Source organism: Thermobia domestica, chromosome 8 (assembly GCF_964235325.1).
Source record: "Thermobia domestica chromosome 8, izTheDome1.hap1.1, whole genome shotgun sequence".
Lineage (NCBI taxonomy): Eukaryota > Metazoa > Arthropoda > Insecta > Zygentoma > Lepismatidae > Thermobia > Thermobia domestica.
The window spans coordinates 110,467,774-110,539,862 of NC_137461.1; the positions used below are offsets into that span (position 1 = coordinate 110,467,774).

Genomic DNA, 72,089 nt, shown 5'->3' on the forward strand with positions numbered 1-72,089 from the left:
GAAACCAACATGGCGGTATACATAATGGCTTTGACTTTACTCTTTGTAAACATTCGATCTTTTCATCAACACAAAGTACTTCTAGAGCCTCTACTGCTAGAAGAGAGAGTTGATATTGTAGCTCTCAATGAAACAGCTTTAAAACCAACCATTACTGCGCGACTTTCAGGGTATCAAATTCATCGATGCGATTACCATGATGCACATGCGCGCGCTCAAGGAGGAGTACTGATTGGCTCTTCTCCAAAACTTCCTTATCGGCAATATAATCCTCCGGCATTTGCACAGCTACCTGAACATCTCTTCTACTCTATATACTATCCTTCTCTCACAGTAAATGTAGCCACTATATACATCCGCCCTGGGCATCCAATACCATTTTCTTTTTTCGATTATATAGCCCGTAATTTTAAAAACATAATTATCATGGCCGACGTAAACATTCATAGCAGAAGTGCCAGGGAAAGAGAACGATTTACGGAATTTATTTCAACCACCCTACAACTTTATATTCATAACCTTCCTGGTCCCACTCGACCAGCCAGTCAAACAACTCCAGATGTGGTAATAACTTCTTTATCGTTTGTACATGACTGTGAATTGCAGATTCTCGATACGATCGGAAGTGATCATTGTCCGATTAAACTGTCCATTAACAAGGGTCGTTCCTCTGTAAAGCAGTTACAACCTCATTTTATTCCCCGTTATGATAAAACCGACTGGCCTCAATTTAGACAGTTCATACATACCCAGATCTCAACCCTTCATCCACCAACTACTGAAGACGAAATGTATTGCACAGTCAACCAGATTACAAACATCTTACATACCAGTGCTCAACAAACCATCCCTGAGGAGAAATTTTATCCTTCTAAACCTAAATTGCCTCCTCAATATCTGTCTCTAGTACAAAAATCACGCCAGCATTTCCGAGAATACAAACAAACCGGAAATGAGGAATGTCTTCGCCATCACCGGCAATGGCATCGCACAGTAACTAATTATCTCATAGCATATAAACGTCGAAGCTGGATCAGCGCGTGTAATAAATTAAACGATGAAGCATCTCCAAGCCGGTATTGGAAATCTTTCCATAGACTCACAGGCAGAAATACTAAAATTTCGTATCCACTTTTGGACAATAGTGCTCCTCTGTTTACTGACCTAGATAAGGCCAACGCTTTTGCAACGCAATTGCAGACAGTTTTTACACCTGAAGTATCTCCTCATTCACGTAACCGTATAGACTTGGCTACTATTCCTGCTCTACAGCCGTCACTTTTACACACAATCAATGAGGAAGCCCCTCTTACATCACCAATCACTACTCACGAACTTCAACGTGCTCTCCATAGGAAACGCAATACTGCACCAGGCATTGATCATATTTCCTACCGACTACTGAAAGAGGCTCCGCTTTCTTTGCTTACGTTACTTGTTGCAGTATTCAACTTTATTCTCCGTACCGGCTTTTATCCTGTCGATTGGAAAGTATCCAAAATCTGCATGTTTCTCAAACCTCATAAACCGGCACATGATGTAACGTCTTATCGCCCTATCCAGCTCACATCAGTCTTTAGTAAACTGTTCGAAAAAGTCCTGGTACAAAGGCTTCATATATATATCCAAGAACATAACTTATTACCTACACATCAAGCAGGCTTTCGACGCTCATTTTCTATTAATGACCAGTTACTTCGTCTTTCGACAATTATCACCAATCAATATAACAAAGGTCTCCCATCATGTCTCGTCTTAATGGATCTGGAAAAAGCATTTGACAAAGTTTGGCACTATGGGCTCATACGAAAGTTGCAGAAACTTAACCTTCCGATCAGTTACTTACGTTTTATATATACCTTCTTAACTAATAGAATCGGATATGTTTACATAGGATCAGCCATCTCCCGTCCTATTTTTCCATACTCCGGAGTTCCTCAGGGTTCTGCACTCAGCCCACTTCTCTATATACTGTACGCCTCCGATATACCACCACCTACACAGAATGTGTACTTATTTCAATATGCAGATGATACGGCATTCTTAGCTCTGGGCAAGACCATGCAACAGATCAACATAACCTTGCAATCAACTCTAAATAATTTTATGCAATGGTGCACCACTTGGCGACTAACTTTAAATGCCGCCAAAACACAAGCACTGGTATTTCTACCTCCTAAACGCCGCTCCAAGGTTCAACGAAACCCTCGCAACCTTAATATATCTCTACAAGGCCATCCACTTCGACCAACACCTACAGCTACATATCTCGGGGTTGTTTTCGACTCTAAATTAAATTGGAAAGCTCACTTAGAGAAAATAACACAAAAGGCCACTCTGCGGCTCAATCTTCTACGGCGTCTAACAGGAACTTCTTGGGGTTTAAACGCACCTCTCTTAATCAACACATACAAAATGTTCCTCAGGCCCATTTTAACATTTGGCCATATTGCTTGGTGCAATGCTCCAACAAAGTTTTACGACCGATTATCGATACTAGAACGCCATGCTATTAGACTTGCGTACCGCATAAAATTACCATACCCGAACTTCATGACATACGAACACATCAACTTTCCTCACCTTATTCAACATCTTGCAGACCTCCGTTTGAAACATATACTCTCTCGCCTACCGGTCTCCCACCCATTACTCCTAGATACTTTACAAGCTGATGCTGAAACTGATGCACCGCATAAATATCTGCATACATCGTTAAACGTTCTCCTCACGCTATACCTAAAATCTATACATCCTACAGCTGAAGACCACGACATATTTCATATATATCTTATACCAGATCATCTTCATCATTTGTTTCCATTTTAGCACTATGTTTCAATTCACTACTAACTTTGGGCTTTCCCCGTGTTTCCATCAGTCTCGAGTCGCCCCGAGACAGAAGAACTAACATGCATTCGTGTATCTAACACTATGTTTGTGATTGTGGCGTGTACGCACTGCATTTCATTTTATACTATCATGTTTATTTCATAACAATTCAACGCACTGCTTTCATGCCAAAGCTCCATTCTGTTTTCTACCTGCACCAATTCTATAATTATATATGTATTTTGTTTACTTATCTGCACATTTAAATTTATTCACTCACCTATTGTTTTGTTTATTGTTACTTTTAGCACTATTCGTTTATAAAACTGCACTTAGACCATCTTATATGCTAAAAACCCATCAGTGTCGTCAATTCTGTGCCAAAGAGAGGGCGTAACCCTCTAATGGCTAGGGTTAGGAGACACTCTACCAGCATACCTTTTGAAATGAAAATAGATGAATAAAGTTTAAAGTACCAATCCCTAACCCTGTAACCTTAACAAAAAAAAAAAAACGCTTTTATTGTAGCATTTTAATAGATTGATACTAGCTGAACTGGCGCTTTGTACACAGTGCATAATTTACATATGAGCATATCTCCTTGTCATTCCTCACAACATCTGTACATGTCCCTTTACAGATACAAGTGAAAGACGCCTTGATAGAAATCGGCAAGGGGAGATTTTTCCGATTAGTTTTTTCAATATCTCGCACCATTTGCAAGATTGAGCCTATTTCCGGTTTGAGTTTCTAAGTCATGTATGATCAAAGAGTTAGTTGGTGAAATTGTAACACGTGTTAAATTTTAATCTATATATATAAAAGAGAACGTACAAATCCTTTGTTAGCTCATCACGCTAATACGGCTGAACCAATTTCTTTCATTTTTGGGGGGTTATTAATATTTGGACCCTAGATGGTTTTTATCATATCACTTTAATTTTCAATTACCAGTGTCTTGAGATAATTGACCATTCAAGTGTCCATAACGTACAAATCCTTTGTTAGCTCATCATAGCTAAATCTAACCGTATTTATATGCAACCCACATGACCGTGTCACTCGGCGGGTTAACATAAATGACAGGCGATATAATGTTAACATTTACTCCATTCTTCTATGGTTTTTATCATATCACTTGAAAGCGAAAAAGTAAAAATTATCTAAGTAACAAAGTTTATTGCGTTCCGGGGTGACCCCAGCGAAGCGGGGTGAACGCTGCTAGTGAAAATATAGAGTTTTGCTCAGCAAATAATTAGTTTGTATTTAATCATAACAAAGCAAAGCTTCTACTTATGGAAAATATCACAATGCATGATCAGTGTTTTCTTTCTTCTTGCATGTATGTAATAAGAAAATACATTACATATACAATTAATTATAATGTCAGTGATATATTATGTTCATTGGGCAAAACACTTCAAACAATGAAGATTCAAACTAACCTGAAGAAATGGTTATCTTTCGCTTTTCATTATCATTTGGACATGAAACAATCGCCCGAGAGATATAAACCCCTATATACAACTAGCTGTGTTGGAATGCATAACTCACAGAATATGCTTTTTTTTTTAATTTCAACATTTCCAATGTACACCTAAAAAACTGTAATAAAGATATAACGGCCGCGTTTTGTAAACACTCAATTAGAATGGGATAATCTACACAAAATTTGGAATTGACCAGCGAAAACGCTGGTTTTCGAGATCTCATTGTCGAAATGATTGGAGATATATAAACTTAGCATATATATATATATATATATATATATATATATATATATATATATATATATATATATATATATATATATATGTGTGTGTGTGTGTGAGTGTGTATAATTTAAGCATACTGGTTCTCAAACTCAAATGTTCGTCGAACCATGTGCTTAAAAACTTTATATTTTCAGCAACTGTTATGTTTGAGAGCTTATTATAATACGATAGCTATCAAATGTCTGGATTTTATGTCTGTTTCTAAAGAATGCACAGTTCGTTTTATCAAAGTTTGAAAATGTATTGATTTGAAACCACTAAAATAATTTTATCTAACTCATTATTAATTTCACTATTATTTTAAGCTTTGATTTTTCAGTATAACTGTATAGTCTGCAAACAAACAGGATTATGAACTTTTCAGTACACATGACATGCCATTTATGTGTAAACAGAATAATAATGGTCCTAAGATGGAACCTTGAGGACATCCGAAGTTTATTGATAATATGATTAATGTATGCCTATGTTGATTCACACTTGTGTATTGCATTCAATTTTCATTTCATTAACTTGACATAGGATTATAGATAACTCTTCGTATTTCGTAATATTGTTTATACACACACAAGGGCGCCGATCCCGGGGGGCCCGGCCCCCCATAGCTCATCTGGGGGCCCCCTTACTGCATTTGTATATTTACAATATTTGGCATAATTTGAATGCAATTTGTTTTAAAATCCTCATATATACTTTCTGCATCTGAATGGGCCCCCCAAATTTACTGAGAAATCGGCGCCTTTGTACACACACATAAGATTGCCATACGTTCCGTTTTTCCAGGGAGAGTCCTAGTTTGAAAACTCTTCTCCTGGTGTTTCGCCGATTTACATTTTGTCCTGGTTCCCAGTTTGGTGATGTTTCCTTCTCTTTCATGTGTGCCCTATTTCTATTGAAATATACTAAAATATTATTCTCAGTATTGCATACTTTTATAGTAACAGCTATTATGTAAATTTGTCAAAGGGATCCTAATTTGATCTCCAGCCACGTGAGTTTGTAGTGGAAAAAGTGTCTGTGGATATTCTCGGGATAATTCTGTGGATTTTTTCCAGTTCTTCTGTTTCCTCCCACATTCTTATTCTACTGATTACTTTATAATCTTTCAGTTTTATTTGCGCATCTGTCTTCGCTAGCCTAAAAAGCATAACCGTCTGACTTACTGTATACTAAAAATTTCATCTTTAATTTATGGCACGCTTGAATATCGTAAGAGTGCGCCACATCACGGAATACAGTTAATTGATAAAGTTTAGATCTAAGATGTACTTTCGTGACAAGGAAGGTCATGAATGTGTGACACGGACGTCTGAGTCAATTGCAATCCAGTTCATTCGAAAGACATAGCAGAGATATGCTCAGACATAAAATATTAGGAGCTAAGGACAACGGAACAACCCTTTATGCCCCATTAACTGCGGTGTGAGGCAACGCTGCAAATTGCAAAATTATTGATTTTGCCAATTATTCTTGCTTGTAGCATAATGATTGCAGGGACATGTATCATATGGAATAAAATAGACTGTCTAGAGCCATAAGTCACATTTGCCTATAATGTATAGTCGAGGACAAAAAAACATGGTAAACCTCAATTATTCTGCCCGTCTTTTCTGGAAATTTGTGTACACTATTGAAACATTAGCTCAATATTCGTTAAGTCCTAGCAAGTACTTCAAAGAAATAGCATTGGTTTCATTCATATTCTTTCGTTGTTCCTCCTAGGCATCGAATCTAACAAAGTGTCCGTTTTATGTCACCAATTGTACAGGGCCTTACAACAGTCGGATACAGGAATGAAATGTTTCTGCATGTGTTATAGATGAGAGGGAAAATGTTACAGACATGCCCCGTTTCCAATCCATATTGGTTTCTTGACTATCTAGAAGAATTTATTGGATTTTTTGTTTTATTCGCTATTTTTCGTTTCAGATTCACTAATTGAAGATGGTCATCACGGAAACTGAACGCATAGAAGAGAATGTTCTGATGTCGAGTGAACGAAGTGTCAGAGTTGTCCCAAATAATTTCAACCATAATCATCCTGAAATTAATGCTATCTCACCCAACACAATCGCTGCCTTCCTATTCAAATTCAGGGATACATGAACTGTTGAAGACAGTCCCTAATGGGTAAATCTTGTACGGGTGCCGATTTATTTTTAAGATTATCCTTATGGACGTTCGACTTACGCCATTTTACATGGACACACGGTATGTGATCCTTTGAGGGTTTTTCTGGCTTTTCACGAGCTGCTATTGTTTTGCTTTGTCTGTAGTCGGGTTTTAGTTTTACTCGTCTGTGGAGTGTCTTTGCAGAGACAATTGATTCCTATCTATTACAAATTTTTATTTTATTTTATTCGACTGTTTTGTACAGTTAGTGACAATGGCAGCCGGTGGATTTTGGTTTCGGGTGTTGCAGTACGAACTATCGGAGACAGAAGATATAAAGTGGACACATTGACTAATCAGCATAACTTTAGATGCAAATGCTATGTGACATATGAAATTAAATAAAATTCCGTGTTTAAAAATAAAAAATGAAGAACGTTTTTCCAATTAATCACCTTATTTAATTAGTAAGTTCATTCTCCTCTCTTTGATTGGAGCAAATCTGCCTAATACATGCTGGTTGAACTCTGGTATTCTTATTGTCAGGTCTTTTTCTCTGGAAAGCATAACTAATGGTGATAACCTTTCTTGGGACATTCAATTCCTTGAAAGTATCAATTCTTTTTGTTGTGAAAAAACCTTTCCTTCTTTTGCTGACGCCATAGGTACAGTTAATATTTATTTCAGAAGCTTTGTAGATTCACTAAATATTTTTTCTAGATTATTGCAAACAATTCATTCTAGCAAACTCAGTCTCTGACAGTGATCCGAATTCCTCTTCAGCGTAGACTAACATAGCAGAGATCAGTGTTATAAAAAGAATGTACATTGAACATACTTTATTCACAGTTTATCTAGGAAAATTTAAAATAAATTGTGGAAGTGTATCTAGTGCAAACAAGATTACTGCCATAAGATGTCCTATAAATTTAAACCGGATTTTTTCCCACCACTCTCCTGAATTGCCCTTTGCTTGTTTTGTCTAAGCCTTAATTGCAAGTTTTTCCTCAGTTGAAAGCTGGAAAATTTCTTTTTGTAAGTTATTTACAGAAGTCATGGTATACAATTCATTCAGAATTTGTAGATTATTTACAGAATTAAAGCACACACAATAAAATTAAATCTAATAACTAATAACTAAAACAGCTGATACAAAAGAGGTACTGGTATATGAATTGCGAATGTCACATATTCATACATCAATACACACACATATATGCATAAAAGAAAAAAAAATACATTACAAATCATCCATTTTGGTTGTTACGCAATGCACGATGAACACAATATACTTCCACATGAGTCGAAACAACGCTTATTAATGTCATACGTTCTGGAAAGCAAACCTTGATACCCGCCAGATGTAGGGTCAGCATGTAAAAAAAGCCAAAAATCAAAGAACGTCAAAACTAACAGCATTGCCAGTTTTACACCCAGAAATGTTAGGTGGGAGGGGTCCAAATTGTTTGAGGGAGGTCCAATACGTCTACGTAATATCAAACCTATCTTATACTGCGCCCAAAAAGAGGATAAGTGATTTTTAATTATTTTCACCTATATTTTTTTAGAAAAAATGATAGAACGATTATTTTTATAAGAAAAGAAAGAGTACATGATGAGGCGTAAAATAAAATAATTTAGCCTACATCAATCATTGCTCTGTTAAACAAGTATAGTTCGTTAGGAAAGTCTACAAATATTAGTTTCGAAATTTATGGGAGGTTCGAACCCGGTGGACCACCCTCGTGGCTACGCCCCTGAGCATTGCTAACTAGTCCCAAATTCAATTCAAATAGTGGCGTTCCCCATCATACAGTTTTACCTGGAAATTATCAAGAGTAAAAAATATACTTATTTTATAAAAGAAATATGTATATACTAAAATACTATCCACAATGTGGAGGGGGGATCCTATATATTGAATTATTAATATTTGGTTCACAAATTGCTACAAATAGTACAAGAAGCCTTCATTATCTATATAAGCTAAGAATTAACTTGTAATGGGTCTACTTTCATTTGTTTTCTGCTCTACTACATATTTCTTTCTTATTTTGTAATTAAACAATCACTTTTTTTAATTGTCGTTATATTGATTTGCTTCAGTGTGGTCCCGTAATTTAAAAATATGAATGCATAAAAACAAATTCCATTTGTTAATTGCTAGTGAAATAGAATTCAGAAATCTTATTTAGTGCGAAAAAATTTATCGTTCACTGGAAACCGTGCTGTGTTGCAGAAGCACTGCAACGACCAGAGCCTTTAACTTCTGAGATAGGGGAAAGGAGACTTAACATTTGCTCCAATTGCCACGCTGAAGGAATCTGGTCGTTGTATGCTCGCTGCAACACAGTATAAATAAGAGACTCTGTGACGGATTATTTTTCGCTTTTTGAGCGGATTAACGGAATGGACAGTCACAGAAGTAAATAATATGTTATTTAAAGTATATATGGGATTATTAGAAAGTATTGTTTGCTTTGTCTGTAGTCGGGTTTTATTTTTTCTCGTCTGTGGAGCGTCTTTGCAGAGACATTTGATTCCTGTCTATCATATTTTTTTTATTTTAATTTATTCGTCTGTTCTGTACAGTTGGTGACATAAAAGGGACACTTTGATTCATTTGATGCCTAGCAAGAACAAGGAAAGGATATAAAGGAAAACAATTCTATTTGTTTTAAGTACTTGCTAGGACCTAATGAACATTAATCTTGTAATAGAGCTCACAAATTTGCCCCGCCCCCCCCCCCTAAAAAAAAGATGAACAATAGAGGTGTTGCATATTTTTGTTCTTGACTATCCATTATAGGCCAATGTGACTTGTGCCTCTCGATAGCCTATTTTATTACCAAGACACATATGATCCATGTGTTTGCAATCATTACACTACAAGCTAGACATAATTTGTAAAATCAATAATTTTTCACCTCTTGAATACGTAGCTCACTGACTGTGAGTGGATGCTATGCAAGTGAATGGGAAGCGAGCATGAGGCCGAGCAAAGAAGTGGGGAAGTTGTGATTAGAACGGCATGGTGCAGAGTGGTGTCACAGAGGATATGATACTAGATAGAAACAGGTGGAGGACAGATATACGAAAAACCGACCACAGCTAACTCGAGAAAAGGCTTAGAAGAAGAATAATTGTCCAATTTACGGATTTGCCTCATACAGATGAATGGACCACAGCGGGTTATTCCATTGTTTATGGCACCTAATTTTGCATGCCTGAATATGTCTGAGTTATGACTTTCAAATGAACTATGTTTGATTCAGAAGTCCGTGTCATACACTCATGACATTTCTTTGTAAGTATCATTGTTAATACATCCAACAGGAATCAAATAAAAATGCAGGGAATCCATAAAGTCCTGCAAAAAAGTAAAACTCTATAGCTTGGAAACCGTTACTTTTAAGTGTATAAATTTTGGGGGTTGGAAGAAGGGAAGTTTAAAGTTTTGTTCTGGCCACAGTGTTCGATGCTGGCCACAATGCTCGATGACGTTTGCGCTGGTAATCACGTGACTTAAGATGGCGTCTATTAAAGAAAAGGCACAATCTGTTTTGTGGTTTGCGGAATTAAAATCTTGCGTTTCAGTGCGGAGAAAGTTCCAAACATATGGGAAAACACCCCCAGCAGAAACAAGTATCAAGAGGTGGTACGAGAAGTTCAAAGAAACGGGAAGTGTGTCAGATTTACCACGCAGTGGAAGGACAGGAATGAGTGACGATGTGATTCACACGTTGCAGGGCAGCGTAGCCAGGAGTCCAGTGAAGTCGCTTAAACGAAGGTCATTGAAACTGGGAATACCGAAGTCAACGTTACACAAGATTGTACGCAAGAATTTGAAGGTCCGGCCCTATAAGTTAAAATTTGTGCACGAGCTGATAAATGAAGACTGTGACATGAAAATGGAATTTTGTGAGTCAATGCTTACCCGGTTACAAGATCTTGACCTGTCTCGATTTCTGCTTTCAGATGAAGCCACATTTCATGTGCTGGGAAAACTGACAAGGCACAACTGCCGAATTTTGGGGGTGAAAATCCACGTGAATTCGAGGAGCACAAGCGGGGTAGTCCCAAGGTCAATGTGTGGTGTGCTGTTTCAATGGACCACATTATCGGCCCTTTCTTCTTCGAGGAAGAGATGGTAAATGGTAACAATTACACTGTTCAACAAATTTTGATCGAAAGTATGTAAATTCTTTGAAATTGCGATTTTTACATTCATTTAAGCATAATATGAAAGGAAATGATAATAGAAGAATTTTCTTAGCTCAGGTTGGGAAAAAAACGCCCTTGCACAACAGTAGCTGTATATATACAAATGTATTAATATTTATAGAACATTTAAGCAAAATCCTTGTAAAAACCTACATTTCACTTTTTGTATCTATTTCATTGTGATGTGATAAGATGGGGAGTTAAGAAGTACCCTAACCTATAGCTTTCTATACCCTTGTACTTCCTTTTTCAAAATTGCGCAAATACCAGTTTCACAGCGATATAGAAAATAAAGTAACCGTGGTCAAGTTAAACATTAACAATTCCGCAATAAAAATCAGTATTAACATCAAAACATGAAAAATATGTACAAATACCTTTTTGTGCAAGAACTACACTGCAATGTAGACACAAGTTTCAAGTGATCCCTTGTACAGGATTATGTTTATTTTATTTTGAGCGTCTTCGCTTGGCTTGCCTTTTGTAGGTTACATCTGGAGCATCCCTTGCAATAGTCCAACAGTAATCGGCCAATATGTTAGAACTCCACTTTCCCTCACATCTCTTCTCCATGGCTGCAATATCTTGATGGAAACGCTCACCATGTTCGTCACTTACTGCTCCACAATCTTCGGGAAAGAAGTCTAGATGTGAATGAAGAAAGTGGAGTTTCAGAGACATATTGCAACCAAGATTTTCGTATCACAATAACAATTTTGCTACCAGTTGTTTGTAATTTGTTGCTCGGTGTCTTCCCAAGAACTGTAAACAAACACTCTTCAAGCTTTCCCACGCAGCTTTCTGCTCGCCTTGGAGAATTTCGTCGAACTTGTGATCTTTGAATAGTTGCCTAATCTGTGGCCCTATGAAAACACCCTCTTTAACTTTGGCATCACTTAATCGAGGGAATTGTCCTCTTAGGTACTTATAGGCCTCATCCTCTTGGTTCATGCTCTTAACAAAACTTTTCATAAGACCTAATTTAATATGTAGAGGGGGAAGCAAAATTCGGTTACGATCTACCAGTGGTTCATGCTGCGCATTTTTCACTCCCGGCTGAAGAGTTTCTCTGGTACTCCAATCACTTTTGCGATAATGAGATCCACGATCTCTACTGTCCCGTTCACATATAAAGCAACAATACTTTGTATACCCTAACTGCATACCTAGCAACAGTGCTATTACTTTAAGGTCACCACAAATGAGCCACTGAAAATCGTAATATTTAATGGCTTGAAGTAAACGTTTCAAGTTTTCATAAGATTCTTTCATATGAACTGCGTAACCTACAGGAATTGAAGGAAGTTCATTTCCAATATGTAAAAGCACTGCCTTTAAACTCACCTTGGACGAATCTATAAAGAGCCTCCACTCCGTAGGTTCGTAATTAATTTTAAGTGCCCTCATGAGACCATTTACATCTGTACATGCCACAAGTGTGTCTTCCATAGTAGAAAAATGAAGTGAACATCCTCTCCCTATTCCGATACACTGAAATATTTACTTTTTCCTACAATAAATTCCATTGCTTTAAGCGTGATGCTAAAATTTCGGCTTTGCTTTTCGAGAGGTCCAAGTCTCTGATTAGATCACTTAGCTCCTCTTGAGTAAGTCTATGTGGTTCACATGGAGGTTCTTCTACAACAAACGTAGGGTCCTTCAAAGTACTTGATTCAGTAGCTTCAACTTCTTGATCATCATCAGAAAAAAGATCGTATTCTTTAGGTGGGTCTGGAACAGGTAGTCCTTCTCCACGTGGAACAGGGCGCATTGCAGAAGGAATATTAGGATAGATCAAGGCCCGCTTCTTCTTCGTGGAAATTCCCTTCTTGACGGAAGGAACCATACAAAAATAACAGTCTCTGATGTGGTCGCTTGGCTCCCTCCAAATCATGGGCACTGCAAAAGGCATTGAGCGCCCCTTCCCATTAATCCAATTTCTTAGCTTGCTGGCACAAGTGTTACATACAATGTGGGGTGCCCAAGATTTATCTTGGTCTTCAATTTTACAACCAAAGTAATATTGATAGGCTTTTCTTATTAGTGGTGTTATAGTCTGCTTTTGTGAGGAAAATGTCACTTCCCCACACACGTAGCAGAAGCTATCCGCACTGTTAACACAATTTCGCGGCATTTTTGTTTATTGAAATACTCAAAATGTCACTTGAAATAGTTCCGACAACTATTTAAAAATATACATTCGAAATATCAGTATTTTTGGGTACTTGTAGTTGTATTTTTATGTCCTGCACTACACAAACGTCACAAACCTGTCTTTTCTAACAATAGCAGAACACTACTGAGATAAGGAACACAATGAAACCAAGCGTTCATATAGTTTCTCCAGTGTTGCCGGATCAGTGTAACATTTTACTCCAAACGAAGTGAATATATTTATTTTTAAAGCGTTATTATTAGACATGCCTGTAAAACGAAAAGTAGAGCTAATATTCGAAAATAACTTTTAAATTCGTGATCAGCACCACAAAATCAATAAGAATTAGCTGATTTTGTTCAATTTACATTTTCGTTGTTGAACAGTGTATCTGAACATGCTACAGACATTCCTTTTGCCAGAACTTACTAGGTTAGGCATCCTTAATGAGGTCCACATGCAACAGGATGGGGCACCGCCGCACTATGCCCTTCAAGTCCGACACTTTTTCTTAACGAAGAATTTAAGGAGAGATTGATTGGCCGAAGAGGACCCACACCTTGGCCTGCAAGATCACCAGATTTGTCGCCTTGTGATTACTGGCTGTGGGGACACGTGAAGACCAATGTGTATTCGCAGAAGCCGGCTAATCTGCACGATCTCAAAAACAAAATAACTGTTGTGATTTTGAGTTTGGACGTGAATGGTGCACAATTGGATGTTTGGCGATGAACCTTAACTAGCTGAAACAAAACGTTGAACCTTTCTGTAAGTACACCAAAAAGTATTTGTTAATATATTACGTAGTTTCCAAGTTACAGAGTTTTACTTTCCTGCAGGACTTTATGGACTCCCTGTAGTTCTTTAGTTGATTAGGTACTATTTACAGATGGAAGGAGGGAAAGTAAACATCCTACTAAAATGTCACAATTTACATCCTACCAAAGTGTTCCGTTTTTGGAATAGTAGAAATACGAAAATCCTATACATATATTAGTAGCCTAGTAGTTAGTCTCACCTGCAGTTATTTGATTTCGGGTTCGAATTCTGTGACCAGCAATCCTGGCTGAGATGATGATACTTTTAAATATGAACTCTGTCCGGTTTTCCTCCATTTCATTTCCGATTACTACTATTACTACTACTACCACTACTACTACTACTACTACTACTACTACTTCTAATAATAATAATAATAATAATAATAATAATAATAATAATAATAATAATAATAATAATAATAATAATAATAATAATGGTGTTATTGTTAATAATTCAAGTGTGAAATGGCTGTGTGTGGAAGTTCGTTAAATAAATTTATAATTTGGAATTTAGTCACTCGTATTCTGATCTTATCAAAGTATTGGCTACTGAAGTTCGACCTTTGGCACACCACTGCTCAAGCTATTCGACTGACGGGGTGATTCATCAGACTTCAGAATGAGGTTTTTACTTCATACAGAGCATTGCGTCACCTAAAGAAACACTTCCTTCACTTCCTTGTTTGATAAAAAAGATATTCGTTACATGCTGTGAAAATGTTTATTTTGAACTGATAAATTACGAAGTTTTTTTTTAAAACAAGATTTAGCTAATAAGCTTAGATAATTGTAAAGGTTTTCTTTTGCAACTTGTTCTAATGTTTTATTCTACAAACAAATTCAAGATTTTAAGCCCCTACAGCTGGTCTGCTGGTCTAGAGGCTAAGGCGCACATCTTTGCTTTAATTATCACGAGTTCGATTCCCTGTGAAAAAGTATTGAAAGTGTTACAATGGTTTGCATTGCACCTAAATCTATAGGTCCACGTCTCACGTAGCCTCGGTCTTGAAAAGTGACGTTAAACTTCAACATAAAAAAAACAATCAAACAACTAAACTAAAAATCAACAAATAACCCAATGAATATAAAAAATAAACATCAAACTAAAGGCCAACAATTCAAACACAACAAATAAACCAAACCCTTTCGGGCTTGTTTCATTCTTCAAATTATTTAGTTCTCCTAACACGACACTGTCATGTAAGAGTTCAGTGAAAATATATTACAGTGGAAATTTGCTTAAAATTGTATATATCCTATATTTTGTTGCTGCTAAATAACTATCTAAAATCTACTCTAATTATGAAAACTCATAATTTTCTGTTACTGTTTTACTCGTGCAATTCTGAGCGAAAGTACATTGTTCGTAAACGTTAACTATATCATGTTTTTAGTTTACTCTTAATCTTAACGCTTAATCTAATAAATATAGAAGCAATGACATAATTTAAAATTATAACTTTTAAAAAATCATTCATGGGCTAATATTTATTCATTTCTGTGTTTAAAATAAAGTGTAAAATCTTTTCATTTTAAGTTTTAGAATAAATCGTTGTCGTTTACTAGTGTTGCAACTTAATTACGCAAACCTTTGTGAACAAAGAAATACAATCTTTTTTTTATACTCAAAATATTTTTTTAATAAAAAGAAAAGCAAAAGCACAGAGGGGTCCACCAGATCCGGACCCTCAAAAAATCTTAATTTTTTTAATGGTTGTGTTTTGTCTGTACCAGGGCGCACTCATGAAACACCATCGATCTGGTCCGCATGCAATCTTAGTAACTTGACATATATTTGTGCACTTTCTTAATAAAACTATACTTGCTTTAATAGAGAAATTATTAATGTGGCTTAAAGATGTGATCTTTCACTTACAACGATACTTGTATTTATACTTGTATTTTAATCTTTACTTATATTTGTGGGCAGAATTTACTTTTAAATTATGCACAAGCTGTTTAAGAAAAGAAGAAGAATATTAAAAAAAAGGATATAGATGTAATTTCTCATTCAGTTCATATACGTTGCTATTTTGTTAATATAGTAATTCGACGATGTGAAATTGGTTGTCATAGCAACAAAAAGATAAATAGATATAATTTCGGATCTCTCTTGTGCAAAGTAAGTGAACAATTTTAATGAGTGTAATTGATTAATTTGTTATGTGCCTTAATAAAAGGTAATATTTAAATACATTACTTAAAATGTTTTATGTTGATTTGCCGTAGCCTTGCTTATATAAATATACAAAAGTGAAGACCTTTGAATAACGACGTTAGCTATATATAAATTGGTGATTCATTCAGAACATTATTCGGTTTTTGAGTTACGTCGTTTTATAAATTTGGTGGTTTGCCGCCAGGATCTTAGGGGATTCGTATGAAGTTAAGTAGACAATCTCCTAAATAACAAATTCCATGTGTTCAGATTGACTTTAAGGCTACTTAGTGATTTTGTTAAAAGAAATATCAAAACGGAGTATACTTTATTAAGGAGTGGCACAATTTTTTTTAAAGAAATATCAAAATGAGTCGTCCTGAAATTGGAAATGCAACAGAATCAAATGGTAACAGGGAAATGAACTTTTCTTACCTATCCGATCTCATTAAACAACTTGATACTAAAATCGATCAACAGATGGAACAATTATAGCAAGATTTTGGTGATCGCATGGATCAACAAACGGAACGAATGAACCAACTTGATACTAAAATCGATCAATAGATGGGACAATTAAAGCAGGATTTTGGTGATCGAATGAACCAACAAATGAAACAACTACTAAGTAGGTTCACCAAAGAAATGTCATCGCAGGTTAGCATGAATGCTCCAAATGAACCTGAACCTTCCACAGAAACAACAGGAAATGCAGATCTTGAGTTTTCCATTGATGAAATTTATTGAGTTTTTGCAAAAACATTCTGCTTTTCCATTCGCAGCTGCGGAAGCTTGTGATGAATGACTAGGGATGCGCACAAGACAAGATTTGAGGCTGTCTCGTCTCGAAAATGTGCTGTAAAAGTAATATCTCGACTCGAAAAATGTATTCTTTTCTATTGGAAGAGCTGTGTCTTGACTCAAATTTTGTCAGGAAAATTCTGTCTCGACTCGTCTCGTGCGCATTCCTACAAATGACGTTGAGTCCAAAGGCTTTCTCCAGGTTCTTCCGTTTCTGTCCACGATCTCATTTTGCTAGTGATTTTACTTACTTATCATTAGGGCAACCCAAAAGTATTAAAAGCATATTGGCATTTTACACATATGGTTGGTACCTTGAGCATAGTTGTGGTTGTCTAAGGGTCCAGAAGAAACTAATTTTAAAAGCATAATAAAGCATAATCTTAGAAAATAAAGCATAAAGCATAATTTAAAATATATAGCACAATTTTTGGAAAATTCTGTTTAATTGCAAGTGTAACATATTCTATTAATATTTTTAAAAACCAATATTTACAATGCAAAATCATTGAGAACATAAGAATAATGCAACAATGAAAAGCTTATTTTTATTTATGTAAACTTTTCGGTGTAATCCTTTGAAATGGAGAAAAGAAAAAAATGAAAAGAAGAAAACTTCCCGCCAATAATGAATAAACAATAGTTTTCTTCTAAGTATGCGCAGTTATGAATGATGATTCGAAATGTACAAAAAGTGCACAAGAACTTCAAATTATATTGTTATGTGTACTTCTTGAACTTGAGCACTTTTTGTATTTTTATGGTGGCATCATTTACTTTTCCCTTCTGTATATATGCACCTCTAAGGCGCACACAGGTGATAAAAAAATTGACTCAAGTAAAGCATATCTCTTTACAGTTCATTAAGTAGAAAGTTCATGAAATATGGAAGAAACTGGTTGCATAAAATATTAATAAATAGATGAAGATATTTAGAATATTTAATATACAGTCCATCCTTCAGCCAAGAAATAACTAGCTTGTCTACTTTGAGCTTGTCTAGCGGTGGGCCATTAACATTGATGAGCAACAAGTTAGACAATATTTGAGCACTTAGTCTATTTCTAATATCAGTCATCTGTAAATTCATAAGGGGAAATCCCCGTTCGCACTCTGTCGTGGAAATTGATAATACTTCTACCCGATTTCTGCAACTTCTCATCGACAATCTACTTGTTAGACTTAAGTCTGATAACGATTTTTCTCGGTCAGTTTTGAAATACTCAGCAAGAAGTATCAATTCTCTATCACCATACAACATCTTTTCCATATCAACCATGTCAGTTGGCAATGTCGACCCATGTAGAACAGAAACTTCATCTACCACGCCTTTGATAGGGAATCTTGTGAATAAATTATCAATTAAAGCCTGATAAACTGATGATTTCTTACTTGTTTATAAATTTAATTTTTGTAATTACACATGAAGGTTTGATACCATTACCAAGTTCCTTCCCCCGTCTAGAAAGCGAAACGGAACGAGGTTTCTGGAAAGTATTCAGAGGTGAATGGGAATTTCCCTCCTTCTTCAACTTCAATTACCACACTGCTGTTTGCCATGTGCCAAATTACGATGAATTTTAGTTAAATTATCATAGTATAATTATTTCCTTGTTGAATTATCAATACTCTTCAGTGGAAAAAAGAATGAAATTTCAAAGTTCCAAATCAAAGTAAGTAGACCAACGTAAAGGGAAAAAAGTGTAAAATTTTCCATACAATTATGCGTACAATCCAAACTTCAAATTTCCTTGTAATTAAGCTTACAGTACAAATTTTATGCCTATTTTTCTCACAACTTTATGGGTTGATTGCCCTGTGCTGTGAGCGCTCCATATAATAAACATAAGCTTCAGCAATTATTATAGCAGAAAGCAATGAATATGTGAAGCCAAGCACTGCATTTTTTGTTTCTGATTTTTTTTTCGGAACATCGATCGTTTTTGATCGTTTTTACAAACCAACTCACTACCAATTTTCCATATATAGAAAGTACTTCCCCCCCACATAAAGAAGAATTTTAAAAAATGCTAGGACACATTCTGTTTATTTTCAATAAAGAGTTAATACACTGAATTTCAGCTCCGTAAGTTTAACGGCTTGCGAGATACTAATTTTGTTTCGCAAAAATTCGGATCCTCACTACCTCCTTAGGATATTATGCATTATAATAAAAACAATATAACATCCCAATTTGGATTAAGGCCTAACTATATACCAAAAGTAATTTCATTTGACTTTGCAATTTGACCGTGATGATCAGGCACACATAGTTACATTCAATTTTTTATAAATAATTTATATATTACAGTGATTCAAAAATGTATTTTTTCCAGTAGTTAGCTCTAAAAACCCACAGGTCTCGAAAGCCAAGTTGTAGTGTAAGTCCTATTGCTATTATTACTATTAAAAATATCAATATCCATAAGTACCCGAAGTTCTTTTTTCACTTGGTTAGATATACTCACCTCAGGTAAGTAGACAGAAACAAAGGAAAAGAAAGGGAAATGAAGGTCTTGAAAGTAAAACGGAGACAAATTTACCAGTCTTCAGAAAATACTCTCTACAATGCAGTGAGCAGAGAGGGTCGGTAGATCATACTGAGTCGGTGGGTCGCAGTGGGTCACGGTGGGTGGTGGGTCACAGTGGGTCACATGCTGTTGACCCACGACCCACTGACCCACTCAGAAAACTTGACCTACTTGACCCACTGACCCACCGACTCACTGACCCACTCCATCTCTGCAGCTGGAGTGTCACTATTCTCCTCAGTGGCTTTGAAAACTTAAGATTGGATACTAATATTGGAAGTTTTCAATTATTATATATCACTCCTTCCCTTCCTATCCCTCACTTCCTGCTCATGGGGGACGAATCTTAACTCAAACAGCATTGGGTTTGTCACTATTCTTCTAAGTGATCTAGAAAACTTGGATTGAACACTAATATAGGTTGTTTCCGATGATTATTATATATTACTTCTATCTCCTCATGCACTTAGCAAAAATTGTTAACGTAATATTTATAATATTACATTAACATTGAGAGACCCAAAATTGATAACCATGCAAAGTATCCATTTAATTAATTCAGTAGTTATTCAGTGATGCTGTCATACACAACTTGCATACGACCCTTTCCATGGATGTTAGTGGCTAGGGTGTGCGCCTTTGATACACGTGGTGAATTCCATCGATTCCTGACGTTAGAGCCCAAGAATTGAATTTCACTATCATTCACTTTCATTAAACACCCATTTCCTTTAGCCTGAACGACATAATTGTGGAACGTTAAATTAAAAATCAAAAGAAACATTTGCTTTTGTGTATAGATATTCTTTCACATTTCTTAATATTCTACGTCTTCTGGATCCAAAGCTTTTTTTTCCCTACTAAGTAACCCTCATACTAGCAATTCTAATACTACATAAATTTATATTGGTAGCAAATATAACAGAATTAAACTCTGTGAACATTTATGCATTTCATTTTCGGTTTATAAAACTGTTCACCTCATGGTCAAATTGTATTATTACGAAACATCTAGCAAAGTCGAGATTATACCCACCTTTAGGCACATAATACTTCATGTAAAACCATTATGATTGATACTCATGGCTTAACTTCTGTTGCAAAATGCAAGCAATTCAGCTAGTTTTCTATATTGCTTTCTGGTCAGAGGTATACATTAGAAAGAGTTGCTATATTGTTTAAGAAATATATTGTAAGTTTCCGTACCCTCACTCACCTCTACCACATGTTTTCACTAACAACACATGCTTTTACTACTACTTTTTATTACTAATACATGAACAATAGCAGACAACGGAAGGAAACCAATAGGAAAACACGAAGAGGATTCGGAAAAACTACGAAGAAGGCCGAATTCCCCTAATGGGTTCTCCTTCAAGAAGATGTCTATGAAAGAAGACCTCAAGAAAAGGAAGCTATCAGTTTATTGCTGATCACTGACCATCTCCTGTGGCCGCAATGGACTACGGAGAATTACTTTAAAACAATCTGAGGTTGTTATGAGCGAAGAAGATATTCTTTAATCATCGCCTCCCAGGGCTGCTATGAGCTACGGAATATTTCTTTAACTATATCCGGAGGCTGCTAGAGTGAAAGAGTTATCCCTGTCTAAGGTTATTACGAACTAAAGACAATTGAACCTTTATCCCGAGGCTGCTTTCGTGTGCCGAAGAGTTTGTTGAACTCTGAAAACATTAGAGACTTACAAGAACTTTGTTAAAACTTTATTTTTGTAATAAACTTTATTTTATTTTTGTAATAAAAGGTGATGGGTTTGAATCCCGGATTCGTCATTTAAGACTCTACTAAGCAGAACATTGCAATATATACTCAAAAGCGCTACATTTCATAGTCATGATATATTTTATAATTTACAATAACTTTCTTGTTGCATTAGAAAGAATTCCGTAAATAAAACATTATTTCAGTCGACTGACAAATACGTTAGTGAAAAAAAAGTTATTTACAACTACGTATCTTCTCTGTTCTAGTGGTAGTAAAGTAAAACCTATCATCACAATTTAACGTTTACTAGTTCCATTATTTTATGAACCTTATATGCGTTTCCTTTACATTTCGTTTTATACTTTCCAGTTTCCAGTTTCTATTTTTGCTTTTCTTTTCTATCTTTCTTTCTTTCTTCCTTTCTTTTATTTATGAATGTATTTATTTTGTTCATGGTGTGGATTTCAATCTTGTTCCTAAACAACGTCGCAAGATAGTCACTCTCCTTGTTCGTAAAAATGTCATGACAGCAGATAAAGCACATACCAAATTATAAATAAATGGAAAAATTTAAATGATGTAACTCGTTAGTGAAAAAACTAAGATTCTGAATAGTATTTTTTTAAAAAGATATTTCCAGATTTTTGATTAGTAAAATGTAGGAATAGATTTACAGCTGCTGAAAAGCAACTATGAAATTAATACATTTACACTGCAAATGTCGAAGATAATGTGAGATTGTGGGCATTTCTGTGATAAACGAAGTGATGGTTCATGCTAAAATAACCCATTAGTCGTCGCAGTTGGTGATGTGATGCAGCAGACATTGCCCCCTCTCCAGTGTGTTTTACTCGACCAGACATTGATTTTAGTAGGCACCTTAAAACTCCTTCGCTGCAAAATTCGACTTTAATCAACAACGTCTCTTTTATTTATGCTTCTTTGTGATATTTGACTTGAGCCGCTCATTGTATGCGGAACATTTGATAGAGATAATGCGTTGCATTGTACAGCCAATTTATGTATTTCAAACAGTTTTAGTATTAATTAAAAACAATATTGCACTTTGTGAATCTGAAATAGTCACATCGTGTTACTTTTGTTTATACTGTACAAGATATATGGAGTTCTTGTGATTGATTCCTTAGAGAAAATTGAAATGAAGAAAGAAGAAAAGTTTCATACATAAAACATAAATTAGATTTAGGGAATAAGTTATAACAGTTATTCCCAACTTTTTTTGACTGATGACACTTTACTGAACACCCACAACATTGTTTACAGACTTACTTGTTTCAGTTGTTATTATTATTAGCTATTATTATTATTAATAATAATATAAGTTATAATAGTATAAGATTATAACGCTCTATAAAGTAGTTATTCCATGTAGTACTGACCATTGTGACTGCCACTTGAGGCGTTAACTGCTCAAGATGGATTTTAACTAATTATTATAAAGGTCTCATGACTTTTAAATTCTGAGAATTCGAGACACACCTTATGGAACTGCGCAATACAACAATGTGTCGCAGCACATCGGTTGAGGACCACAGGAAAATTAATTGAACATTCAAACTACAAAACTGCTTTTGAAAATTATGTAGTTTATTTTAACTGAACCAATACAAGAAAGTATGATGTAACAATTCCAAATATCTGAAAAAGAAAGTAAAAATAGCCAATATTAGTGATATACATAGTGTAAGAGAACAAAATTAATTACTCTAAGTAAGTGGGAATTTAAGCATAGCTTAAGTTAAATGGCAATAAATATCTGGAACAAATTCTTCATTAGAGGTGCTTAAAATAGGGCTAGAATTAGGGTATACATTCTAGTTAGAATGTAGTTAGTTAGGATAGTTCGGATAGAACGTATATCCTAAAACTAAATGTATTTTCACTGTGGTGGCCGATTGGGACTGAATTTGAACGTAAACACTAGCTGGAGTGTCACTATATACCTGAGCGACCCCGATGAATACAGTATGGATTCGACACAAATATTTGCCATTTTCTACTACTTTTACGTGCCTCGGTAAACGCCCTCCTGACACCCCTGGTTCAAATTGTTAAAAACTTTCTGCCCCCTCCCCCCCAGCCGATACCGCGAAAACTAAAAATGTGACGCTAGTATCTGTCATTTTCTACTACTTTTATATATCCCGGTAAACGGTCCCTGAGACCCTCCAATTATGAAAAAAAAAAAAAAAAAAAAACTCTGACCCAAAGCCGATGAGAGCTAAATTTGGAAGTCAACGCCTGTGAGTGTATTACCATTCATATCTGCGACCGCGAAAACTATGGTTTTACACTAATATCGGTAATTTTTGTTTATTTTTACATGTCTCGATGACCCCTTTATTATGGACCAATTTCCTTAGCAGATGGGGGCTAAATTTGAAAGTAAACGCGAACTTGAGTTTCACCATTGAGCTCAGCGACCCCGCAAATTATGGATTTCAAACTAATTCAAATCCATAGCCGGAGGTGAAACATTGAGTTCTGTAAGCATAGAAACTAGGTTTCACCTCGTACTTTATTTCTTAGCTACTAAGATTCACGGTTTTCCAATGTTGATTCCAAAGGAGTGAAAATGGGTAATAGCAAGTAAAAACTTTTCTTTCTCTCTCTGTATATATATGTATATGTATAAAAATATGACTATGTTTGTGACTTCATACCTCTTATACTACCCGATCGATCTCAAACAAATTTTCAACATAGATGAGATTCGGGTCTGGGATGGTTTTTATCATTTCACTTTGACGGTGAAACTTAGAAGTGAAGGGGAGATATTAAAAAATGATCAAAATAGCAAGTAAGTATTTTCAATATGAATTCAGCATGCAGAGGACAAGTTCCATCTCTGACTTCACCCCCCTATTTCAATCGAAGATTTTAGATAAAGTACTTCCGGTTTCAGAATTGAATTCGCATAGTTTGGACATCTATCGTAGTTCGCAATGAGAAAGGAAACTTACTTACTCTTTTGTGCATTTAGATTTTTTTTTTTGTCACTACATTGCGTCAGAAATTGGAATGATTAATTGTTTTACAAAGCTTTATACACTGTTTATATACCTAAGTATAAGAAATGTTTTCATATTATATTAAATAGTTTTTGGTATTTATTATTATTATTATTATTATTATTATTATTATTATTATTATTATTATTATTATTATTATTATTATTATTATTATTATTATTATTATGACATCTATAAAAATTTGAATTATTCAGCAAATTACTATAAAAGTACTATTGTTATACCATACAGGGTGACAATTAATGAACTATATGAAATAAAACGAAAATTAGTGACAAACTACGTAGTACACAAACTGTATTGCACATGTAAACGGCACTACAGACATTGGGATTTAAGTTAGGGGGCGCGGTGGCTCAGTGTTAGAGCGTTCACTTCCGGTGCTTGAGGTCCCTGGTTCGATCTCAGCTCGTGTGGACTTTGTAGTGGACAAACACCGTGTTCGTGGGTTTTCTCGGGATTCTCCCGTTTCCTCCCACTTTCTTCATTTCACCATTTCTCTCATCTCTCATCATCACCGTCTCCTTTAGCCTAACCGCATAACCCTGGGACGTAAAACTTAAAGATTTCATTTCGGATTTAAGTTATGACATGTTCGATGTGTCTGCCATCTCTGGCAATGATGTGGCGTAGACGAACAGCAAAATTTTGCATGACCCGCTGAAGTATCGAAACATCGATGCTGTCGATGACCTCCTGAATGGCAGTTTTCAATTCGGCAATGGTATTTGGGTTATTGCTGTACACCTTGTCCTTATCATAGCCCCACAAAAATAAGTCACATGGGTTCAGATCCGGGGAATGTGGCGGCCAAGTGAGTCCCCTTCCAGTGGTTTCTGGGTACCCCAGAGCCAGAATGCGGTCCCCGAAATCCTCCTTCAGGACGTCAAACACTCTCATGGTCCGATGGAGTCAAGCTCTGTCTTGCATGAACCACATCTTGTCGAAATCAGAATCACTTTGGAAAATGGGTATGAAATCATTTTCCAAAACCGTCACATATCGCGCAGTCGTCACCGTGCCGTCAAGGAATATTGCACCGATTATTCCATGGCTGGACATTGCACACCACAGCGTCACCTGTTCAGGGTGGAGAGATTTCTCATTGCAAAATGCGGATTCTCAGTCTCCCAAATGCGCCAATTTTGCATATTGACGAACTCATGCAAACAAGAGTGGGCTTTGTCGCATGCGCATATGAATTCCCATCATGCCTTGGGGTCAGCCACGCAGTTTGGACGTCATCACGCAAACCGTTCAGAAATTATGACTGTTTTATTTCGTATAGTTAATTAATTGTTAACCTGTATATGATAGATTAGCAAGTGAGTTTCCTTTCACAGTGTGAAACTATGGTAGACTTCCAAAGTATGCGAATTCAACATTAACTGGAAGTAGCTTCAGGTTGCAATACATAGATTTGGCCTTGATGTCTCGTACCGTTTTAGGTTTATGGAAATTAACATTGAAACCGGAAGAATTAGTCTATCACTGCCGGTTGAAATAGAGAAAAAAGTCATAGATTAAATATATTCTTATTATATATAACAACGTTTAGTAAGTTTCTATTTATTTCCGTGTTTTTTCATTATGGAAATCAATTTTGAAATCGGAAGTGTACAATTTCCACAACTTCTAATTTGAATAGAAAGATAAAAATCGAGGCAAATCTCATTCCTGGGACACTGAATCCATATCATAAGGCCGCATTTCATCATATCTGATCGATTTTGAATAGTGAAATCAAATTGAAACCGGAAGTAATAGTAAATTTCTACTGGGCAGATGAAAGTAAGAGGACAAGAGTGGAAACAGAATCTACTCCTTGGACTCAATATCGATTTCAGAAAACCTCTTCTCGGTGACTATTGCCGTTTTTGCTGTATGTCGATCAGCATTGAAACAGGGATTGGTAAATTTGCCCCGCTTCCGGTTATAATACAGGGTTAACGGAATAGATAGAAGCCACTTTTTTGACGGTAAATTGAGTCCAAAAAGCCGCTTGTCACTATCTCTTACTGATTATACACTATGAAGACCAATGTTGAAACCGTAGGTATAATAAATTTCTTCCACTCCGAATTTTAGTAGAGATGCGGGTTAAGATGGTATCTTTCTGCACGCTCTTAATCGACTCCAGAAAACCGCTTGTTGCTATCTGTTACCGGATTTTTTGTAAGGCGATCAAGTTTGAAACCGGAAATAGTTTGTATACAGACTTAACAGACTGTATAGATAAAACCTATTCTTAGGACTCTGAATCGATTAAAAAAAAACTTCTCGATATTTCTTACCATATTTGCCCTTATACATGTCGATAGACAGATATAGCCATTCTATGTATGACTTCCGATATTTAGAAATAGCATAGTTTCGAAGTCTAGAAAAGGCATTGAAAGCACCTGATGTGAACTATTTCTTGGAGAATACGGACACTGACGTAACAATAAACGTAAAAGATTGGTTCTCTTTAAGCTACAATTAAAAAAAGGAATCACACTGAAAAGGAGAACTAGCTCGTGCAAAATGTTTTAGTTTTTCAAATTTTACTTTTATTTTTACCATTTATAAAATATTGGAACGAAATACCATAAAATATTCATAGATTGCTCGAGTAAGACTTTGAAATTCTGTCTAAATAGAAAGCATTCACTCTGAAAAAAAGAACTGCCAATTAAGGGAGTAAATGATGGTAAATCACTATCGAAGTCAATATCTCTGTATATTAAAAAATAATAATTTCATTTATTCTTAAAGTTACCTAAGATTTCTTTAGTACACGAGGTTCAAGGTTCAGTTCACCGTGGGGGCAAATTGAATATACTATGGTAACTAGAATTGTACCTTAAAGTGAAGATCCACGTCTCATATAGCCTCAGCGCTGAAAATGAACTCTAAACTTAAGCAAGCATTTTCTTGTAGGTGTACCTAATTCCTTTTTTTTTTTTTTTTTTTTTTTTTTTGTTCATGGAAGACAATGTGAAAATTTTTAAAGGGGATTTCTCGCGGCGTAATCTTTGATGCAACATGCTTCGGTTTGATTCCAAATCAATATTCTTGAAGTTAGGATACCATGTTAAATTATATCCGTATTGAAAAGGAAAGGTAAACTTGTAATCCAATAATAATAATAATAATAATTTATAATTTATAATAATTTATAAATTCCAGTGACAGAGCAGCATGTATGGTTGGAAAAGAAATTCTGCTGGTGACTGACAAAGTTAAGAGGAGAACAAGAAAAGCAGATAAAAAGCATTGTGTGATATTTATGATTCTTCTTAAATGTCTAACGACAAACACAGGGTTACTCGATATACACCCTCCATTCCAAAAGAAGCCGATTTAAAAAAAAAAAAAAAAAGCAATGTACATTTTGGAACAAATCATTTTTATTAATCAATGTATTCCCCTTCTGCATCGATACACATATTTGCACGCTCCAACAAGTTGTCTAACGACTTCTCCATGTCCTTTATTGGAATGGTCTTTAGGACGGCGGTCGTCGCCTTCTCAATGGCATCAATCGATGCGTGCCACTTTCCTTTCATCGCCAAATGCAGTTTCGGGAACAGATAGAAATCGCACGGAGCGAGATCTGGTGAATAGGGCGGATGATGCAACCGAATAATGTGATTTTTGACCAAAAATTCAGTTACAAGTCGCGAACGATGTGATGGTGCATTATCGTCCAAAAGAGTCCAACTGCCGATTTCGCGATATTCGGGCCGAATACGACGAATTCTTGCCAGCAAACGCTTCATGACGCCGAAGTAAAACTCTCCAGTGACTGTCTGGCCGGGCTGAACAAATTCTTTGTGGATAATTCCATTTGAATCGTAAAAACAAATCAGCATCACCTTAACTTTTGACTTCACCAAGCGACTTTGTTTGGGTGTTCCTTCATCCGGCGCTCTCCATTCAGCACTTTGCCGCTTTGTTTCGGGCTCATATTCAAAACACCACGTCTCGTCACCAGTTACAATCGATTTCAAGAAGTTTCGATCCTGCCGAGCACTTTTAACGATGTCTTTGCAATGCGCAATTCGATCAACTTTTTGGTCTTCGGTGAGTTTGTGTGGTACAAACCGCGAATTAACCTTCTTAAGGCCCAAAACTTCGGTCAAAATGCGGTATGCGGTTGTTTGAGGAATGCCTAATTCCATTTCAATAACTTTCACCGACGATTTTTTGTTATGTTTGATGAATTCACGCACTTTTTCGATGTTTTCTTCCGATAATCCGGTTCTGGGACAGCCCGATCTTTCGTCATCATCCAGCGTCTCTCTACCCGATTTGAATCGCCTGAACCACTCGTAAACTTACGTACGGGATAGACACTCATCACCATATGCAGTTTGTAGCATTTGGTGCGTTTCACTAAAAGTTTTACCCAGTTTAACACAAAACTCAATTGCAGCTCGTTGTTTGAAACTCATTTTCCGACCGATGTACACAACACACTGACAGTTGAAACGCAATAACTTTGTTGCCGTGCATCCAAATGTCATGACATTTATACCAGTTGTCAATGAGGGACTACGCCATCTACCGGTAAAATATTACAACAGATGGCACTAGTGGTTCTATTTGTTTTCAAAAGTTCGGTTTCTTTTGGAATGGAGGGTGTATCAGAAGTTACACGAACACTGTCTTAACTTGGTAAAAATCTGATGAACGTTTCGTTTGTATTCCCTTAATAAACGAAAATTATTTATAGCCATATGACGTGGAAGTAAATTATGCGTTATAACAAAATCACAAGAACTTTGGCCTTCTGCTATTAGTATTCAAAAAGAGCTTTTAAAAAATGAGTTTCGTTCTACAATGTGAAACTTGCTAGACATCCAAACTATAGGAATTCAATACTCAAAGTGGAAGTAGTACGGTATATCTATAACTACAGGAAACAAGCGATTCATAAAATCAAAGACAGAACCTGTTCCTGAGATGCTGATCCATATCGGAAATGCATTATCGCTATACCTTACTGGTTCTGTTCTATGTTAATTAAGGTTATATACGAAAATAGTTAATTTGAACCACTTCCGATTTGAATAAATCGCTAAAGGAGGAAATAGAACCTACTGTTAGAAAGCGGAATTGATTGCATAAAACTCCATCTCGATATCACTTAATATTTTTTATCTCTACGGAAATCAATATTGAAACAAGAAGGAGTAGTATATTACAACCATTTCCGGTTTGGATAGAGAGCTGTGAATTGTGATGGTATGTTCTCTTGAATCCTGAATCGACTGAAGAAAACAGCTTTGTTGCTATATATTACCATATTTGCTCCTTAGCGACAGATGTTGAAGACGGAAATGATTAAGTTTAACCAATTCCTGTTTGAATAGAGAGTTAATGGAGAAGGCGGAATCTATACTTGGGAAGTTAAATCAATTACAAGAAACCAGACTGGTTAAACTACTTCTGGTTTTGTTAGAGTATTGTAGGTTGTAATGGTATGTTCCCTTGACACCCTAAATCGTTTGCAAAAAAATTCTTGTCGCTATCTAATAATACTTTATTCTATGGGGATAAATGTAGAAACAGGAAATGATTTGTTTCAACCACTTCCGGTTTGAATAGATTTTAATTTAGAAGATGGAATCTATTCTTGAGAAGATCAATCAATTGCAGAAAACCACATCTCGATATCTTTTACCGTTTCAGCTGTGGAAATCAGTATTGAAACGGGAAATAACATTAAATTCGAACCATGTATGGTTTTGGAAGAGTATTCTGGGTAGTCATAATGCATTGCCTTGAAAGGCTGAAAAATTTAAAAAAAAACTTCTTGTTATTTGTTACCGTTTCCGTTTTATGACGATAAATATTAAAACCGGAATGACTAATTTGAATATTTTCCGGATTGAAAATCTTTAAGTTTAACGTCCCACGGTTATGTTGGTTAGGCTAAAGGAGACGGTGATAATGAGAAATGAGTGAAATGATGGAATGAAGAAAGTGGGAGAATGCCGAGAAAACCTACGAGCACGGTGTTTGTCCACCAGAAAGTCCACACGGCGCAAGCTAGGATCGAACCAGGGACTCCAAGCACCGGAGGTGAAAATTCTACCACTGAGCCACCGCGCCCCCTTTTTCGGATTGAATAGAAAGTTCATGGAGAAGATAGAACCTATAATTTGGACGCTGAATCGATTAAAAAAACATATCTCGATATTTCTTATTGTTTTGCTCTGATACCTGTCAACGAACGGACGGACAAAGCCTTTCTATAGGACTTCCGTCCTTACGCGTGAAAAGAAAAGTCTAAAAAAAAGAGAGAGAATAAATAAAACAGTCTAGAAGACAACACTGTTTTGAATAAGCTTAAATATATAATCTTTTTCTTTATTTACATTAATGCATTACATAAAAAAACTTACCGATAGAAACAGTTCCAAGGACAAAGTGAAAAAGCCAGCTCCACTAATAGTCAGTGGTTGCTGACACTGCAAAACAATCATCTGCAAATCAGACTGTCTTGCGACAGGGTTCTGCATCCATGCACTTCTGTAGATACTGCTGATGATTGAACTATGCTGTAACAAGTAAGATGGACATTGTAGTAGCTAATATCTCTCTTTTTTAAAATGTGAATCTTAAAACCAAAATGAATTCAAGGAAATTTTTAATTTTTAACTTAGCCTACCTGGAATACGTCCTGGACTGAAAATGAAAACGAGTAATTAATGAAAGAGAATGATTTTGAAAGAATTGGTGGAATGATAATGTGGAAAGGAACGTCAAAACTCATGAAAAACCAGGACATTATATTATCCTCAACAAACTCAAATGGCCTGGAGTCTAAGCAGGGACCCCTCACACATGAAGTAAGCGCTCTAATATTTTTTTTTCGTTTGTTTCATTAGTTATGTCTGTGCTTGCCTTCGCTATTTTCTTTTTACGTATTTTAAAGTTCTTCCTAACCTTGACCTTGTCCCCTGCATTGTCTCTTAGCTAATTCTATTACACACTCTAAAGGGAATCAAAGCTGACAGGGACATAAAAACAGAAAATTCGAGAATAGTTAGAAACGTCCATGTTGTTCTGTGGGATTCGAACACAGGACCGATAGCATCTTGCGATCCAAAGCCAAACTTCCGAGACCACGCGGCTTATGTCACCGTTTCCACCTATTGTTAACAATAAACAAGATAAATCTCTTTTAAGAATGCTTTAAAGATGATATTCCAAAAATAATTTGTATTTCGAGTTTTCATTTTAAAGTTCTTCGAAAAAGAAAGGTTGAATAATTAGAACAGCGACGAACTTTACTGGCCATGATAATTCAATTACATAATTTTTCTGTATTTTAAATATGTGTCTTTATTAAAGTTCTGTAGTAAATGATACAGAGAACAGATTCCAAAAATCTTACATTGTTCAACATATCCCATCAAAAGTCAGCTGCAAATAGATAAAACGAACTTCCTGAAGAAGTCAATGAATTTTCAGCATCCTGTGTTCAAGCAAATGTCTCACATTACTGTTAGTGTGTTGAAAGCTAGTTTCATAAATGCTGAGAAAATTACGAAGATGCCAAAACCTTTTTCTTATGGAGAATTCGTGAAAGAATGTATATTGTTAACTGCAGAATGTGTGTGTCCCAATAGCCCAGCCTATTTAAAAACACTGTCACGTGGAGAGTGGATGAACTAGCTGAGAATGTGGAAAAAACTTTGAGGAAGAAATTGGACCGTTGCTTGGTGCTACTTTTTGGCGTTGGGCGACAGTACCGACTCAACCGATACTGTCGGGTGGACGAAGAGCTGGAAGTACTGATGACCTGTATCCACTGAAAGGAACAACCTAGGGAATGGATATTTTCGAGACAACAGAAGCGACCCCCTGAAAATCTGACTCGGTGACCTGGACAGATCTGAGATCCGAAGACACAAACAGACACAGTGACTCCGAAATATCATCTTTGCTGAATTTTATAGTTGATTAATGGTGTTCACTGCTCGAATATTCATTTGTTTGATTCTTGGCATGAAATTAGTTAATCAAAATACCTTGTTTTTAATAGGTCATATTTTGACATATACAATTTCATATTTATTAGTTTTGCCATATGTGACTTTTGAATATAGTATATACAATAAAAATTAACAAAATACTGTTTGGGCTCAGCTATATATATTTTATATTACAAACAAGTTTTACAGGTAGATTAAATTTTGACGATTCCTCATAAGGGAAACATGCAGTTTATCGTTTCCCTGATTCTGACACGTTTGTACTTTGATAGATCTTGTAGTTATTTTTCAGTACAATTTTTGATCATACCGATACAAACAACAAGCGAGAAAGAAAATCATATTTAATGAAAAGGCAATGAAAGAGGAGAGAATTTTGTTTTTCAGAATTGCATTGGTAGAATCACACATACTTCCCATGAGTATGGCGACGTTTCGTCTCTGGGGTCCATCGGAGTCTGTCCGTGTCACTCCCGATCATGAGTCTTTCCAGGTCTAGTGGATCATGAGTCTAACTGACTCTAAGTAAATCGGGTCACGGATCACAAAGTCGTGTCCCATTTCATCACTGATATAAGAAGTGGGTCTAAACTTTAAGGTGGAATTCGTATCACAATAATGAGTTCCAATTTCTAGGCTCACCGACTGGGAATAGAACCCAGGACACCATGAATGCTTGCGAGCTAGCCACTTTCCTTTTAACTTTTTTCTAAAGAAAGTCGATTCGAACAGAACATCTGTCTCTACGGTCTTATATATATATATATATATATATATATATATATATATATATATATATATATATATATATATACTACTTAATCCAACACGATAGAGACTCGGAGAACAGAAAAAAATATTCATGTTCTTCAGTTGTTCAGTACTCACGTTTCAGACCTCTTTTATTAACCAATTTATTTAAAAACTTAAAAATCATCAAACCTGCATAAGTTCGTATTTTTAAAAATATATTGTCTCTGATTTTTTGTATTCACCTTTGATCTATTTTTCACTTTATCTAAACGAAGGAGACATGAACAAAAATATCAAGGACGATTAAAACAAAAATAATCTTTAATGGGAAACCACTCGGCTATTTCCATAGGCAAGCAAGGCACTACATCTACAACTGACGGATAAAAAAAATTCTGGCTAATTCGTTTCGCTACCTCTAATTTCACTTACAGCGCAAAATGCACATCAACAACAAAGTAATTCCGAGTACGTGGTAAGAACAGTCAGACATGAACAGTGTAGACAGAAAAGGAGAACTTTCTAACGCTCCTAATTTTCCGATATCTGAGACTCGATGTATGAGGATAATCGAATAACAAAACAAAAGCATATTCTGCTGCATAAAATGGTAATGGCAAGAGAAAAAGAAGTTTGAAAAGTAATGGTATTATTTTAGAATTAGAAATGGTACACTGAGAAAAATCCGTTATTCGTACAGCGGTATATTGTACAAATATACGGAATCCTCTTGTTTACTACAGAAATCAGTACGAAGCATACGTTATCCATATGCTACATACGCACTGCCCTTAGAAGTTACATCATGCCATTGCAGGATGTCTAAGAGTCTTCCGTATATCACATACATATACGTATGGCACATTCGTCGGATATATGTTATATACGTCCATTTGTATGTGAGACCGTATATCCTGACCGCCTATATTGTTTCATACGGAAAGTACGTGTAGATGGATCACATACACGGAAAGTATTATAAAATGTGCGTTTCCAGTTATGCGTTTGCTGTACGTTAACTCCAGGATTACATATGTAACATACGTTTTTAAGTACGCCACATACAATTATTTTCCTCAGTGTAGGAATACAAAGAAAACTTTTAAAAAGTCATCTGTTCCAAATAGGCTCTAGAACTTTTCTTCCTGCGCGTGCAATGATTTAGGGGAAAATTTCACGGCCAAAATCTCGCAGCAAGAACCTCACGCGGTCAAAATCTCACCTGACCAAAACTTCACTGTCCAAAATCTTGTCGAAGGAAATCTAACCAGAAATTATCGGAAGAAAATCTCGCTTGGGATAAAACTTCGACGTCCAAAAGCTTCGCGAGGCAAAATATTGCCATTTCCTCACTATAGAATATCGCAGTATGTATATAAACGTATTATAAATAAACTACATATACGTAATTTGAACTGCATTAACGGACACCGCTCAATAACGAATATCTCCATAACAAGGACAGACTTTCCTGGTAAAAAATGTGCGTATTATTACGTGACAGATTCTTCTATTTCATGGCCACTCTTACTTAGTTACGGACATCTCCATAACACAGATAGACTTTTTGTGAGCAAAATGTACGTATTATTAAGTGACAAATCTCTATTTCACTGATATTCATAGTTAGGGACATTCTTGTTCTTTCCAATATTTTAGTAACTTCCTCATAACAAACAGGAACTATTCTCAGTTCAACGTATTTGGCAAGGAAAACAATTTATGCAATTTGAAAAAAAAAATCTCAAATGGTTCAGCCGTTTCTCGTGATGATGAGGCAGACAAAATCGGTTTTTAAATGTTTAAAAAAGAATCTATAGAAATTGCCCTCATCTTCCTTAAAAAATGAAATTTTCGAAAACGCAAGCACACGTTTCGACTTGGTTTTAATGAGGATTTTATTTACAGAATTTCATCTTCTTAGCTTAAGAGATTCGTGAGGTACTATATTTTAGGCATAAATTATTACCCACTGGTAGAACTCATAGTTTCAACCCAGTGACATTTGTCTAGCTAGATTTTAGCATACGAGAATTCTGGCGGAGGGTTTTTTTTAGGAAAGGAGAGAGTTTGATTAGCAAGGATTCAGGCAGTGAGAATCTGGTCATTAGAAACTTTGGACTGAAATGTTTCAGCCGTATACTACAAGCGACCAATATGTCCCCTTTTCCCACTCACACAATAATTGGTGATATGGTGATATTATAAAGCATGGAGTCGTGAACTTTTAACAGTTTTTCTACTCATGCTTAGTCTTCATCAACTCATCTAATTAACTGAATTTCCAGCAGTAACCTCAAGCAGGAAATTGGATATAAATACTTTTGAGATATATTTATATGACAGAGCATTTTAAATATTAAATTTCTTGCAACCTATCTCAACAAATTGCGTGTTGCCAATGTTTTTGTTCTTGTGCAACATAACTCTAGGTCACCTATTAAATTGTTCATCAGGATTATGAAAGTATTAACATATGAAATTCCATTTATATTAATTACACAACATTTACTTAGGTACGATATTAGCATACTTATACAGTCGGCCCTGAACAAAAGACAACGAATAGGTCATGTTTGTTTAAATATTACTTCATCAGAAAGTTCGTAATGAATAGCCAATAGCTGTTTCCTTCTGAACGTCTTTAAAATACATGAATGAAGATGATAAAACGAAAACCTTTATTGCGAACTATTCTTATAAAAACTGTAGTCGTAACATATCCTGACCAAACCAAAATTATGAATGTAATATTGTAATGGATAAGTACACTCATGTCCAAAATGATTGTCGCATATCTATAACTGTCTTCTTGTAAGAATATAATTTGATAATGGTTTTGCAGGGTACTTTTAATACTAATATTATATGTATAATAGGGAAATGTATATTTGTGGTAAATTTCATAGGAAAAGAATTATAAATACGAAAATTAGAATGAGTAAAGCAAAATGTTGTTAAATGGACAAGAAAGTTTTATTTTCGTTTTATTGTTCTTATTTACTGGTTTTTTGACATGAAATTTGCGACACACATGTCTTTGCCGATTATACACATACTAACATTATCAGAATTACCACGCGAATTCGTTATCAAATTATATTCCTACAACAACATATTTATAGACATGCGACAATAATTTTGGACATGAGTGTACATGTTATTGATGTGTGAAAAGAAAATTATAGAAACAAAATTATCAAAACAAACAATAGAAAAGCAATCCTTGTTAATCTAGTGGCTAGTGAGCATACCATCACAGACCTCTTGATTCGACTCCCTGTATTAGAGCACCGAACACATTATGGTGGTTCGGATTCCAGCTTCAAATGTAGAACTATGTCTCATATAGCCTAGATGCTAGAAAAGGACGCTTATCTTCAATAATCATCAACCAACTCGACATTAAAAGACATTTATTGAGAACATATTAAGCTTCATTCTTCTTTAATTTTTATTACTCTTGCTAAAAGTTTAGTTTGAAAAAAAAAATGGAAGAAAATACATGTTTACCTGTAATAGGACCTAGGTGGCATTATAGTAGTCTTAGCCACCATGGGTTGGGTCTAGAAGACCCCAGCAAAGAGTTGCACAGACGATGTACACGTTACGGTGGAGATAAGACGTTATCATTTGCGCTTACTTTTCATTTCTTTCTTATCTTCATGGGAGTGCATGTCCCGTCCGGTAAATCTCTGCTTGAATTTTATAGATTGGACATATACTGTCTAGGGTTAAGAAAAACACATATTTTCCTTTTCAACGAAGACTATCATGGCGTTCTATATTATGCAATTTAAACGAACCAGCTTTTCCAGCTATATGTGTACCCTCTCTCGAGGTGGGAGACCCAGATTCAATTCCCGGTGGAAGCTCATATGGATCGAATCCTATGTTAGCTGCAGGGCTACATATAATCTCGATGGTGAAAGGGGCTGTAATATCCAATTCTAGGGATGAAAGCGAGACGAGACGAGACGAGAAATGGTAAGTCTCGTCTCGTCTCGCAGCTTCAAATGTTGGTCTCGTCTCGCTTCTCGTTTCGTCTCGCAAATGTGAAGTCTCGTCTCGCGTCTCGCATAAAATTTTGAGTCTCATCTCGCGTCTCGCGCGAGACTTTCTCGCATGGTCTCGCAGTCTCGCATATATTCTGCGTCAAAATTTTGCAATGTGTTATTCTATGGCTGTTAATGAATGATGATGTGACATTCTGTCCGAAGGCAGGTATTTGACCTAAAAGCCCCTTGGCAAGGTGAATCCATGGTGGTATTCCATTGCTTTCCATGGGATGAATGTTCATAACATCCTAAGGAGACGGAATCTAGAGTTCAATATGGTATCCAAAATTGTGTCCCCTCCGCTCCAAATTAAAAGAAAAGTTGTGCTGGAATTTGATTGCTGGACCATTAATTTTCGTCAAATTAATAGCATAATTTACAGCAAAACCAGCATAAATTGTTACTGGATCCAACATTGTTTTCCAGCTTAGAGGTCTCCAGCAATATTTTCTAGTATGTCATGCGGGCACATTTTTGCCCCGAAAAAATGTCGCCAATGTAATTAGGATATAAAGAATATAACGTTTCTGTATATGTTTTTCTGAACTCATTGAACCAAACCCGGATCCTTTTACTATATCTATGTGTATTTTTTTTGTTTTTTTTTTTGAGGAGTTGAGTTTAAACAAGGAATAGGTTTTAATATAGGATTTACATTTTTGTTGAAGTATTTATTGTTTTATGCGACATAATTCATTCTATTAGCATGGATCATCAAGTAGTTGCATATTGAACTGCCTCTAGAGGGTTACGCCCTCTCTCTCGGCAAGTGATATACTGAAAACAAGTGCAAACATAAACAACGTTAGTTGGACAATGTGATATAAAGAAAATAACTAGTGCTAAATAGAACGAGTACATTCAATGGTGCTGAAATAGATCTATGTGCATGAACATAAATAATAAACATTGTATGATATTGAACTGTGGAAAAGATATACATATCATGAGGAAAAAATTAACAATAAATAACTGGAAAAAGGTGATAGTATATAATGATAAATGATATATAAGACTACAAGGTGAACATAATTGAAATTGTAATTATTTTATCATGATTGATGAGATGAAAGTGCCTTATACGCCACAACACAGTGAAATGGTTAATAGTAACGAATGCATGTTATTCTTCTGTCTTGGGGCGTCTCAAGACTGATGTAGACATGGGGAGCCCAGATTAATGGTGAGGGAGAACAGTGCAGCTATGGAAAAAGATGAAGGACGGCTTGATGAATGATCTGACGTTGAAAGAATCTACGATGAAAGTGATCCATAGGAAGGTTATTTACGTGAAGTGTGATCAATACACTCAACGGTGTATGACAATATTTGAAAGAGGAATCCTGCTCAGAATCTATGAAGATTGTGTCCAGAAAAATATCTTTATGAGATTCTAGGCATTTGGCTATATATCGCTTACGTAAGAGTGAGATATGTTCTACAAGTGGTGGAAAGTCTATTCGATTGTATAGTTCTCGGTTGGGATATGGTAGTTTGATGCGGTATACTAAGCGTACTGCATGGCGCTCCATAATTTCGAGCCTACTGTAGAACTTAGATTGAGCTGGAGACCAAGCAATATGGCCAAATGTAAGAATGCTGCGCATGAACGCTTTATATGTGTTGATAAGCAATTTTGAATTTAGCCCCCAATGCTGTCCTACTAGCCTGCGAAGTAATTGCAACCGATTTTTTGCTTTAAGTACAAGTTTCTGGAAATGAGCAGTCCATTGTAATTTATTATCGTACGTTATTCCTAGATATGTAACTGATTTAGATGGTTCTAATCTGTGTGTTCCGACAGTGATATCAAGACGATTGAGGTTACGGTGAACTTTACTGCGGCATTTAGGTGGTATGATGACTAGGGTCTGAGTTTTCTCTTCATTAACGGTGAGCTTCCATTTCCTACACTACACAAGAAAGTTATTAACTGTGAGTTGTAAGGTTGTATTAATTTGTTGTATAGTTGTTCCGAGAGTTAAGAAAGCGGTGTCATCGGCATATTGGAATAAATAAGTAGGAGGAGCAGGTACTGGTACGTCTGATGCATATAATATGTAGAGAAGAGGTGACAGGCTGGACCCTTGAGGTACCCCGGTATATGGAAATATAGGATGGGAGATGGAACCGTTGATACAGACATATGCGATTCGATTGAGTATGAATGAGAAAATTAGTCTAACGTAAGTAAGGGGAAGTCCAAATTTTAGCAATTTATAAAATAAACCATAGTGCCAAATTCGATCAAATGCTTTCTCCAAATCCATTAAAATTAGACAAGATGGTAGTGATCTGTTGTACTGGTTTACAAGTGTAGTCGTTAATCGAAGCAACTGATCATTAATACTATATGATGGTCGAAATCCGGTTTGGAAAGTGGGAAGAAGTTGACGGTCATGCAAATATGGATGTAAACGTTTCACTAGAATCTTTTCCAATATTTTCCCCAGTGTGGCAGTTAGTTGTATCGGTCTATACGAACTTACAGAATTCGGAGGCTTGTTCGGTTTTAGGAACATAATACTTTAGAGACTTTCCACTCAACTGGATAATATCCTGTACGGAGAATAAAATTATAGATAACTGCAAGAAGCAGAAAAACTGTACTGAACATTCCTTGATAAGTCGGTAAGATATTTGGTCAAAACCAGGCGCTGTATTACGTTTTCTTTTGATACTCGTCTGAATTTCATCAGAAGTTATAGATACTGTTAACGGTTGAGTTTCATCTAAGGTATGTGTAAGTGATGGTTGTAATAGTTGAGTGATGTTTTTTTTCAGAAAGTCTAGGGCTATCTTGATGTGGTTCAACAGGCGGAGTGAACACAGCTTGTAAATGAGAGGCGAAAGCGTTGGCTTTATCGCGATCTGAATGTAAAGGATCGTTGTTTTGAAACAGTGGATATCTTGTTGTTTTTTGCTGTCCTGTCAACTGATGGAACTTTTTCCAATAGCGTGTGGGATGAGTTTCATCGTTCAGTTGATTACATGTGTTGTGCCACGTCAACCGTTTATGGGCAACAATATAGTTGTGCACAGTACGTTGCCATCTACGTGCCTGTGTTAGATATTCAGGATTACGAGTTATCTCATATTGTCTATAATAATGACGAGATTTTCTGACTAAATGCAAATATTGCGGAGGCAAAATTGGCTGATAAGTTTTACCGTGATAAGTAGGAATGTTGTTACGTGCGCTGGTGGTGATGGCCTTGGTGAGTGTATTTATGGCTGCGTTAAGAGTTTCCTCGGTATCCGGTGGTCGTACAGTTTCTAAAGCAGCGTCAATATCTGAGCGATATTTCTGCCAATTCGTTTTGTCGTATAAGTATATAGTGCGTTCTGCTGTATGAGAAATATTTTTACGTACATCATTGACTGTTATTTTTACCGGTAAATGATCACTACCTATGCAATCCAAGACTTCGATATGACACCTGTCTATGAGTGAAGTGGTAGAAAGAACAACATCCGGTGTAGTTTGGCTACTTGGTCTGGTGTGTTTCGGAAGGGGATATATGTGACCATGTAAGTGAAGTGCTATATGGTCAGCAAACTGTCTCTTTTCCCTCTCGGAGCGGCTATGGATATTGATGTCTGCTAGTATCAGTAGGTACCTGTATGATTGAAACAAACGGCTGAAATAATCGAATGGTATAACCTGTCCGGGACGTACATAGATTGTTGCTATCGTAAGTGCTATGTTAGGTAGATAGATAGTGGCTATAAGATGTTCAGGAAGTTGATACGGAAGCTGAATCTGATGCTGTCGGTAAGATAATTTGTTATTGATGCCAATTGCAACTCCACCGTGCGCTCGAGCATTATCTACTGGAAAATCATAGCGCAGGAGTTGATACCGTGGGAATCTCGATAGCATTGATGGTTTTAAAGCCGTTTCATTCAAAGCGAAAATATCAATACATTCTTCTAGAAGCAAGTGTTCGAAAAGAGTTTTATGTTGTGGCAATGATCGAATGTTCTTAAATAATAAAGCCAAACCCATGATGATGACACAAGCTAATTGCTTAGACAGCAGTTTCTTTTGGAGATATGTGAAAGTGTACACAGTTCCCAGAATATGTGGCATACAGATTAATATTGAAAATGCTCGTGGCGGCAGCGATAACATGTTCGAGGATGAACTGTCGTTGAAAAGGAAAAATATTCTGAAGGACAAGCGTGAAATATCGGAGGAAGTTTTCAACTGTAAGATCTGCTGCGATTGATTGGTGGGCATGAACCGGTGGATCAGTTGTACGTAGTGGAACTGTGAGTTCAGGATGATCTGCGGGTGGAGCTGGCTTAGCTTTACATTTGTAGCTGTATGGAGGATGTGACCCGGGACATACAGAGCAGTGAGCAGGCTTTTGATGATTCGGACAGTCTTTGGTCTCGTGCTGTTCGGCACAGTATCCACACTTAGGAATGTTTGGACATTTTGACGTTACATGCGAGTTATAAATCTGGCATCGTTCGCAGCGAATAGGTAGGGGCGAATTGGTACGTGAAGGTTCGACTCTGTGCCTTTGCTTAAAGATATACGCTCCCTCCTGAAGAAGAGTATCAATAGATGATTTATTGGAGCTTAACACACGAACCATGTACGTAGGTCCCATTTGATTTCTGATGCGAATGCATTTATCGACAGGGATGCCTTCAGCTGTAAGCTCTTCGAGCACTTCTGCATCAGTTATCTCAGGTAGAACACCACGGATGACAACAGATAGCATTGGATTTTTGGACGGCGGAGGTGTTTGCTTGACTTTACTAGTAAGCTGCTTCATTTTAGCATTTTTACCAAAGATTTCATAGCTAGCTTTGTTGCGTAGTGTGGTTCCAAAGTTTTGATCCTCTGAACGTATAATGACACCATTCTTGGTGAAGACTATCTGTTTGATGCTAGCACGGGGTAGGTACTTAACAACTTGGCTGAAAATGAGCCGTGGATTACTGTACTTCGGATCGAAATCTGTTAACAAAAATGAATAAACAGGTGCACGTTGTGCAAAGTGATTGTTAGAGGTTTGGTTGTTATCAAGAGTTGCATTAGACGAACATTGCATAGGTTCCTCAATGCTGGTAGATGGAGCAACATAGTGCGGTGATTTAGAGCGAGAGCGCTTTTGAACGGATCCGATGCTGCTTTCAGAAAGCTGTCTACTGCGGCGCTGTTGACGGGGATCCCTCCCCTTATCCCCCGGAGGTGGCGGGTCTGGGCCCTTAACTACCGGAGGCAAGCGATGCATGGTCTCTCGGACCAGTAATACCCCAAAAATGCAATAATAGGCACTCGAGTGGCTTGAATCACGATTAGAAACTCAAACTATGATCGAGTTATCCTGATAACAGAGATGATAAATAAGTCTCGCCCTCCAGTACTGAGAAGCACTGTCAATCCCAGTGAGAGCGTATGCGTGCTGGTCTCGATTGTGCGTATGCAACACAATGTCATAGAAGGCACGTTAACACTTCCCAGCTAGGCTAGGCTTGGTTCAAAAATCAGCTTGTGACGTATGGTACGTCAAGCTGCTAAGTATGATATGTAAATTACTTCGTCTTTATTTAACCGGATTTCAACCTTGTCTTTGCTTGCTTCTAGTCCGAGGAATGCTCTAACGTCACAATGTCCAAAATTGACACGGATTGTTCCCTTAGAATAGGTTTGAACTTTCTTTTCAAAAAGTTTAAACTCTCTAACATTAAATTTGTGGAAGCAGCGGAGAAAATATAAAAATACGTTACTTGTGTAGGAGAACAGCGCTGCCATCTATTGTCGCCTATCTCCCTTTACACCAACCACCAAGGAATAACATTACTTGTGTCAACGGACTTGTGGATAACGCAATATGTTAACAATTGCAAGAATCCAAATATCCAGCAAACTATACTTGATACGAATAAAGCTTTCTGGATCAATTTCCAGATCATACAGTTGAACTAACTGCAGTATTGCCAGAATTCGCATTTTATCAACTTTCGCTTTTAAGTTATATAGTGTTGCCAGATCTAGAAAATAAATTTACTGACAGGTATAGGGCCATTCCTACCATCTCCCACCAAACCTATAGGCCATCCTACCAAACCAGTGTTTGAATTAAACTTCCGAACTGGAGGGGGATGTTTTTGATAAATATATGGAAAGAAAATACTTATTGCATGTAAAAATATCATGTTATTTCTGTGAGCCGGGCCGGGGATAAACTTTGACGAGAGGGGATTTCCCCGCCATCCTCCAACATTAATCGCTAGTAGTAATGTGAAAAAGACAGAAACAACAGAAATATCACATTTCGAAGCAATAGGGAGTCTTATTCGCTTTTCAGACCAAAGACAGAAGTTCATGTATTCGTGCGCGCCCGCGTGTGTGTGTTTGTGTCGCAAAATAAAGTCCTAAATAGATGCTGTAATAAATTTCCAATTTACAAAGTTTTTCTTTTTTAATGATGTTTAGAAACTAAAGAAGGCTTTAATTCTGAAAATCAACCTTGAATATTAATAAATCTCATAAAATGTCTATTGCCCCAATCACTTTCTTGTTCCTGGAGGCATTAACGGTCAACTTAGAGAACTCAATAAATGTAAAATCACTAAATATACAATTAAATGTAATTCATAAATGATGCGAGACTGCGAGAAGTCTTGCGAGACTTCTCGTGCGAGACTTCACTGAGTCTCGTCTCGCATGGTTTAGTCTCGTCTCTCGTCTCGCATAAAATTTTAAGTCTCGTCTCGTGTCTCGTCTCGCAAATGCGAGACGAGATGCGAGACGAGACGAGACTTCTCGCGTCTCGCGTGCATCACTATCCAATTCAATCAACTAACGACTGAATTTTAAACAGAATAGCGACTATGGAAATCTCGGAAAAGATGTACCCAGAACAAAGGAGATCGAAATCGAGACAGCCAATGAATTCTGAGGATACCATATTTCAAAACGGTGTACTACGAGGGCTGTCTAAAAAGTATCCGACCTTTGGCCAGAAAAATAGTTGCGAATACCTGACAGATTTGGGACCCTAATCCCCTTCAAAGTAGGCCCCTTGTGCTTCCACACACTTAGCCCACCGATCCTTCCACTGCTGGAAACACCGCTGGAAGTCTTCTTTTGGAATGTTGTTCAGCTCCGTCGTCGTGTTCCGCATTATGTCTTCTCTACTCTCAAAACGGGATCCCTTCAGAGGCGTCTTCAATTTTGGAAACAACCAGAAGTCACAAGGAGCCAGATCTGGAGAGTAGGGAGGTTGGCGAACGGTTGTAATTCCATGTTTGGCTAAGAACGTGTGGATCAATTGGGATGAATGTGCTGGGGCGTTGTCATGATGGACGTGCCAGTTCTTCGCTGTCCACATGTCTGGTCTTTTGCGCCGGACTGCGTCACGGAGTCGCCTGAGAACATCTTGATAGTACTCCTTTGTCACTGTTTGTCCCTCCGGTGCGTACTCGTGATGCGCAATTCCACGGGCATCGAAGAAAACAGTCAGCAACACCTTGATTTTGCTTCGCACCTTCCGCGCTTTCTTCGGCCTTGGAGAATCGGGATGCTTCTATTGAGACGATTGTTGTTTTGTTTCTGGGTCGTACCCGTACACCCATGACTCATCTCCAGTTATCACGGAATTCAGATACCCAGGATCAGTGTTGGTGGTGTCCAGAAGGTCCTGTGCAACGTCAAAACGGGTGTCTTTTTGTTCCTGAGACAACAACTTGGGTACAAATTTAGCAGCCACTCGTTTCATGTTCAAATCGTCACGTAAAATTGCATGTGCAGAATCTTTTCTCACTCCAACATCTTCTGCAATCTTCCGCACTGTCAAACGGCGATCTGCCATCACCAAATTTTGCACCCGCTCAACAACAGCTGCATTCCGAGCAGTTTGGGGCCTGCCGCTACGCTGCTCACTGTCGACTGATGTGCGGCCATCTTTGAATCGGTTGAACCATTGTTTAATTTGTGTTACACCCATCGCATCTTCTCCAAACACCTGCTGAATCTTACGAATTGTTTGGCTTTGAGAATCACCCTGCCTTTGACAGAATTTGATGCAGTATCTTTGCTCAATTCGTTCAGTCATCTTGCGAGAAACACTAAATCCGACGAACACTACCAACAGCACCTCACTTCGCGACCACCAGCTCAAGACTGTCACACGCGAAAGCGGTGAAAAAATTCAAGCATGCGCATTAAGGTTCCTCCTTCCACCGTGCACGGTGGCGCCACCTGAGAATCACTACTTTGCGTGGAAAAAATTAAGGTCGGATACTTTTTAGACAGGCCTCGTATTTCATTTTGATATGTCACGAGAATTTATCAGCGAAGGTGTCATTTTGATCATAGAAAGACAGAAATATGTTATTTTAATGTATTCCGTTTCATTTGTTATTTAGTTAGTTGGTTGAAATTTAGCATACTTTTTTAGCACTGACGCTATATGAGACGTGGACCTACAGTTTAAGATGGAATTCTAACCACCGTAATAATTTCAAGGTTCTGGCACCGGAGAATTGAACTCCGGACGCCGTACACCAAAGGTATACCCGTTAGCCACTTGACCAGCAGGAAAGGCTGTTACTGTTTTTCTCATATTTATTTATTTTTGTTAATACCGTGAAAAGTAAAACCTACTATTTGAAAGTTTTCAACCCAATTTTCTAATAATAAGGAAATGCTGTAGTCTAAAAATATCCAGTATTTTCAGAAAATTATCATTGTTGATCAGTAGAGAGCGGATTTTAAGGTGCAGCACCTTTTCTAAAAATGTAGTTGTTATAACAACCAAAGTTCAAAATATGTATTTCCGGGCATAAAATGAACTGAAATGGACTCACTTTGTTGCACCTTTTTCGTGAATGTAGCACCATTTTTGCTAGATAATAAGATTTCCATTTTTGTTACTTCTTTTAGCCTTCAGCACCTTTATTGTCCCTTTTCTCTCTCCTTTTTTTTGTTAAATGGACAGAACAATATGTTTTATTTTCAATCTAGTTTACACATAACATTCCATAAATTTAGACGCAATCTTAACGGATTTGCTAGGGATAAATTTGCACTGAATTTGCGAAACAATCCTGATATAGAAACCTTTGCAATGTCAACTAAACTTCCTGTTCATGCGCTTACAAGATATGTACCACTGGTTTCCGTTGATGTCGAGCGAAGTTGAGCTCCAAGCGACAGAAAGTAAAATTTGAAAATATAGAAATTATGTGCATAATCAAGTATAACCAATTTCTGAAGACCCAAAAGTATGTGATGGTTTCTCAATTCACAATATTGCTAAATTAAAGTTCTTTCTTTAAAAATACCGAGTTGGTTTTTAACCACAATTTTATTACAAGAATGTTGAATGTTGTACAAGTTTGGGATTAAATAAAACAATTTTGCAGTTTATGTCCAATGTTTAAGGCCAAGACTAACAATATTTGTTGGCGTAATGAATAAAAAATGTTTATGTAACTGTATACTATAGCACTTAATAAAGATAGCCTATTAGCACCTTTTTGCACCTTTTTAAATGATTTTTCAGCCCCTTTTATTCCCTTTTTACTACCACATTTTTGCACCTTAAAATCCGGTCCTTATTGATCAGTATGCTTTGGTGAAGTCTCCAATAAGTAGTATCTTCGAATCAATGGCAATTTTGATTTAAAGTCTAATAACATTTTAATAATTGGATTGATTATTATTTGAAGTAAAAAAAAAAAAAAAAAAAACTGAAAACTTTGAGTTGCATGATTTTGACATTTCCTTAACGTTGTAGTTGTATCGTAAAATACTTTATTCAATGTATTTTCTGATTTTTTTTAGTTACTAGTAAAATGTTGATATTTCAAGAATGTTACAGTAGACCGCATTATTATTACAATAGAGCTTTAAAATAGTTGATATGGTTCTGCTGTTTGTATGTTAAAATAAATATTATTCCCTTCTTCACACTCTTACGCAAGTTCTTGCACTATTAGATAGTGAATATACCTATATATAGCATTAAGGGGTGACCCTTGTGTAAAGTCATGTCGTAACAAGCGAAATGAACAAAAGCTTACATAATGTCCGAGTTTTCTAAAGCTTTCTTTCATTAGCTTGAAGCGATAATTCTTTTTACCGATATGACTTCCCTCTAAAGCCGCCACTGTCGATAACTGGACTGAGATATCGATATAAATATTTTTTGATGAAGGTTCTTTGTTTTGACTTACATACAACCAATCAAACAGGCGCCATTCACTATACTACGGGGTAGTCGAATTGATGTTTGGTGTAAACGAATGAAGTTATTATGCGCTGTTCCCAAACGCCATATGAGAAGTTTACGTATACTGCAACATATTAACAACATTTATCATCTTGCTAAAAACTAACAATGCGTTAACCGAATTGGAGTTTCACATCAAAGAGTTGGCAACATCGATGTAAGTAAGTTGATCGATATGCAATGTTTCTAAAACGTCGATTCAAAAAGACGCTAAATGAAAGAGAAAAATGACTCCAATTTTAAGTCAAAACTCGCTAAAAATATTAATCATAATGATCCCGACACAACTAACACTATAAAGTACATATTACACGATTTCTAAGATGACTCTCATTCTACCTCTGGAACTACTTATAACTTAAATAAAAATAAAATATAACCATAGTAAACGCATATTATTACTAATTTATATTACAGTTTCTAAATATTAGATATGTCTTTGATGAAAACAATGATATATTGTCTAAACTGTAACAGATTAGTAATAGTAAGTGTTTGCTTTTGTTAGATTTTATATTTATTTTAGATATTTTAGAAAATTGCCAAAACGTCACCAATCGATGAAAAATACTTTTATCGCTTTCATGGAATCGAATCTCCTAGATTTAGCAACATTTCTCCCAAATTGGCTGCACTGTCGGCATGAGATCAGTTTTCAAGGTCAAACACCAATTCAACTGCCGTACGCAATAGCGCTTTACGAGATACTTATATGAATACCATCAGTACAGCATATCTGAAAGAATATTAACGTGTTTGCCATGTTAATTGAAACTGAGATGCTACAGAACATATCATCATAGATGAAAGGAAATCTGGAAATAGATAAACTTTAGACTATCCATTTCTAATTAGATATCTATAATTATTTATTGTTAGTTCAATTTTGTAGATCATACCTAACCAAGAAAGTGAACTGAAGACTTTCGTTTTATTTTTTTACCTTTTCCAATCTTATAACTATTTATTTATTATATACGTACGTGGTTTTTAATCCGACTTCCCAGATAACACAGGATAAAAATCTCGAAAGTGTTGATAAAGAAAAATCCCAACATTGCACCAGCAGTTCCTCCCTGGTTGTGGACCTAAAAATAAGAAAAATTATATATTTATACTTGAGCGAAATAAGTAATTGCAGCTCAAATTAGCTTTTCTGTAGCGGAATCCTATTTTACATTCTCGCATTTTTTCTACAATATTTCTTAAATCTGCAAATCAATAGAACTAACACGGGTATAACTGACACATAACCATGAATTAGGGGAACAGGTTGACTCTATAGTATAGCGCTTATCTTTGGTGCGTGAGGTCCCTGGATTGATCCCCATACAAGTAAGTTTGTGGTGGACAAAATTGTGCCCATGGGTTTTCTCGGGGTACTCCCGTTTCCTCCTACATTCTCATTCCACCAATTGTTCCATCATCATTCACTTGCCTTATTCATCGTTTAAGTGAAATATTTCATTTCACAACCATGCATAAAAGATTATGGGATCTTTAAGGTTGTAAAACTGCTGCTTAATATCTCGATCGAGTGTAAACTATGTCACTAGGAAAGTGATTTTCGAAGTTAAGATAATTTAAGCGTGGATCTTCAATATGTATACTCATCCTGACGTTGCACATATTCATTCTTAAGTGTTGTGTGTCGTACAGCATTATCTACTCGAGTACAGTTTAGTGAGACGTGTTCAGCAAATGAAATGAAATCTTTCAGTTTAACGTTTCACAATTATGTCTTTTAGGCTAAGGAAAACGGATGATTAACGCAAGTGATGATGGAAGAATTGGTAGAATGAAAATAAGGAAGGAAACAGGAATATTTCGAGAAAACCCATGGACACGATGTTGTCCACCGGGGATCGAATCAGGGACCCCACGCCCCGGAGATAAGCAATCTATCTCTGAGTCGTATACAGTAAAAAAAAAAATGGTTGTGTCAATTCAGCACAACAGAGCTAAATCACAAGACGTGTATCAAAGTTAGACACATGCCTAGTATTACTCCAACTCTATCGACTTTATCACATTACATGATGAGGAGTCATATGAGTAATTTTAGTAGCATTTATATACAATTGTCAAATAACTAGTTATAGAAAGAATCTTATTAAACAGACATGACTCTTAGGAGGAATAATAAAGAATATCATAAAACAGTTGCACGAGGATACGAGGAAGAAAATCTAGTGGGCGAAGAAGGAGAGCATAGGAACGCCAGACAGTCGGCAGTATTTCTACTGGTGTAATCGTAGCCCACAAAACTCTTTATGTGGAAAATTACAGGAAAAGTTGAGTTGAGTTGAATTTAGTTTAGCGTCCCTTTCAGCAGCGAGGCTTTATTCGTTACTTCGTGTTAAATATATCACGTAATGCTTTGTTTATAGAAAAAAAAGAAAAGAAAACTAACACGACTAAAGTTACTAGATAATGATAATGATACCCTTGGAAGGCAATCTGCGTGCTTAAAATTACGGAATAGGTGCGTGTATATTTGATACACAGGATTTTAAAACTGCTGTGATACTTTTGCAAAGTCATTGATCTAACAAGGGACATCACCCAAATGTCCGGCTTCGATTTCAATGAATTTTTTTTCTGATAGAGAGCATGTGTGCATTATTTGTGATGACAGAAATTTTTGCCATGGTGCATGTTTTCTATTTTTTAAAATTAAAAGTTGCGATGTGGTTATTAGAGATTACTGCAGAAGTCCCTTACCACCCTTTGTAAACGGAGTGTTAATAAAAGAAAAACCATGTAGACACATATAAGGCCTAGGGAGAAGTCGTATGGTAGGTATGACCTTGACGACAGCTATCTTGAAATCCGCCATTTTGAATTAAGGTCAAGATATTTAAATAGGAATAGGGTAACATGATACATAACTTCGGACTAGAATTTAATCAGGAAAACAATGGTGAAGTTAGTTTTAAGATCACATTTGGGGAAAGGTTACAAGCATATTGTCTATACTTACTATGTGCGTAAGTCTATTACCTCCGCTTCTAACCCGCGTATTAATGATAATAAGTGGATAAAAGCTTTGGTAATCCATATTATGCCTAGAGCCAAGTGGTACAGTAAGGGTAAGCTTGACGGCAGCCATCTTAAAATCCGCAATTTTGAATTAAAGTGAAGATTTCAAAAATGAAAATCATAGTATGTGGCACATCATTTTAACAGCAAATTTTCCCAAAGAGCCAATAGTATGCTTATTTTTGTTTTATAGTTAACCAGTATGAATTTAGGACTACTTCTAATGTGCACCAGACGTCCATTATTCGGTCTTTCAAATTGGCAACACTCCTAATTTTCACTGCATGTTTTAAGATTTCAACTGGCACTTTGCAATTGTTGCCATGGCTCATGTTTTCTAAATTATTACATTTTTTAATAGTTGCGATTCGTCAGTTCATGAATAGTTTTGGGATAAGCATCCAGCAATATTTCCACCATCCACTACAAACCAACTTTAACCTTTAGACAAGAATGTCTACAGCCCATTTAAGAAGTTCTTCAATGCAGCTGCTGACAATTGGGTGACAATGAACCCAGGAGAAAAAAAAAGACAATCTATGACATACCGGGGCTGGGAAAAGAGATTCTTCCAAAGGCAAGCGCCGCATCAGATCAAGTGGAATTTCAACCTTCAACATCTGGAGTAGGTCTAATGGTCATCTGTGGTGACCCCTGAAGAGATCCGACCAAACCATAAACCGGCCACAAGAATTGAGCAAATGATAGGTAAGAAGAAAATGAAATTAAGTATCCTTACAGATACACCAGTGAAAGAAGCCATTCGTGTCGCAGAGCGTGCAAAACAAAGCAAACTAGAACAAAAGATATAGAAATTAAAACGACAATTACAGTAATATAGCTCCAATCATATGAGAAGTACACACACGTGTATGAAGGCATCTAAAAGGCAACACTGATAACACAGGGGACATTTATACTTGGGGCCACAGACATGATTAATGAAAAGGATTCCAAACGCCAGATTCACATATAAAAAGGTTCGGCATATTTCTCGCTCGAACTATTAATCGACAAGGCAGCTTCCTTCCATGAAATCACCGTGACCATGTAAACTATACTTCCACCTTGTTAGTTGCAGATGCAAATCTATAAACAATTCCTGTACTTAGCTCATATATGGTATTTAGTATAATACAATATAATCTCGACGTCATCATACTCACGTTCTAGTAAATTACATAATAGTTAAAAGAATTGTTGATAAATCATTCATTACAGACAAATACAATGATGGCATAAAACTAGAGCATATCGTTAGGTGAGGTTTTAGCAGTTGGGGGGCCCTGGACTTAATTTACTCGAACATAATTTCCCTTATGTTCATCTTCGAGCTATATTTTATCTTTTAATAATAATATTTAATTTCACTGAAAATGTTTAATTGCCTTTAATTAACTTACAACTTAGTTGTATCGTCATAAGATCAACAAATCACTAGAACAGTATCACTTAATTCATAACTAACTATTTATCATGACAAGACAATCTCTAATATATTTACTTTTTTAAATAAACAACTTTTCTTCTTCTTTTACACTAATTAGATTTCGAATGTATATCTTTCCAGAATGATTACATATATATTGTGTTATACATTTTAAATTACAATAAATAATGATTTACTAAGATCTTATTAAAGTTATTCGGAATATTTAACTCTAATTGAGTAGCGAATAACCTTTGACAAAAAATATTAACATTTTGTATTGTCGTATCTCCGGGACGGAGCTACTCAAGGAGATGTCAGAGTTTATTTCTCTGTACGGAACAAATTAAAAATTTGGTCCGTTACAGATTGCCGGCTCGGTTAGAAAAAAAATTAAGGCATTTAATTTTTTTAAAAATTTAGAATTAGCTTGTGAAAATCAAAATATTAATAAAATATGCAAGTACTACAACACTTCGAGCACATGTACAATATAAATAAATGGAAATTTGATCAATAACACATCAAATCAATAACACATCGAATTACACATATGATCGAACTATGCAGTTAACTACCTCAACAGTATCACATCTTACTTGAACAAAACAATTAACTTTTTCTTTCAAATAGCATTATTAACTTGATAACGAAGCATTAATTTGGTTTTGTATTCATCAAAGCAATTAAATGTTTCAAGTTTCTAAAGTTTTGCAAACCCGCCGGTTATCCTTTAAGATTTTTCGAAACCGCACAATTCCGAAGCATTTTTATAATTAGATATGGTCCCGCGAACTTTTATATTTGTTTTCAAATTTTATAATGTTAAAGACTTAATAGTAAGATTTCACATCTGTGAGTGAACATCCCAAAACAATAATAAAGCTAGTAACAATAGGTTTAGACCAATAACATTATTGGACATTAAAAGATTATTATGATTTCGGACGAACGATTAATACCTCCGATAATAATATTTTTTTTACATTAACACAGATACGATCGATAACAGTGTTCAAATAACAGGCGTCTAACAAGAAACGTTGCCTAATATCAGCAGTCGAGCTCTCAAGGGTTAATGTTATCACCTACATTTTTCAATGATAGTTGCAAGTAAAAAATTCAACATTTTGATTACATGTACTCTGTAATATTATCAACTGCCAGCAACATAACATACCTAAAGGTAACTAAGATAAACATAACATACCGAAAAAACATAACACATTATATCATAAAAACTTACACTTAACTCTATCTGCAAAATGTTGTACAGCTATATACATTCTGCAATAATATATACAGCATATTAACACTATTTACAGAATTTCTACATCTCATCCTCTTTCTCTTCTTCCTTTTATACTTAGTCCCAATTCTGAGAGGAAATTCTTTCCTCCTCTTTCTTTTCCTCATAATTCCTTGTATTTTCATCTTCTTTCGGGAATACAATCTTCCGTCCTGCGATCTTCTATTTTTCTTAATTCGGTACTTCCATCGGCCAATTCTTTTCGTTTTCTTCCGTTTTTCACATCTTCTTTTCATCTTCCTATAGATAGGAGTTCTTCTTAATCGTCGTAATCGCACAATCTTCTTCCAGTTCTTTGTTAAATCCTTTCTGAATACGCGCACATCTGGTGATTTTCTTCTTGTTCCTTTACGATGGCTGTTTCCTCTGAATTTCTTTCTCTTCTGATTCATGTATGTCATGTATCCTTTTCTTCTTTTTCTTTTCCAACTAAATTGAAGTTTGACATTTTTTACACTGTCACTTTTCCACCTTGTCCGTTTTCGATTCCTTTCATGTGTGATTCTTTCTGGAGATGTGGTTTTTCTTGAAATTCGCCATTTCATTCTCCGATTCAACCATTCATGAGGACTCTCTACAAATTTCACTTCAGTCTCACCTCCGTCCTTGATGTCCAAATTTTGTCTCTCAATTTCGTATTCGTTAATTACTTCCTCTGTTTCCTTCCTGAGATCGCTATTTTTCGTAATCATCTTTCCTTCCAGTTTCTCTTTTTCATTTCTTTGCGATTCTTTCCATTCCCTAATTTCTCTCCGACTTTCTTCCTGGTCTCTCTTCATCTTCTCCATTAAGATCTTCATGCCAGCGAATTCGGAAAATTTCTCATCCAGCCATTTCATTAGCACTCGCAATTCACCCGTCACTTGCGGACTTCCAGCTAATGCTGTTTCAGTTCCGGAACCATCACCATCAATGACCTGTACTGGCAACATTGATTCATCAGACTGTACTACCAGGCGACAATTCTCACATACCCATGGGCATTCATGCTTAGCTAACTGTTCATATTCTTCTGGTTCCAAATCTAAACAGTCTAGGTGGTAAATATTACTACACTTATCACATTTCACTGTGAGTTCATTTGCAGATCTCCGAGGATCACAATTACATCCGAATTGGATCTGGGTTTCAATATTCCCAGAAACAGTCTGCTTAACTTTTGAACGCGTCATTCTTTTGTAAGTCAGGTCCCCCAACGACTTTTCACTCACCATTTTGCTAAAGATCTTCAAAATTCCATTTAGTAAAAATTACCAATCAACAACGGATAGCCAACATCAAAGAATGTCACTGAAGTGTCTCAGCGCCCTCTAGCGACGATCCTGGCTGGGTCGCCATTTTCTGTCACAGCCTCACACACATCACCATCTTCCTCTTCTTCAAACGATGAGGGAAACTGTAGACTATTTTATTTTGGGGTTCAGGATGTCGCTGTCCAGATCCTCCTGATGTGGTTTCCTGAATGTATAAGGTATCCTGTAAAATACTATTCTATTGCCTGGATAATCAGACTGTAGATTGCGTAAGTTCAATATAACATAGCTTCAACACATTAGTGAGCATACACAAAACTGTGGATGACGGATATACAGTAATATAGCTCCAATCATATGAGAAGTACACACACGTGTATGAAGGCATCTAAAAGGCAACACTGATAACACAGGGGACATTTATACTTGGGGCCACAGACATGATTAATGAAAAGGATTCCAAACGCCAGATTCACATATAAAAAGGTTCGGCATATTTCTCGCTCGAACTATTAATCGACAAGGCAGCTTCCTTCCATGAAATCACCGTGACCATGTAAACTATACTTCCACCTTGTTAGTTGCAGATGCAAATCTATAAACAATTCCTGTACTTAGCTCATATATGGTATTTAGTATAATACAATATAATCTCGACGTCATCATACTCACGTTCTAGTAAATTACATAATAGTTAAAAGAATTGTTGATAAATCATTCATTACAGACAAATACAATGATGGCATAAAACTAGAGCATATCGTTAGGTGAGGTTTTAGCAGTTGGGGGGCCCTGGACTTAATTTACTCGAACATAATTTCCCTTATGTTCATCTTCGAGCTATATTTTATCTTTTAATAATAATATTTAATTTCACTGAAAATGTTTAATTGCCTTTAATTAACTTACAACTTAGTTGTATCGTCATAAGATCAACAAATCACTAGAACAGTATCACTTAATTCATAACTAACTATTTATCATGACAAGACAATCTCTAATATATTTACTTTTTTAAATAAACAACTTTTCTTCTTCTTTTACACTAATTAGATTTCGAATGTATATCTTTCCAGAATGATTACATATATATTGTGTTATACATTTTAAATTACAATAAATAATGATTTACTAAGATCTTATTAAAGTTATTCGGAATATTTAACTCTAATTGAGTAGCGAATAACCTTTGACAAAAAATATTAACATTTTGTATTGTCGTATCTCCGGGACGGAGCTACTCAAGGAGATGTCAGAGTTTATTTCTCTGTACGGAACAAATTAAAAATTTGGTCCGTTACATAGTGACTGATGAAATGAAAACTAAGAAAGGAAAAATACCCAAGCATAGGATACATTACAGTTCTGACGAGGATGAGAGTGAGAGGAAGAGAGTGGAGTTGTTTGTTTTGGACGTATTCAAATTCAAAACCTGGACTGAATGGGTGCAATGTACCAGCTGTAAGAATTGAGCACATGTTTCATGTGTAAAATATGATACTACTATTTATCAGTGCATTCACTGTAAATCAGATAATGTTCTTTCAGAGACTGAAAGTGATTAGACTATTACATCAACATTTTAACTGAGTTGGCTAACTTGTAAGGACTTCTTGTTTGTCTCAGTTTAGACACACACATACACACGTTTTAAAAGTTGACATTGTTCTTGAGCTTACTTCTAGTTTAGAAATTGGCATTCACTATACAAGTGTTGTTTAGTTTGTGCAATTCTGTGAGACATAATAGAAATTGTACTAACTGAGTACTGCGAATCCGCCTATTTTTTGTTCGGTTTATACACTGAGAGATTATTGTTCTTAATCACTTGTAATAGAATTGATCAGTATCAATTTGACCCTGGCTGGGGTACATTGATACACTCCGTCATACACGTCAAAAATAAATATATCAATTTAACATCCACTCAGATCTCCATTGAGAAGTAGTTAGTGGCTAACCAACATATCAAGGTATCTATTTACCATACATTGATTTTGTGAGGTTTCTAAAAAAAAAAATCTTGATTGAAAATTGTTTCAACTAGCCCCGCTCTCCCCTATTCGTTTAATTTACATGAAAATTGAAGAATCTATAAATTTATTGCAGGCCTATATGAGGGCGCTCCCCATGCTTACCTTTTAAGTCATGCATAAAATAATAGAAAATTTTTATAAAAGTAATTTTCTTGAAAACAGAATTTGGTTTTTACTTTCACGATTTGTTTTGTTTGGTAAATCTTTTTATTTACAGAAGACGTATTGTTAAAATATTTTATTCGTTTTAATGCACTTCCAGTAAAATATTGACTTAAATTCATACACACATGCATACGTAGGTATGTATGTATGAATTTATATAGTGCAAGGCTTTCCAACCTGGATATCACGTGGTAGCATCAAGAGTGTTCGCGAGAGTTTTATTATAAATTTATAATATAAAAGTTGTGATGAAATAATATTAAATTTCCTTCTTTCCGTTCAGTGTTTTAATTGCATGATCCAGAATTCGTTTCTATAATTTTGTGCGAGAGATATTTAATGATGACACTAAACATCACTATTCTTATTAACACTATCTTTTGTTTTATGTTTACACCCTAGCATACAGTAATCTTTGTTCATACAGAAGTCTGTGGGCTAATCTGAGAGGGAGAGAATATTAGGTTGTGGTTATGAATTCACCTATGTATTATGAATTCACCTATGTATTCATCTATGTATATTTCAATTATTTAAGTATGAAAAGAAAATAGTTTTCTGATACGTTAAAAGACGAGCACAAAACTATCTTTACTTTCTAATATGTTAGAAATACTAAACAAGACAAATGATAATCTACAATGTAAAGATGCAACTATCTTACCGCTTGAGACAAAAATAAAGTTTGAAGAGATAAAATCGATGTATGAATCATAAAAACAAAGGATGGTAATTTTGACATGTTTACATAGGCGTCTAAATGTGCATTAATAGCAAGATACAACTATTGGCTCATGATAACTTAATGCAATCGAATGAGAGACTGGATGGATTTTTCCAATACTAAACATAAACCAATATAACAGGATAAGAGACATTTTGCACAATTTAGCACTTACGTGTTTTAACTTATTGAAGAGAAGAAACTAGGTGACATAACCAACAACTGCACTTTGAAACTTAAGTACTAAGAATCAGATTTATGCAGCTTCTGGGTTTCTGTGCAACAAGACATATATAGGTATTAGAAGTCTCGTTGTTTTCTACAACAGATTCGGTGTTATGACTGATAAAAAACAGTTAAACGTTGAAGTTTGAGTCTGTTAGACGAGTATATGAGTGTAAATTTGCCCTATCTGACCTGATATAGACTAAGTCAAATTTGTGAATCATTGAACTGTCATATGAAGATGCGACTTTTCAATATTATTGTGAATGTGTAAAGTTTTGTATCTGTGCCAAAGGTGTTTCATGTGTTTGCTTGGCAAATCTCGTATAAGATTAATTGTTTAAACCTTCTCTATTTTAATAGAATCTGTTTCATAATTAATATGAATGAACTGGCGACGAGTAAAATTGTGTGTACTGACACGGTGTTGCCATAAGGGACGGGTTGGAAAGCACTGATATAGTCAATAACTTTGAAACGAATAGATAAAGTTAAATCCTGTCTTCTTTAACGTTGGAGAACTTCAGTACCCGCAAGGCTTAACTTAGCAACAAATGATGAAGGCTGATAAGTAATTTGTGGCCTTTTCGCGACTTCAATACTTACGGAGGTGATGCAGGCAGCACCGCGCTCTAACCACCTTTACTACTCCAGAGTGACTTCTGAAATGCTTTAAAACGAGGATAGAAAAAAATTCCGCATCCACTAGGATCAAACCAGAGCCGTCCGGTTTGTAGGTAAATGCTTTACCCACTACACTACCATGACTGGGTGCAGGTTCACGGTATATAGTCAATATCTATGGAAAAGAAAGTGCATGTCACTTCAAATTAAAACGTCATGACATGGAACCCACAAATTGACTTTATCCATGTAACGTCAACTGAAGACGCATGCGATCAAATTCGTATTAATATTTGACTTACGTGCCATCTTTCTCTTTATAATAAACACTCAAATGAATTGCTATGGGCGAGAATATAAACAAGCAATGGCTTAGAATGGACTGCTGATTCCGCTTGAAGATTCTGGAAAACCAGGATTGTATTCCCGGTGGGTGCTCATATGATTCGGAACCCACATTTAGTTGTAGGTTCAAATCTCGTATAGCCTTGCTGCTGAAAGGTATGCTAAACTTCAATCCGATAAACCGTTCAAAGATTCCAGGATCATGGTGATCAATGTAACAGGCATCATATACAGACTTTTGTTCAAAGCATACCCTCCAGGAACAGTGATAGTTACGCGTTCTTCCTGACCAATTCGTCATCTTGGGAATGTACGGTTCAGATACCGGTATACATCCACAAACGTGGGCTGGAGCTCTACCATGCATTGCGCACGTGCACTTGTATACCGCTAATAGCGGACCTGGAGCACATCTCAAAAGAGTTCCTTGTGAATTTTGAGTACTCTAGTCCAGTAAGTCGTCATGGCAGAACATAATATAGCCGATAGAGCAATCCCCAACACCAGTCCACACATTACTTCCAAAGTAGTATTGATGATGCAATATAGTCGTACCATGCGGATTTTTCCACAATTTTGAAGGTCTATCGGTCTTGATCTACTCATTGCCGGTCATGGGTCGATAGGGACTTTGATCCTGTTTTCACTTGAAGAAACACCTCTCGAAAATTTTTCACAGCGTGTCAATATGCTGAATATCGACTGTATGTTAGGCCACAAGAGGTTCTTATCAACACTTGTTCCTTGCTGAAGTTCATTCGTTTTTAAGTTATTTGGGAAAGATAGTATGTGAGGTTAGTCCTTTCACTAATGATTATATACAACTTGTGAAATATTATAGAACTCACGTTAGCTGCAGTATACGCCAGAAGACAAAGACTTCCTGTATCTGTCGCTACATTTACAAAGATGATTAGACTAAATATGCTCTCAATGGACTCCATAAACCTGAAATAAAATGTAGAAGTGTTAAGAAAAAGACATAATTCTAATTTTAGAAACAATATGAACAATATCAAGACATTCGTCTTTGCCTAGTAATGCTGACATTTGAAATACTGAATTTAAAACTATTGACTCACAAAACTTAAATTGATTGTTGTTGTCGTTTCGTTAGCCGAACATTTTGCCTTACTGGAACCTAGTATAAGTGCTCTGCAATCTTAAAATCTGACCTTCTCCAAAGTTCAGTGCAGCTCAAATGCATTGTTGAAGTTGTAAAATGTAGATACAGCAACGATGCAGAGCAAATTGCTATAGAGATAATAAAGGGTGTCTACAAGATTGAGAGAAAGTAGGGATGGATTTTACAGTGTCTCGATTATTTTTAGAATATTCCTCACACCAATCCCCCTGCGTCCAGCTCATTAGAGTAATGGAGGACGTCATTAATGATTCCTTGCGTGGATCCCCTAGTGTTTTTCTTGGATGGGCATTTCTTAGAGAAGAATTTTAACTTTTCTTAATTTCAACTTTCATTTTTATTTCTACATCATACTATTTCTTAAGGACGATCAGCTAAGACTTAAATATGAGAAGCATAGTAATTCTATAGATTTTATGAGTCGCAAAACTTCGATTCCGTAAGCGAACTACAAATGGCAGAAGCAATCGGAGAGTAGTTAAAAGAATGAAATATACCAGACCTAGTAAAAAGGGGGAAATTTCTTATCCTACCATAAAAGGCTTTGCTCACTTCATTTTTTAGTCATGTACAGCTTACACTGTAAAGCTGTTATTCCGTACCCTGCAGAGTAACGATTTGGTAGAGGATAACAGAGAAGCGTCTCAATGGTTTATTTGCTGGATATGAACAGAAAAAATGCATTGCAGTACAAGAAGTATTGAGAAAGAAGTGTTGAAAGCTATTAAGCAATCCCCAAGAACATTTCGGTTGATTAAAAAGTTCATAAGGGAATTCATTCTAAAATTATATGGTTCTTTTTGTTAATACTTTAAAATAATCACTGCGTTGTAAGTATAATGTCGTTTTACGAAACCACAACAGACACTGTGATTTTTCTTGGACAAACGTTATTTTCCGCAGCAACAGAAACACGATACACAGAAACAGAATTCTACAGAATTAAAAGATTATATCGTTACGTTACATTCTGACGGACATAGCATGTTCTTTACATGTTCTTTACCATGTTCTTTACATGTTATATATTTTCTTTGTCAGAGGAAGACTACGACACATAAAGAAACACATAAATTATTTTTAAAATTTAATTCTCTTCTTCTTGTTCTGAAATGCATAATCTTTTCATCTATGGTTGTTTTATAATACAAAACACAATTAACTTGAAATCCTAGCTTCTAGATAAACAAATGAGATATTTATTATTAAGTTAGCTTTATTAGCTGATGATACCCGTAACTTTTGCGCTATTCACAGCTCATGCCTGTGTAATTTTTGACATGTGGTAAAAGCGAGGGTTACTCTAAACCTAGAGAAGTCAGAATATTCCACAGAATATAGAAACAATACGATATTGTTTATTTAGGAATTTTATGCACCGCTTTGATTTCAAATAGGTCAAGTCCAAAATTAAAATTTTTCAGGAGAGAAATTGACACTTTAACATCTCATGAACAATTTATGTTTCTGTTATATTTGCAACCTATGTAGTTTATGGTCGTGTAATTTACTGTTTACAAAAATCTTGAAAAGGTACCTATCTATAGAACATTGAAGAATATATTAACTCATTTTTCACTTTTTGAACTTGGGTCACTTAAAATTCAAGAAGTCCATATGTTTTTCTTACTTATTAATTTAAAAATAAGACACCATAAATTACAGGGATCCTATTTTCCCAAAATGTTCGTTTCTTATTGTTTTAAGTCAAGAAAGTATTTATGCAGCTAATACAGAAAACGAATGAGAGGATGTTAGAAATGGTGGGAGAGAAAAGAATAATTTTAGATAAAATTGAAAAGAGGTAGAGAAACTATTTACATAGACACGTCCTGGAACATTGACTGGAAAGGAACTGAATCATTAGGGACGTGCTACAGGGTATGATGACAGGAAAGAGATAGAGGGGTGAAGGAGGCTGCAGTTGATGGACAATATCAAAACAGAAAAATCATACGTGAAGACGAAGAGATTAGGTAAAGACCGTTGAGTACGGAAGCATCTCAGTTGCAGCAAGTGACCTGCCAATAATGGCATAATACCTATTATGATTATGATGAATATAAGCCTGACCCAGGAAATTTGCTGAATTGATTATTCAGTATTGCTATGATGACCACCTGAACACTTCAACAAATAGAGTACTTTTTACCTTTACCTTATTGTAATTGGCTTGTCTGTTGAATTAGAGGACTGTTGTGCCGAGGGCAATAATGAACTTTAAATGGGATGATTAAATCCTCTCTGAAGGAAGTCTGGACTTCCTACCAAAAGAAACCCAGTAAAACACCCTTAGCGTTTACAGATATCCTTCTGATAATGAAATTAAATAATCACTATTAGTGCCATAAATTTAATCTGAAATTTAGTTCTTATGCATTTAGTTAATTCTTATATAACTTCAGTTCAGCTTAATTAATTTTCATATAAACAATCCCACATCTTCCCGTCTCAGATATTACTGCTACCGTTGCTACTACTACTTCTACTACTAGCTATTTCTGGAAATAATAACACCAACCTTCCAAACGTTTCATAATTTTCATCCTCACTCATTTCAACATATTATTGACAACCGAGAAACATTTATCTTTGGATTACCAAATAGGTTTCACTGGTGTATATCAAGGAAATAGTAAAAACTATAATTAATGCGATCATTATATTCACACTATTTGGTATTTCAAGGCGAAACAAAGTGTCATAGGAGATAATTGGCACAAACACAAAAATCCAGTCCTTGTCCCTGACACTTCCATTTCGACAGTTAGCAATGTTACGGAGTGTTGTACCAGAATATAGTTACCGGTAAGTAAAACTCAAGGAATATCACGAGAGTGTACGTCTCCCTTAAGAAGCATCTATTATTAAAAACTAACGAAAGAACAAATTATATTGTAAGTCTTGTTAACTATTAGATAGACAATTAATGATTTTTCTTTAACATTCGGCTTTTATCTATTGTCATAAACATTCATCATCAACTTCTTTCCTTTTAAAACAAGGAAAATGTCGAACATGAAATCAACATTCTATGTTTCAATATAACAATCTCCTAACTTTCTATATCTGTCTGATGCATCCCCCACAGCCTTCTTTGGCAGCCATATCTAGACTTCTGCCATCTTATTTACTTCTGTATTCATACTCTAATATATCTAATTATGTGTCTCAAGGAGCGAGAAAATTGACCACTAGTATCAGAACTAACAGTACCCTCTTGTCCGACCAACTCATCATCACTTCAAGTAAAATCTTTGAGTACACTTTTCATCACTTTCCAAAAACATTATTTCAAAAATTTTATATGTCTTGCGCTATCATATGCTAATGCTACCTAAAGATTCAGAAAAGTTTTTTTTCAATTTTGAATTCTGTGTTGGTTATTCTAGCAACTCAATAGATTTTTACATATTTATTCTTGAAACATCTCTCTAATATGGCCAGGGTGCATATCATGGCATGTGCAGTTTCTTATGCAAATACGATATAAGCTCAATTAATACTTCAAATCTTGACCTGTTCTGAACAAAATCGCTGTTACTCCTAATTATACCATATTCCCTAGATATCAATTTATTCTATCTGATTGTCCCCATAATATCTCCAAAATACATGAGGCACATACATATATCTATGAATTCTAACACTTCATCATGTAATGTAGCTTTTAGAATGCCTTATCATCACACTTCCACAGAAAAGTCATTACCTTCCGTACTACGTACGTTCTGTCTCAAAAGTGTCAAGTCAAATATTATATAATGAGGACGATTTACTCGGGTACTTTGCAATATGGAAGTCAACTTGGAAGAACTTGTAATGAGTATTATGAACTTAGGACACTTGGGAGTCAGATGCCACTGATTAAATACACACAGTGTGTTATCGCCGTATTAAGGTGTGTCAGACTCTGAACTTGTAATAATTTTGCGAAACAAAACCTTGCACAGCACATGTTAATGATACATGTGCGGTCAATTTAATGTCGCACTACACGTAGCACAGCAACAAATCATGTTACGATATTCCTTGCGGCTGTGTTCCTAGTGGAGTCCGTCTTTCCCCGACACATCAAAGGAATGCTACATGTTAAGGCATGTGTTGCTTTCCACACACACATACACACACACACGTAGCACCAACCCACACACCCGTAACATCAACCCACACACACACAGTCGTTTCGATGTCCAGCAGTGGATTGCTCTTGTGAAGAAGCGCTAGCGTTAGTCCATTGCTACCAACACAAAGGTGTTCTGTGGAATAGCAGAGATACTGATTATTATAATATACGTTTCTCATATATACATCTCCGTTTACAGATTGAAACTTAACCTCAGACAATAAACTAAGATGCAGTGTGGATCTACTCTAGACACATTAATTAGCAAACATTTTATTCACCCAACATCGCTGATTTCGGCTTCTTTTTTAGAATGTGATGAATAAAAATGTAGCTAGCAGCAGCGAACTACACAGAGGAAGACATCATCTCTACTGAATCACGAAAGGACTCGGCAAATGGAAAACATTATATGTTACGGGCTACAGTGTGGGCTGGTTATCCACACTTTTGTGAATCCCCGTAACGTAACAGTACATCTTACCATCGTGCTACACATCACAAAGCATATGTTACGTTGTACTATACGGGCATTTGTTACAAGTCGGGACAACGCTTCAGCAATAACTTAGCGAGTAGAACACTGAAACTGCATCAAATTTTATGCTTAGTTGGGGCAATTGTAATAAGAAATTATACGTATGATTTAAAAGGCATTTGAAAACTTAACACGAATCAAAGCACTGTGCAAATGATTCAGAGAGTCCCATAATCTATTTGGAGTTATTTATATTCTTAAAGGACAGCAACAAGTATACCAAAATTTTAAAATATACATTAGTTACAATGAAAGAGGACCGACGACTGGTAACGCAAGAACTGGAAGGGGGGCTGGTAACCCAAGAACTAAAGTGTCTGAAATTTTGACAAAATACCTTGGTATCAAATATGAAATGGCAAAATTCTTACTATTACAAAAACAGAAAGAGTATCGAGCTTCAGTTCCTAGTAAAGAACTTCTGACTAATACCTATGATTCTGATTTTCTCAAAAAGTTTACAACCAGATCAAAAGTTCAAAGCTACTCCCCAGAAACGAAAGGACAATGGTCCCAGTAGAAGTCTCCTGATTTCCCACGCTCGAAGGTGAAGAAGGAAACGCAGTACTCTTCATGAATTGTGAGATGCAAAGTACCTTCTATCTTTTCTGTAAAACATTTTAAATCTTACTCGAACACAAATTACCAACTGCCTGAATTGAATGTAATAAGTCAGGGTTGTTTGTAAATTCTGGTTGAAATTATTATGAAAACCTCAAGACTTCTTTATATTACCAGAGAGAAACGTGTAACTCTCAGATAAGCGAATATGAAAAGTAAGAAGTACATTACAACATTTCATATAATAACTCGTTCTGGATTGAGCCTAACGTGATTAATTCAAACGTTTGATCAACCACTACTTGGATATCAGAGACTTCGTAGACTCGCCACTGATTTACACTGGGTAGTGTCACTAACTTCAAGTTTGTTTTGTATCTGAGGAAGGACTCCTAGAAAACTACAATGTAAGCAAGAAACAGAACAAAATATTTTGAATATGGATTCCGAGAGTATTCAACGCGCACAATAAATTTACAAAAGTATCTAATTACAATATTACTATGCAGAGTTTACTAACCTGATTAGATTCTGATGGTTCTTAATCCACAAATGTATTCCGTTGATATTCACAGACTGCGTAGAAATAACAGATTGAGAATTGACCTTGATAGATGAAAAAATTCGTAATTTACTCTTCTTCGCATTGTATCCAAATTTTGATCTTGTTTCAGGAGTCAAATTAAATATTGTAGTAGATAATGATATATTAGAGAGCAATACTTTCATAGATTTCTGTAAAAATTCTAAATCTCTAACGACCTTAAATAGAAAAATGAATAGAATGATGTCACTGCCAATAATTTTCATCCCGTAAGAGTAGTAGCAGGCAATCTGAAAAGTAGCTACATATTCATATACTGGAGAGACACTAGTATCAAATGGATACCGCATCTTTAAGACAAAAGGTTCAACTACAGCTATACAACTATTAACAGACATGTTATAAGAAAATGATGACATTGGACATACCGTTTGACTAAGTGAAACATAGATCCAAAATGCGATTTCAAAAAGTTGTATTCCGAACATTACGTTGGCAATAAATCGAATTCTGGATTTCATATTGTAAACACATGTTTGGCCAGAATGTGACAAAGGAACGAAATTGTCCTTAATGATCATGGTTAAGAGTGTTCTTATTTCTTTTCTCTTCAATGTAATGACTACAGTAACAATCATAGTCTTAAAGTTATTAACCGTAAGGACAATAATATCTGCTTCCTGAAGAAGTGGAACTTTAGAGAAAAATAGACCCAAATGGTCGGTATGGATGAAAAGCAAGTGAGAATAGCTGTAGAAACAAAATATACCAACAAAATCCATGAAAGTATTGACGAAGAGCAACAGGGAAAATCATCAAGCCAATATCCAGCTGTTGAAAGTAATTTCACAACATGATTATTTACTTTGGAACTGACTTCTCTTTTTGTAAACGAAGACTTAAGAAAGGTGTAAAATGTATTTCTTGTATCATACATGATATAAACTAAGGTAATGCTATTTCAATCTTGTGTTTCAAACCCTGAGATAAAGAATTTTCTATTTTCCATTAATTTGCTTTAGGAAATCAATAATACGTGATAAACTTGAAATAGTGTTATGTAAGAAAATCACACGTGAAGTTTGTTTCTCTCCCTTACTTTCACTTAAATTGTCTTGTGAACAAAATACAACTCTAAACTAATTTTAAATCCACCCAATTCATGTCAGTATCTTAGGACGTAGAAGCATTCATCCAACAATTCACGGAAATACTCTCCAAGAAATTTTTCAGGATGTGGACATACACTTTCCTTACTAAGTAATGAGGATAAAATATTTGTCAAGTAGAGGGTCGACCTTGAATATTTCTATTGAAGGCATGGGAGAAATTGTTTGTAAACCACGACCTTCCCAGAAAATTTAATAATAATCTGTTTGTTTTTGATAATAGTGTTAGCTGAAAACAATTACAGCAAATTGAAGAGTAATTGTTTCAAAGATATTGTTCTCAGTTGCGAATTTATACATTATACCTATTAACCTTTTCAACGCCTACAGAATAATTTATTGATTTTGCAATCCATTGCACAAATATTACAGAAATAATACTATGAGGACGATCTTGCAGGGCCGGATTAAGGGGACTTAGGGGGGCTATAGCCCCGGGCCTACAGGTGGACAGGGGCCTCCACTCTGATCAAAATATCAACTGGCTATCTAAAAGTAATCATGGAGATACAATCATTATCATAAAATAAAATATGGCCAAAAATATGAAATATATTCTCTTAACTTTCCTACTGTACTTTCACAGAAATGTATTAGTGAAGTCAGCAAGGGAGCTACATATTTTTTCTAGTCCCGGACCTAAAGATGGGTTAATCCAGCTCTGCAATCTAGACTAAAGGATACTGATGTAACATTATTTAAAAGATAGTACTATGCAGTATTGATTTATATGAAATTTGGAGCCACATTTAGGTGTTATCCCAAGTGGAAATTGAATTCGGAAAAATATGTTTTAGAAAATACAAAGATATAATATTAATTTAAAAAATTAAAATAAAATGAAATAATATTTATTTTAATGTTTCCGTTATTCTTTGCTCAAGGTACCGTGTAGTTTCAAGCATTGTTCCTGGTTTGGTTTCCGAGAATAAGCCATAAGGTAGCAAGTTCGTGTCTGTGAAGGCAGTAAGAGTATCAAAAAGATACGATTTGCCTACCAGTTTTATATCAATTAAGAAGTTGTTTATATATATATCAATATATATCAGAGCTCTTTGAAGGAAAGAAAATAATCTGACGGTGAGAAAGTTCATAAGCTTGGAGTTCCCTTACACAATGCTTCATATCTGGAAGCTGAATACTTATGTATCGTATTCCAGAGGTGGGAGCTAAATCAAACTCCCAAATTAAGGACAAAATAGCACGACATTCAAACGAAACGAAGCATATTGAGAAGAAAATCAAATAACTTTTAGTACATAAAAATTCGGTAATCCTGGGAGGCAGTGTTACATATAGTCTCATTTTCTTTTGCCTATGCTTGAGCAACACAGCACGTAAAATAGATGAAAGTGTAAGATGTATTGTTAGCAATCACTTTACGACAAATAGGGATTATTGAAAGTGAAATAAAAAAAATAGTCCAGTTTTGGCCAAGTATTTTACCATTCTTTCTTTCTATATCCTTTGTAACGTTTTCAGTCAAATAAAAAAAAAGAAAGAAAGACTGCCTAGTAATTCTGTACTTTTTTCTAGACACAAATAAAAAAAAATCATAGGACAAAGCTTCTTGTTGAAATGATACTTAATATTTTTCCATTTTGTTATCCTTTTACAAAGAATAAAACTCAATAAACACTTTATGCTTATAATTTATGACTCTACGAATGACACTCAACAGGCACATTCTGATATAAACAATCCAACAGTTTAGGCAGGGAGGCCTGACCCGGCTCCCTCCCTCCCATTACTGCAATGATGTTGAAAATGAACTCTGCTCACATACAGTATGTTCCATTTGTGATCCTAATGTTACAATGATATTTCTCATAGTTCACCACAAAAAAAAGTATTGTCCAGTCACATTTAAAAACACTTCCAACTACTTCATAAGATTTCAGCAAAATAATTATATGCTGTATTTTAATCTTTTTCAGCTCTTTATACCATATGTGTCAAAATTTACGATTTACAGGTGCGAGTAGAACACATTAAAAAAACCAGGAACATTAGGGATTATTATCCCTAAATATTTAGTATATTCGACTGTTTTTCAATGATTTTCACAAAAACAACTGAGGCGATTTTGTTCATAACTTATTAATAACTATACAACACAGGTTAAGTAACTTGTCATGAATATATCCAGAAGAGGAGGTTTACTGTTGGGGAGGGTTTATTTTCTGATGATTTTCCTCAAAACTGATTGTTGCGATTTTTCTCATATTTCATTAATAACCCTATAATGTTGCGTAAAACAATTCTTACGAAAATAGTGACAATTGGTAGTTTGTTTATTTATTTACAGTTTCTTCAAATACGATCATGCTATTTTGTTGATATTTCATAAACAACTATAACCTAATACATGATATAAGTCATTTCTGATAATAATAAGTCCACAAAAGGTGGTTTAATTTAGGAGCTGTTTTTTTTTTTTTTAATATATAAAATTTTCCCGAGAACATACTTTAGTTCGGACTTCATAAATATTATTTCAGTAATAACAGCGACATAACATAATTTACTTTAAGAAGTTGGAGTGAGAAAGTTGAGTGCAGGGACCTATACTTTGTATTTCACTTGCTTTAATTATTAAGTTCTCTATGTGTCTGTCTAATCCGTGCTGAGCGCATCTGATAAGAAAAACGTAACCTAATGTTCTAGGGTCATGCTTAATAATAGTTGACTGCTGTTGATGATGGTTGTTATTGTTGCTATTGCAAGCTCCCTCTTTTCAGTACTGTAGTCTCGGGTCCAATTCCCGTTGCAACTTTAACGATTTTCCGATGTTGATTCAGCACCGTGTGTGGTAATTGGAGAGCTACATTAATTAAAAAGTAGCGATTAAGCATGTCATAAGTAATGTAATACACCACGAATGGTCAGGTCAAAGGACCAAAGATAAAGGAGACAGAGCCAATTGTTTTGATTACCGACGGTGCAGGAGTCGAGCATATATAAGTAGCAGGAGTGCTCGGTTTTCGCACGGAAAAAATGTGTAATAACCATGAAAACCGCTTCTTTTAAAACATGAATTTTCGAAACCGCTGGAATAGTTTTCACTCGTTCACTCCAATGAATACTTTATATACTAAGTTTCACATCTTCAACTACAACAAATCTGAAAATTCTGCAATGTTTGAATATATTAAAAAGACAAGATCGGAAATTAGTATATTATATAAATTGGTTTCTTTCCCCTTTAGAAGAGGATTTTTCTAAAATGCTGATAAACATTTGCCCTTAATTAAAATGAAATGCTAACATATTGAATTTTACAGATTTTATTTAAACGAATTCTCACATTGTCTTTTCTAAATAAAGAATCAGAAATTTAAAGAATTACAGAGATTGTCCTCTTCTCTCTTTTGAGAGCAGAATCTTCGAAAATGCTAAAACATATATTCAGTTTTTATTAAAGGGGAATTTGTATCTTGAGTTTCATCTCTCAAACTTCAAGGACTTATACTCTAGATGAATTTGAATTCACCTTCACTTTCCTTATTTTCTATTCCTTGTTTTCGTGGCAAAGGGAGGTATTCTAGCCAAAAATTTAGGTTTGTAACTTTTTTTGCTTTCTTCCTCACCTCCCTCTCTGTGGATTAATAGAGGATGATGTGTGTGTGTGCTGTTTCCCTGCTTAGATTACCTCTAATCGCCTATTTATCAATCTTTCTTGTGGTTTCATATTCTATCACAAATCACAGCTTAAGTAAAACATACCTTCAAATTAGGGATGGCCAGACGGATCCGGATCTCGGATATCCGGATCCTATAAGATCCGGATCTCGGATCCGGATCCGAAATTTCGGATCTTGGATCCGGATATCCGGATCTTAGATCCGGATCCGGAATTTCGGAAATTGGATCCGGATCCGGATATCCGGTTCCTGGATCCGGATCCGGATACCCGGTTCCTGGATCCGGATCCGGAATTTCGGATCTTGGATCCGGATCCGAAGTTTTGTATCTTGGATCCGGATCCGAAGTTTCAAATATTGGCCTTAGATTGAGGCCCAGAACTAAAATATCCATATGTATAAAATTTACTAGGTGAATTTTATCTAACTTAATGGGAAGACAATTCAATTTAAATGACAAAAGATTACATCAAAATCTCATTTTCACATTTTTCGGGGTTAGACCACTGTTGCGCACACCCCATCATTTAGTCTTTAGTATATCTTTAAACGTACTACAAGTATGCCACTTTAATCTCAAATCAGTAGTTGTATAGATCTGCCTTTTGTTATATATGAATCGAGTTAGGATTAAAATTCGATTGTTTGTGAGACCTATGATAATATTTTCAGAATGAGTTATAACGTTGAAAAACTGCATAGTAATGCTGCATATTTTCTTTGTGCCACATTGGAATTTAATGTAGTCTATCTTATACAGTCAGCTCTTATGATTAATTCAATGATCTGAACTCCTGCAGCATTACGCTAAAATCATGGATGTCTTTGAATTTTCGTCATCATTTCTATTTTTTTTTTTATTACGAGCAAAATAAATATCATAAGCGGTATTTTACATAATATACATAGACGCAGACCAGTCAGTTGATTGCTTAAAGTTTATAGCAAAGCTATTACATTTCTAAGACACTGGCGGCCTTAGGACAAAATCCATGGCTTTCCCATAAAATCTCTCTATATAAAAAGGGCAAAGTCCTGAGTGACTGAGTGAGTGAGTGACAGATCACCGTACAGGTCAAACCGCTTAAGCTACAAACTTGAAATTTGGACAGTTTATAGGCTTTGTGACGTAGGATACCACTAAGGAAGTACTTTGGGAAATTCGACGAGGAAGGGGGGAAATGGGGTGAAAAATATTGATGATTCTTGACGTTAGATACTTCAAATTTGGTATTTGGGTTTCTCATTGAAAATAATTTAATACTTGTTTAGGTGCTTTTTGATATTTAAATTAGAAGGGGCAGGGAAGATACAGAAAGTAAAAGAGCGGGTGGTAATTGCAATTATTGCAATTAGTATAATAATATGCCTATATCTCGGAAACTTTACGGGTTAGAAACATGGAATTTGGTATTTGGACTTCGCACTTAAAATAATTAGATACGTATTTCAACGTTTTTTTTTATATGTGGCCCAGAAGGGAAGAAAAAGGGCGAGAAGAAAATTAAGTGGGGATTACAATTATTGTATTAATATGTTCAATCCTTTAAGGTTAGAGACTTGAAATTTGGTATTTGCATTTCTCATTGAAAATAATTTGACATGTGTTTCAGTGTTTTTTGACGTTTTAGTAAAAAGGAAAAGAAAAGAGATGGAAAGGAAAGGGGGTGGGGATTGTAATTATTATAATAACATTTCGATATCTGGGAATCTCTGAAGGTTAGGAGCATAGAATTTGGTATTTGGACTTTACATTTGAAATAATTAGGTATGAACTTAAGCGTTTTTTGATGTATGTCTTAGAGGGGAAGAAAAGGCTGGGAGAAAAAACTTTTATATCTCGGAATCCTGGAATGTTAGAGAAATGAAACTTGTTATTTGAAAAGAAATTCGTTATGAAATGAAATCCTTGAGTTTCACGTCCCACGTTAATGCCGGTTAGGCTAAAGGAGACGGTGATTAT

The 72,089-nt window shown here is 35.7% G+C and overlaps 1 protein-coding gene across 1 annotated transcript; it reads right to left on the reverse strand.

Annotated features, from left to right (window-relative positions):
- Window positions 1-26,599: 26,599 nt before the first annotated feature.
- LOC145692254 (odorant receptor coreceptor-like) lies at window positions 26,600-59,352 on the reverse strand. The gene is made up of 4 exons (XM_081767549.1): window positions 59,249-59,352; window positions 48,232-48,336; window positions 30,583-30,738; window positions 26,600-26,662 (listed from the first exon to the last, which is right to left on the reverse strand). Exons 1-4 carry the CDS (start codon window positions 59,342-59,344, stop codon window positions 26,600-26,602), a joined length of 420 nt encoding a protein of 139 aa, XP_081623675.1. The 5' UTR covers window positions 59,345-59,352.
- Window positions 59,353-72,089: the final 12,737 nt, after the last annotated feature.

Coding starts and splice junctions, on each gene's coding strand:
- LOC145692254 (XM_081767549.1), bottom strand. CDS start 59,344: ATGGAGTCCATTGAGAGCATATTTAGTCTAATCATCTTTGTAAATGTA. Junction 30,739..48,231: donor GAAGTCGGATTAAAAACCAC/GTACGTATATAA, acceptor TACTTGTTACAG/CATAGTTCAATCATCAGCAG. Junction 26,663..30,582: donor CCTTGGAACTGTTTCTATCG/GTAAGTTTTTTT, acceptor TTTTAATTGTAG/CTTAAAGAGAACCAATCTTT.